At 41.8% G+C, this 72,089-nt stretch overlaps 3 protein-coding genes across 5 annotated transcripts in view; all 3 read left to right on the top strand.

Annotated features, from left to right (window-relative positions):
• The first annotated feature begins 17,977 nt into the window (after positions 1-17,977).
• On the top strand, positions 17,978-22,884 carry LOC143784908 (oncomodulin-like). The gene is made up of 5 exons (XM_077273537.1): positions 17,978-18,035; positions 18,498-18,559; positions 20,387-20,519; positions 20,873-20,982; positions 22,756-22,884. Exons 2-5 carry the CDS (start codon positions 18,505-18,507, stop codon positions 22,791-22,793), a joined length of 336 nt encoding a protein of 111 aa, XP_077129652.1. The 5' UTR covers positions 17,978-18,035; positions 18,498-18,504; the 3' UTR covers positions 22,794-22,884.
• A 4,509-nt stretch (positions 22,885-27,393) lies between these two features.
• LOC143784907 (parvalbumin, thymic CPV3-like) lies at positions 27,394-37,561 on the top strand. Of its 2 annotated transcripts, none has more exons than XM_077273535.1 (5): positions 27,394-27,463; positions 28,969-29,034; positions 32,206-32,338; positions 34,636-34,745; positions 37,318-37,561. In XM_077273535.1, exons 2-5 carry the CDS (start codon positions 28,974-28,976, stop codon positions 37,341-37,343), a joined length of 330 nt encoding a protein of 109 aa, XP_077129650.1. In that variant the 5' UTR covers positions 27,394-27,463; positions 28,969-28,973; the 3' UTR covers positions 37,344-37,561. The 2 variants fall into 2 exon arrangements, with proteins under 2 accessions (XP_077129650.1, XP_077129651.1); XM_077273536.1 differs by having other exon boundaries at positions 27,398-27,466; positions 28,967-29,034.
• Positions 37,562-60,992: 23,431 nt separating this feature from the next.
• Positions 60,993-72,089, top strand: part of CCZ1 (CCZ1 vacuolar protein trafficking and biogenesis associated) — a 35,156-nt gene continuing 24,059 nt past the window's right edge. Inside the window, exons 1-6 of one of the 2 annotated variants that reach the window (XM_077274927.1) lie at positions 60,993-61,298; positions 64,789-64,879; positions 66,591-66,688; positions 66,873-66,966; positions 70,589-70,663; positions 71,207-71,254. In XM_077274927.1, coding sequence (XP_077131042.1) covers positions 64,790-64,879; positions 66,591-66,688; positions 66,873-66,966; positions 70,589-70,663; positions 71,207-71,254 — 405 coding nt within the window. In that variant the 5' untranslated portion in view covers positions 60,993-61,298; position 64,789. The other variant, XM_077274926.1, reaches the window with a different exon arrangement.

The following is a 72,089-nucleotide window of genomic DNA, read 5'->3' as shown; positions in this document are numbered from 1 at the left end:
CATATGCTCTAATGTGCTGAGAGTCACCACATGTCCCCAAAAAGCCGACAAAGATATAACAGTTGGCGCAAATAAGGTTAAGTTAAGTTGAATTACCAATATGTGTCAGAACGTCCTGTAGAGGTCCTGGATTCCGTACCCCAACGCGCGTTTCGCGTGCAGTCTCTCTCGCTTCCTCAGGGGGCGTGGTTAATAGGGATCTCAATTCGGTTTAAATAGTCTTTACATCCGATCATGTGATAACGTGACAAGAATGTTAGTGCGCATGCGTGGATCGCCGGTCCGTCCCCATGCTGCGTTACAAGCCTCAATCCCAGACCGGTCCCAGTCACGTGAGCGGGCTGGCGCCACGCCCACACCACGCGACCAAGAAACGTTGCCAAGGAGAAGGAGAAACGCAGCTGGTTCTGCAGTCCAGCGTGCATTAATAAAGTGACAGTGCCGAAAGTGCGTAATGTGCCAGGTAAAGTGAACGTGTACTCTCAATAGCAGAACAATATAGAAATATATGTGTAGTGCCCGAGAGAAAGAATTCCTCTCAATGTCTAATTGCTGTATCCATATAGATAAATTAGTATTAGGTGAACCCTTGATTGAATAAAATTGTGAAAGTGAAAAAAATTATACAGGCGCCCATAAGCAGTTTGGCACAAAGGTCAGCTGCTATTGAATAGAAGTGAATAATAACTGAGAAAAAAGTGAATGTTATAGTGAATGATTTAATTAATCAAGTGACAAATTTACCGGATAAACACTATCATATCCCATGTACAATATTAATTATAATTATTACGCATAGACATCAATTAAACACTAAAAAACAAGCAAAAAATATATATAATATCCAAAACATTAAAATATACAAACACCAAAAACAATGGATTCTATTGACATTAGGTGTTTATGGGAACCATAGTATATGTATATCATTACTTGCCGATGTAAAGATATTAATCATCCTGAAAACATGCATACTACATAAATGGTCAGATATATAAAGTAATTTTTCATATTGTTAGATGGATATATGTTATATTTTACAAAATTGCCATTTATAGTCTTTATCTTTTCATTTTTTCATCATGATATTCCAGGAATCTTGATCGTGCAGGTCATTTCACCCGGATGTCCCCAATGTCAAAAGCCATATAAGTATAATGGTGAGTATAACGCACTAAAAATGATTAAAAAGAGATACCAAATTAAAACTGATGGGCAATGTAGGAAGAGCAGAAAATAAAACAGAAACCAGACTCCTCAGGCAACTATTTCACAGAAAGGAGGAAAATCCGTGAGTTTCATTAAGACCCATAGGTGTCATACTACCCACTGTGCTGATCCAACGACATTCTCTTTGGGCTAGAATGCGCCTCACATCACCTCCCCTAATACCACACTGTATGTGGTCAATTCCCCGTGCCATAAAGGACTTGGGGTCACAGTTGTGGTGTTGTTTATAATGCTGTGGTATGGTCTTTAGTTTCGTCACATCCGTTTCATCTCTCGCAGCCACTATATCACGCACATGTTCGCGCGTGCGTGTGCCCAGACGACGAGATGTGAGTCCTATATATGTTTTAGGACAACTGCATACAGCGTAATAAATCACCTGTGTTGTATTGCAGGTTATGTGATGGTTTATGGAAAAAGTCCTTTTCCCATCTACTGAGTCAAAAGTGGTCACACGAGAGATGTTCGGACATGAGATACAATTGCCACAGGGAAAACAGCCCCTAGGTGGTCCTCCAGATCCAAAGTTAAATTTAGTCAGCTTAGGTACATAGTGGCTCGACACTAGTAGATCCTTTAGATTTTTACTTTTTCTAGCCGTCATTGAACGATATTCTCCAAGACACTTAGAGAACAGTGGATCACTTTTAAGGATGCCCCAGTATTTTTGGAGACAAAGGAAGCAACACTGATTGACAATGAATTTCACATGCTGTTCTGCAAATGGACTAGACAACAGATGGAAATTATTGGCAATTATCAAGACACCCTCAATAAAGGAGTGAATCTGCAGGTGGGGAACACAGTCCACATCTCAGTACCAATGCTTTCTGGCTGATGTTTTGGTCACTTTTGAATGTTGGTTGTGCTTTCATACTCGTGGTAGCATGAGACGGACTCTACAACCCACACAAGTGGCTCAGGTAGTGCAGCTCATCCAGGATGGTGTTGTGAACTATAGTTCTTGGCTCCCTCTTGTGGTCATTAGCGGTATGGCACTTTGAGTGTCTTTCCCCTGGTTGGCACTCACCTGCTTCGTTTGGTCTGGGTGTGCCTATATAAACTTCCTGGATACTCTGTATTGTGCCTGGATTCGTTGTTATCAGACCTTGTCTGTTTTCTCCTGTCTCCTGGTCTCCTGTTTTTGCAAGATAAGCTAAGTCCTGCTTTCTTATTTTTGTGCATTTGAATTTCCCTTATTTTGTTCCAGCTTTGTTTAAAATGTGATTCCTGATTTTGCTGGAAGCTCAAGGGGGGCTGTTATCCTCCCCCACACCGTTAGTCGGTGCGGGGGTTCTTGGATATTCAGCGTGGATATTTTGTAGGGTTTTTTGCTGACCGTATAAGTCATCTTTCTATTTTCTGTGTCATGATTCTCAATGGCGAGAGAACATAGCCCAGCATATATGAGAACTAGCTCTTGGAAGATGGAAACTATACTGACCATGAACTAAACCTGCCGCACAACTAGAAGTGGCCGGGTAGCATGCCTACGTTTTTTATCCCTAGATGCCCAGCGCCAGCCGGAGAACTACCTAATCCTAGCAGAGGAAAAGACAGTCCTGGCTCACCTCTAGAGAAATTTTCCCAAAAGGCAGACAGAGGCCCCCACATATATTGGCGGTGATTTTAGATGAAATGACAAACGTAGTATGAAAATAGGTTTAGCAAAATCGAGGTCCGCTTACTAGATAGCATGAAGACAGAAAGGGCACTTTCATGGTCAGCAGAAAACCCTATCAAAACACCATCCAGAAATTACTTTAAGACTCTAGCATTAACTCATAACACCAGAGTGGCAATTTCCGCTCACAAGAGCTTTCCAGACACAGTAACGAAACAGCAGCTGTGAACAGGAACAAAATGCAAAAACACACAAGGACAAAAGTCCAACTTAGCTAGGAGTTGTCTAGTAGCAGGAACATGCACAGAAGGCTTCTGATTACATTGTTGACCGGCATGAAACTGACAGAGGAGCAAGGTTATATAGCGACTCCCACATCCTGATAGGAGCAGGTGAACAGAGGGGATGATGCACACAAGTACAATTCCACAAGTGGCCACCGGGGGAGCCCAGAATCCAATTTCACAACAGTACCCCCCCCTCAAGGAGGGGGCACCGAACCCTCACCAGAACCACCAGGGCGATCAGGATGAGCCCTATGAAAGGCACGGACAAGATCGGAGGCATGAACATCAGAGGCAGTGACCCAAGAATTATCCTCCTGACCGTATCCCTTCCATTTGACCAGATACTGGAGTTTCCGTCTGGAAACACGAGAGTCTAAGATCTTTTCCACAACGTACTCCAACTCACCCTCAACCAACACCGGAGCAGGAGGCTCAACGGAAGGCACAGCCGGTACCTCATACCTGCGCAACAATGACCGATGAAAAACATTATGAATCGAAAAGGATGCAGGGAGGTCCAAACGGAAGGACACAGGGTTAAGAATCTCCAATATCTTGTACGGGCCGATGAACCGAGGCTTAAACTTAGGAGAAGAAACCCTCATAGGGACAAAACGAGAAGACAACCACACCAAGTCCCCAACACAAAGCCGAGGACCAACACAACGACGGCGGTTGGCAAAAAGCTGAGTCTTCTCCTGGGACAACTTCAAATTGTCCACCACCTGCCCCCAAATCTGATGCAACCTCTCCACCACAGCATCCACTCCAGGACAATCCGAAGATTCCACTTGACCGGAGGAAAATCGAGGATGAAACCCCGAATTACAGAAAAACGGGGACACCAAGGTGGCAGAGCTGGCCCGATTATTGAGGGCGAACTCCGCCAAAGGCAAAAAAGCAACCCAATCATCCTGATCCGCAGACACAAAACACCTCAAATATGTCTCCAAGGTCTGATTAGTCCGCTCGGTCTGGCCATTAGTCTGAGGATGGAAAGCAGACGAAAAAGACAAATCTATGCCCATCCTAGCACAGAATGCCCGCCAAAATCTAGACACGAATTGGGTCCCTCTGTCAGAAACGATATTCTCCGGAATACCATGCAAACGAACAACATTTTGAAAAAACAGAGGAACCAACTCGGAAGAAGAAGGCAACTTAGGCAAGGGAACCAGATGGACCATCTTAGAGAAACGGTCACACACCACCCAGATGACAGACATCTTCTGAGAAACAGGCAGATCCGAAATAAAATCCATCGAGATGTGCGTCCAAGGCCTCTTCGGGATAGGCAAGGGTAACAACAATCCACTAGCCCGAGAACAACAAGGCTTGGCCCGAGCACAAACGTCACAAGACTGCACAAAGCCTCGCACATCTCGTGACAGGGAAGGCCACCAGAAGGACCTTGCCACCAAATCCCTGGTACCAAAGATTCCAGGATGACCTGCCAACGCAGAAGAATGAACCTCAGAGATGACTCTACTGGTCCAATCATCAGGAACAAACAGTCTACCAGGTGGGCAACGATCAGGTCTATCCGCCTGAAACTCCTGCAAGGCCCGCCGCAGGTCTGGAGAAACGGCAGACAATATCACTCCATCTTTAAGGATACCTGTGGGCTCAGAATTACCAGGGGAGTCAGGCTCAAAACTCCTAGAAAGGGCATCCGCCTTAACATTCTTAGAACCCGGTAGGTAAGACACCACAAAATTAAACCGAGAGAAAAACAACGACCAGCGCGCCTGTCTAGGATTCAGGCGCCTGGCAGACTCAAGGTAAATTAAATTTTTGTGGTCAGTCAATACCACCACCTGATGTCTGGCCCCCTCAAGCCAGTGACGCCACTCCTCAAAAGCCCACTTCATGGCCAAAAGCTCCCGATTCCCAATATCATAATTCCGCTCGGCGGGCGAAAATTTACGGGAAAAAAAGGCACAAGGTCTCATCACGGAGCAGTCGGAACTTCTCTGCGACAACACCGCCCCAGCTCCGATTTCAGAAGCGTCGACCTCAACCTGAAAAGGAAGAGCAACATCAGGCTGATGCAACACTGGGGCGGAAGAAAAGCGGCGCTTGAGCTCCCGAAAGGCCTCCACAGCATCAGGGGACCAATCAGCAACATCAGCACCCTTCTTAGTCAAATCAGTCAATGGTTTTACAACATCAGAAAAAACAGCAATAAATCGACGATAAAAGTTAGCAAAGCCCAAAAATTTCTGAAGACTCTTAAGAGAAGAGGGTTGCGTCCAATCACCAATAGCCTGAACCTTGACAGGATCCATCTCGATGGAAGAGGGGGAAAAAATGTATCCCAAGAAGGAAATCTTTTGAACCCCAAAAACACACTTAGAACCCTTCACACACAAGGAATTAGACCGCAAAACCTGAAAAACCCTCCTGACCTGCTGGACATGAGAGTCCCAGTCATCCGAAAAAATCAGAATATCATCCAGATACACAATCATAAATTTATCCAAATAATCGCGGAAAATGTCATGCATAAAGGACTGGAAGACTGAAGGGGCATTAGAAAGACCAAAAGGCATCACCAAATACTCAAAATGGCCCTCGGGCGTATTAAATGCGGTTTTCCACTCATCCCCCTGCTTGATTCGCACCAAATTATACGCCCCACGGAGATCAATCTTAGAGAACCACTTGGCCCCCTTTATACGAGCAAACAAATCAGTAAGCAGTGGTAACGGATATTGATATTTAACCGTGATTTTATTCAAAAGACGATAATCAATACACGGCCTCAAAGAGCCGTCTTTCTTAGACACAAAGAAAAAACCGGCTCCTAAGGGAGATGACGAAGGATGAATATGTCCCTTTTCCAAGGACTCCTTTATATATTCTCGCATAGCCGCGTGTTCAGGCACAGACAGATTAAATAAACGACCCTTAGGGTATTTACTACCCGGAATCAAGTCTATGGCACAATCGCACTCCCGGTGCGGAGGTAGTGAACCAACCTTGGGTTCTTCAAAAACGTCACGAAAGTCAGACAAGAATTCAGGAATCTCAGAGGGAATAGATGATGAAATGGAAACCAAAGGTACGTCCCCATGAGTTCCTTTACATCCCCAGCTTAACACAGACATAGCTCTCCAGTCGAGGACTGGGTTATGAGATTGCAGCCATGGCAATCCCAGCACCAAAACATCATGTAGATTATACAGCACCAGAAAGCGAATAACCTCCTGGTGATCCGGATTAACACGCATAGTCACTTGTGTCCAGTATTGTGGTTTATTACTAGCCAATGGGGTGGAGTCAATCCCTTTCAGAGGTATCGGAGCCTCCAATGGCTCCAAATCATACCCACAGCGTTTGGCAAAGGACCAATCCATAAGACTCAAAGCAGCGCCAGAGTCGACATAGGCGTCCGCGGTAATAGATGACAAAGAACAAATCAGGGTCACAGATAGAATAAACTTAGACTGTAAAGTGCTAATTGAAACAGACTTGTCAGGCTTCTTAGTACGCTTAAAGCATGCTGATATAACATGAGTTGAATCACCACAATAGAAGCACAACCCATTTTTTCGTCTAAAATTCTGCCGCTCGCTTCTGGACAGAATTCTATCACATTGCATATTTTCTGGCGTTTTCTCAGTAGACACCGCCAAATGGTGCACAGGTTTGCGCTCCCGCAGACGCCTATCGATCTGAATAGCCATCGTCATGGACTCATTCAGACTCGCAGGCACAGGGAACCCCACCATAACATCCTTAATGGCATCAGAGAGACCTTCTCTGAAAATCGCCGCCAGGGCGCACTCATTCCACTGAGTAAGCACAGACCATTTGCGGAATTTTTGGCAGTATATTTCAGCTTCATCTTGCCCCTGAGACAAGGACATCAAGGCCTTTTCCGCCTGAAGCTCTAAATGAGGTTCCTCATAAAGCAACCCCAAGGCCAGAAAAAACGCATCCACATTGAGCAACGCAGGATCCCCTGGTGCCAATGCAAAAGCCCAGTCCTGAGGGTCGCCCCGGAGCAAGGAAATTACAATCCTGACCTGCTGTGCAGGGTCTCCGGCAGAGCGAGACTTCAGGGACAAAAACAATTTGCAATTATTTTTAAAATTTTGAAAGTGAGATCTATTCCCCGAGAAGAATTCAGGCAAAGGAATTCTAGGCTCAGACATAGGTGCATGAACAACAAAATCTTGCAAATTTTGTACCTTTGTGGCGAGATTATTCAAACCTGTAGCTACACTCTGAAGATCCATTTGAAACAGGTGAACACAGAGCCATTCAAAGATTAGAAGGAGAGAAAGAGAGGAAGGCTGCAGCATAGGCAAACTAGCAAGTGATTCAATTAAGAGCACACTCAGAACTACAGGAAAAAAAAAAAAAAATAAATTGTAGCAGACTTCTTTTTTCTCTCCTTTCTCAGCCAGTAATTTAACCCTTTTTTGGGCCGGTCAAACTGTCATGATTCTCAATGGCGAGAGAACATAGCCCAGCATATATGAGAACTAGCTCTTGGAAGATGGAAACTATACTGACCATGAACTAAACCTGCCGCACAACTAGAAGTGGCCGGGTAGCATGCCTACGTTTTTTATCCCTAGATGCCCAGCGCCAGCCGGAGAACTACCTAATCCTAGCAGAGGAAAAGACAGTCCTGGCTCACCTCTAGAGAAATTTTCCCAAAAGGCAGACAGAGGCCCCCACATATATTGGCGGTGATTTTAGATGAAATGACAAACGTAGTATGAAAATAGGTTTAGCAAAATCGAGGTCCGCTTACTAGATAGCATGAAGACAGAAAGGGCACTTTCATGGTCAGCAGAAAACCCTATCAAAACACCATCCAGAAATTACTTTAAAACTCTAGCATTAACTCATAACACCAGAGTGGCAATTTCCGCTCACAAGAGCTTTCCAGACACAGTAACGAAACAGCAGCTGTGAACAGGAACAAAATGCAAAAACACACAAGGACAAAAGTCCAACTTAGCTAGGAGTTGTCTAGTAGCAGGAACATGCACAGAAGGCTTCTGATTACATTGTTGACCGGCATGAAACTGACAGAGGAGCAAGGTTATATAGCGACTCCCACATCCTGATAGGAGCAGGTGAACAGAGGGGATGATGCACACAAGTACAATTCCACAAGTGGCCACCGGGGGAGCCCAGAATCCAATTTCACAACATTTCTGCTATTAGTCAGTGGGCCTCTCTTTGCTAAATCTAGTTCATTCTTACGTTTGTCATTTCTTCTTACCTCACCATTATTATTTGTTGGGGGCTTGTATTATAACTTTGGGGTCCTTTCTCTTGAGGCAAGAGAGGTCTTATTTTCTCTGAAAGGGTTAGTTAGTTCTCCGGCTGGCGCGAGACGTCTAGAACCAACGTAGGTACGTTCCCCGGCTGCTGTTAGTTGTTTGTGTTAGGATCAGGTATACGGTCAGTCAAGTTACCACTTCCCTATGAGCTGGCTTTTTGTGTTTGCAGACTTAGCTGGTACTCCTGAGATCCTCTGCCATTAGGATCATAACAGGATGGCACATCAATGCGAGCTATGGCAATTAGGTTTGCTGTGTCTGTCAGCAAAGTGTCCAGAGGCTGGAGGCGCTATCAGGAGACAGGCCAGTACACCAGGAGATGTGGAGGGGGCCGTAGGAGGGCAACAACCCAGCAGCAGGACCGCTGCCTCAGCCTTTGTGCAAGAGGGAACAGGAGGAGCACTGCCAGAGCCCTGCAAAATGACCTACAGCAGACCACAATTGTGCATGTCTCTGCACAAACGGTTAGAAACTGACTCCATGAGGATGGTATGAGCGCCTGACATCCACAGGTGGGGATTGTACTCACAGCCCATCACCGTGCAGGACGCTTGGCATTTGCCACAGAACACCAGGATTGGCAAATTTGCTACTGGCCCCCTGTGCTCTTCACAGATGAAAGCAGGTTCACACTGAGCACATGTGACAGACGTGACAGAGTCTGGAGATGCCGTGTAGAGCGATCTGCTGCCTGCAACATCCTTCAGCATCAGGAGCAGTGGGTCAGTAATGGTGTGGGGAGGCATTTCTTTGGAGGGCCGCACAGCCCTCCATGTTCTCGCCAGAGGTAGCCTGACTGCCATTAGGTACCAAGATGAGATCCTCAGACCCCTTGTGAGACCATATGCTGGTGCGGTTGGCCCTGGGTTCCTCCTAATGCAGGACAATGCCAAATCTCATGTGGCCGGAGTGTGTCAGCAGTTCCTGCAAGATGAAGACATTGAAGCTATGGACTAGCCCGCCAGAATCTGATTGAACACATCTGGGACATCATGTCTCGCACCATCCACCAATGTCACGTAGCACCACAGACTGTCCAGGAGTTGCCGGATGCTTTAGTCCAGGTCTGGGAGGAGGTCCCTCAAGAGATCATCACGAACATGCCCAGGCACTGTAGGGAGGTCATACAGGCACGTGGAGGCCACACACACTACTGAGCATCATTTCCTTGTCTTGAGGCATTTCCACTGAAGTTGGATCAGCCTGTAATTTTATTTTCCACTTTGATTTTGAGCATCATTCCAAATCCAGACCTCCGTGGGATATTAGTTGTGATTTACATTGATAATTTTTATGTTTTATTGTTCTCAACACATTCCACTATGTAATGATTCTGAATAAAGATTTGCAACTGAAATATTTCATTTAGTGATATCTGGAATGTGGGATTTTAGTGTTCCCTTTATTTTTTTTGAGCAGTGTATATATACTGTATATACACACACACCTTCATAATTAATCAGCACCAATCAGATAACAGACATTTAAAAAATTTTCACCAATCATAGGAGTGACATCCCACTCTTCTCTTTATTTACAGGTGATGCCCGACAGTAACAGAAATTAAATTGTCCCTTTTATTATTCTATAAACGGGTCATAACCTGAAGGATAAACTGGTAAAAACGGACATTGGGGCAGATAAGAGTTGTACACAGACATTTTTAGGAGCAGCTAAACTATGTCATTTCCCTTGTTGGGAAGTGTTTGCTGTAACATCATGGTAAAAGGTAATGTCTGTACACATCCACATACAGGGAGATGTTCTAATATCAAACATAGATATACTGTATATGCATCTCCAGTTTTGCCGTACATTTATTAATGCCTATGTGGACTTATTTCTGTAGAGGAGATGACCATGGAAGTAAAGATGAGAATCAGCAAACAAAAAAAATCAATATCCGTATTGGTATAATGGAATTACCTATTCCTCGAAACTTTAAGAGGGTGTCACACACTATCAATCAGGTGATAAATCATGTTCCCCCATCTTGAGAAGGGGTGGGGATAAGATTTGCCTATTTAAAAAAGAAATAGCTAAAGCGGATCTCTATTATGGATAGTCTATAAGCTAAGGGTTTAAACATTGCTTAATAATTATTAATTACACTCCCGTATATTAAATAGATAATATATGCTTGTCTTCTGTATGTTTTTTATTGTTATTTTATGATGTTTTTAATTGTGTGGGGTTTTTTTTATACTGTAGGAATATTGTCATGTGAGGTGGATGACACACACCCTGGACACGTTGATGTTGATGGGTCCTATCATGGAGAATAATCAGCGGGCTATGGGATTACCTACAGTATCTCATAATATTTTTTATCTTGTTTCTTAATAAACTGTTTTTGAGATATACCTGTTATATATTGTATATGTGAGGATCTGAGGTTGTGGGTTGTAATAATCACCTAGGCAGGTAGACGATGCAACTATTTTTATTTCTTACATCCACAGTCTCACAGGAACTCAGGGTAGATGGCCACAATGCAATGCTCCCGGTCTACAAGATCCCAACCCGTGGCCAATAGTTCCTCTGCCCCCATACCAGGTGGTGCACACTGTCTCCCAACTTTTGGTTGACTGACAGCTTTTGTATCTCCTGCCGCTATAGCCTGCAGTCACAGATTAAGCTCCTCCAGACGATGGATACCACAACCGTAGCAGGTGTATCCAGCTCCAGCCGGTAACAACATATAGTACAGTCCCAACCGGGGTTCTTCAAACGTCTTTGTGAGTTCAGTAGTGGGCAATGGAGCAGATCTGTATTCCATCAGATGGAGCCATGTTTCATTGGACTTATCCTGTACAGTCTCTCTGTAAATAGAGGAAGCCCCCTTTTTATATTCCACAGCTCTCATTCAGGGCATTCTCCCACAGGTTCGGGGAAAGTGGGTGGAGGTAATTCCTCATTGTTTGATTGTTCAATTAACCTACATGTTTGTCCTTCAAGTTGTGTAGACTACTAAACCGGAGGGAGCTCATACAATACTGAATCAGCAGGCATTCCACAAATTAACATACAACAAGAATCAACGTACAGGCTCATATGAATAATGGCTCATGTCCCTTGACCTACTGAACAATATGTCTGGTATAATTAAGAATGAACGCTGTTTGGTCACAAAATAGTTGGGGACCTTACAGCTTTGAACTTATTGGTCCACAGATGTGAGGGCAAGATGTCTGCTAAATGAGAATATACGGATTTAAAAGGTAAAGGGTCAGTTAGATGATATGAGGATAAATATTTGGTCTATAAAAGGGTGAAGTGACTTACCATAATAGGATCTATGCAGGATGGAGGTCCCTTTTTTGTTGTGTATATCTGTTACGTTTACCTTTTTATTTCTTTCTGTGGATGTGTATTAATAATTTGTAACGTTTATACACCGTGTTCCAAATTATTACGCAAATTGGATTTAAGCATCATAAAGATGTGGTTTTTTTTTCAAATAAACTCATGGATCGTATTATGTCTCAGGGTTCTTTGGATCACTGAATTCAATCTCAAACACTTGTGATAATTAGCTTGTCAGGTAAGCCCAATCAAAGGAAAACTACTTAAAAAGGACATTCCACATTATTAAGCAAGTCACAGTTTTCAAGCAATATGGGAAAGTAAAAGGATCTCTCTGCTGCCGAAAAGCATCAAATAGTGCCATGCCTTGGACACGGTATAAAAACATAAGTGTGATCATCATGCCATGAAGAGGTTTGTGGCTGATACAGAGCATATATGGGTTAATGCAGATAAAGGCATAATGAGGAAGGTTTCTGCCAGACAAATTCATTGGATTAAGAAAGTAGTTGCTAAAATTCCATTACAAAGCAGCAAACAGGTATTTGAAGCTACTGGTGCCTCTGGAGTCCCATGAATTTCATGGTGTAGGATCCTCCAAAGGCTTGTAGTTATGTATAAACCTACTAATTGGCCACCCCTTACAAGCAGAAACAGTTGCAGGGGGCCCAGACATACACGAAGACTAATTTTAAAACAGTCTTGGTTACTGATGAGTGCTGTGCAACCTTTGATGGTCCAGAGGCAAGGAGCAGTGGATTGTTGGTGGATAGTCACCATGTCTCTACAAAACTGCGATATTAGCAAGGAGGTAGCGGAGCCATTTTTTGGGGAATCAGGGGAGAGAGATAGTAGGACCCATTAGGGTCCCTAAAAGTATGAAAATGACTTTGGAAAAGTATATAGTTTCTAACTGACCACTTTCTTCCATGGTATAAAAAAGCGAACCGTGCCATCCATAGCGAAACCAGCGGCATGCATGACAATGTACCATCTCATGCTGCAAAGAATACCTGTAAGTCATTGGCTGCTATGGCATAAAAGGAGAGAAACTCAAGAGGTTTTTGTAAAAAACACCATTTATGATATTATGGTTTTACCAGCTATGCTACATGCTCCATTTTCAGTGTAGTAGGGCAGGACTTTATATTGGTCTTTACTGTTAATCTACTGGATACACCATTTACAATATTCCTTTGCACCAATTATATTATATGCGGTATTTACTATGTATGGTATGATTTCATGTAGTGCTTTGTTTTCTCGTAATTTCTAGTTTTGCAATTGCATTTGGTATTTGACAATTGTAATTTTGTAATTGATATTTTTGTAATTGTCTTCTTTGCAATTATTTTTTACTATGATGTCACAGTACAGGGCTTATAAACAAAGAGATGTCACAGTACAGGGATAATACACACAGTGATGTGAAAGTGCAGGGACAATAAACTGGATGGCACAGTACAGGGTAAAAAATACACAGCACAGTGATGTCATAGCACAAGTACAATAAACACAGTGATGTCACAGTACAGGGATAATACAGAGTGATATCACAGTACAGAGATAATACACACAGTGATGTCACAGTACAGGGATAATAAACAGTGATGTCACAGGACAGGGATAATACACACAGTGATGTCACAGTACAGGGGTAATACACACAGTGATGTCACAGTACAGGGATAATAAACAGTGATGTCACAGTACAGGGATAATAATCACAGTGATGTCACAGTACAGGGATAATACACAGTGATGTCACAGTACAGGAATTATAAGCAAGGTGATGTCACAGTACAAGGATAATAAGCGCAGTGATAATACAGAGTGATATCACAGTACAGAGATAATACACAGTGATGTCACAATACAGGGATAATACACACAGTGATGTCACAGTACAGAGATAATACACACAGTGATGTCACAGTACAGGGATAATACACACAGTGATGTCACAGTACAGAGATAATACACAGTGATGTCACAGTACAGGGATAATACACACAGTGATGTCACAGTACAGGGATGATACACACAGTGATGTCACAGTACAGAGATAATACACACAGTGATGTCACAGTACAGGGATAATAAACACAGTGATGTCACAGTTCAGGGATAATACACATAGTGATGTCACAGTACAGGGATAATAAACACAGTGATGTCACAGTACAGGGATAATACACACAGTGATTTCATAGTACATAGATAATAAACACAGTGATGTCACAATACAGGGATAATATATGCAGTGATGTCACAGTACAGGAATTATAAGCAAAGTTATGTCACAGTACAAGGATAATAAGCACAGTGATGTCACAGTACATAGATAATACACACAGTGATGTCACAGTACAGAGATAATACACACAGTGATGTCACAGTACAGAGATAATACACACAGTGATGTCACAGTACAGAGATAATACACACAGTGATGTCACAGTACAGAGATAATACACACAGTGATGTCACAGTACAGAGATAATACACACAGTGATGTCACAGTACAGAGATAATACACACAGTGATGTCACAGTACAGATATAATTCACACAGTGAAGTCACAGTAAAGAGATAATACACACAGTGATGTCACAGTACAGGGATAATACACACAGTGATGTCACAGTACAGGGATAATAAATATAGTGATTTCACAGTATAGAGATAATAATCACAGTGATGTCACAGTACAGGGATAATAAACATAGTGATTTCACAGTACAGAGATAATACACACAGTGATGTCACAGTACAGAGATAATAATCACAGTGATGTCACAGTACAGGGATAATAAACACATTGTGAGGGCAAGCCCACCATAGAATTCCCATGGTTCCCCCAGCAGGACATTCCATGCTTGATGTGTGACAAAACAAAATATCATTGAACATGTTTTTAAAAAAACAATTAGAGGCTTAGGAGTATTTTTTATTCAGTGAATCTGGTGAATTGGAATTATAAAATATTCACTCATCTCTGATAGACTTCAATTATCAAACAGAATCCAAGACATACAATTTGGACTCCCCTTGGGCTTTTTTTCCTCTACAGTATATGTCTTTGAAGCTGGGAACAATAGCGTAGTAGACTATGCGAAATTGATCAGAGAGTCCCCCACTGATCAGCAAGTTACCAATAATCAAACTTCTTTACGTTTGGGTCATGAAGTTCTCCAGTACACGAAGGTCATGAAGTCATAAATCACTTGAAGTACCTTAACATTTGCCAATTAATTATAAGGAACAAGCGAATGTGATTAATTATAAGGGAGTAGTCTAATAAAACCACAATGTTTGGGGGAAGAGCAGGGAGAAAACCTGATGAACCCTCAACAGGTCACAGAGGTGTCTGCAAAAAATCTAACCTTGTAGTTTAGATGCAGGCATGCCAGTATTTGGTCTTCAGACTTATACAAAGAGAATGAACAGAAGAGAAATTTAAATTAATCCATATTTAATTGACTGCCCTTGGCCTTCCAAACAGCATCAAAGCATTGGTTCTTCTAGTTAAACTTGCACATAATGTTGAAGGAACTTGTCAGGGAGGTTGCTCCAGACATCTCGGAGAGCTAACTACATATCTTTGGTGGATGAAGGCATAAACAAAGTCTTCTCTCTTTTCATGTAATACAACCCAGATCTGATGACGTTGAGATCAGGGCTCTCTGGAGGCAATATCTCACTTCCAGGACACCTTGATTTTCATTAATATCTAATGATATTTCTTAATGACATTGGTTGTGTGTTCGGGTCCATTGCCCTGCAGAATAATTTTGGAGCCAATCAGAAGCCTCACCGATGGTATTACTTCATTGTATTCATTGTATTTCTTAGGATTGAGGACACCTGACCAAATACACAACTCCATTTGCTGAAATGCAGCCACAAACTTGCAGGAGTCTACACTGTACTTCACTGTTGTCTGCAGACCCTCATTATTGTGCTACTCTCCAGCACTTTGGTGAACAAGTTGCTTTGATTTGCTTCTTAATATTTACATTTTGACTCATCAGTTCAGAGCACTGGCTGCCATTTTTCTGCACCTCTGTTCCCATGTTTTAGTGCATAATTGAGTTGTTTGGTCTTGTTTCCATGTCAAAGGTATGAAGCTTTAAGGCTTCAATTCTTCCATAAAGACCACTCCTGGCCAGACTTCTCTGAACAGTAGATTCATGTAGTTGGGTCAAACTCGTTTCAGCTGATGGCACTGCTGAAAATCTTCCGATTTCAAAGGGACATAAGCATGATGTATCTTTCATCTGCTGCACTAAGTTTCCTTGGTCTTCCACTGCATTTGCAGTCCTCAATGTTGGCCATTTCTGGAATAGCACATGTTGAAAACCCAGTCTGCTTTAAAATCTTTGTCTGATGCAGTATAACTACCTTGTGTCTTGTTCCTGTGCTCCTTCTTGCCATCATATATGACCTGTGACATGAAACGGTCTATAAGAACCTCACCTTTTTAGCACAGCTGGGCTGTTCATCACCCAATTTTAAACCGCTTGCACTGCTGTTAGTTTCAGCAAAAGGGAACCTGTCATGTCCGATAGCGCTATTAACCTGCAGATATAGGATGAATCGACAGGTTAATAGCATTATGAAGGTGCCCGGTAGCTGTACTGAAAGTGCAGCATCTGGAAAAAATAAACTTTATTTCTTCTTACAGCCACGAGCTTTCTGTAATAATTATAGGGGATAACTCAGGAGACTCTTTGCGTGGAACAAGACAACTACAGGACACAGTTTTATAAGTGGTAAAGTCTATATTATCACACGGTGATTCAAACAGGTGCAGAGAGAAACTCAAGTCCACAACACTTGGTGCAAATATCAAATGCAGCTCAGCAGTCTATAGGAAACTTCAGAGGAAAATGCAATCACGCAGAAAGTCTATGAAGCACAGTTATTCTTGAGGATACTTGACACGAATAAGTCCTTGCTTAGTCCAAAACACAGATAGATAAGCTTATAAGGCAGTTCAAATAATATCTTAGCTCAACCAGGGAGGTCTGGGTAATAGTCTCAGGTTCTTGCAGAGCAGAAACAGCTTACATGTCCAGCAAATGCAGATGGAAGCAAACACGAGCAGCAGATGAAGGAGGATTACTGGAACTGGTGTATGCAGCAGGAACTCAGAGCAGAGTAGCAGGATAACTCCACAGGTTCACAGGAGCAGGTATATAGCCAGGAAGTCACCAGAGGTCAGGAGCTGGATGCAGGGCAGAATACTCTAGCACAGACTGAAGGCTGGGGTGGAGTTTTATAGCAGGAAGACACAGTGCACATGAGACCAAAGACGCCATCTTGGAAAAGGGCAGTAATGCACAAAAAGGTCATAAAAAATGTTCAGAGTCCTTACACTTTCAGTCACGCAACAGTGGTCAGACGTGTCACTTCTTTTTTTTTTTTAGTAAACTTTTCTTTTGCATAGGATAAGTCCACTTGTGGTTACCATTTGGTATATATGTCTGGAAAATCTCTATTCCCAATGTAATGTGCAAATAGACAATTATCAGCAAGGAATGTGCCAAGCAAGTATCTTGTATACATTGGTATACTAATATCTCAAAATTGTAGAGTTATCAACAAATAAAAAAAATACAAATAATGCACATTATAATTTTTTAATGCTAGTAAGGGAAAAACATACACATCTGTAATGACATCCAATTGGGCATGTCTGGGGCATATATTTGGCTGACCGACTCAATCAATCACACCAACCATGATTGTCAAAAAGCTGTAAGCCTAGCCACAAAGGGAAGAAATAAAAAGTGCTATATAAGGAAACATTAGATTTACTGTACACAATTCTATAGAAATACTGATGCAGAATTATCAATGTTTTAATTTATGTTTTATTTTCAGTTTTACCACAGTAAAAAAAATTAGAAAAATTTGGCACATCTATGAAAACCCTGCTCTTTTTGTAAGAAAAGTTTCTGAGGAAAGACTAAAAACTGTAATTCACTGTGTCAAAAATATCGCCCCAAATTAATAAAATTACAGTAACTTTTCTGTAATTACTAAAATATGTTTGTCAGCATTAAATAACTAAGACTTTATTGTCGCAGTAGAATTTGCAATCAGACATGATGCAATCAGGATTGTAAACTTTTATTAATTATAACTGTTACTTTATTATTGTGAAATTAGGGAGTAAGAAGATGTGTCCCACCCTGTATGTGCTATATATTGAGCTAGATGTTATACTAGAATCATGGAATATTTACTACACTGAGAAAACAAGTAAAGTAACATGTAAGTATCTCAAAATATATGGACAACCTGGTAGAATGTGGACAACTGCCATAGGGTAGAAAAGGAAATCTAGAAAATGTTCTGCATTCTGAAGATTGTATTTTTATTGTTTTATGTCTATGTGGAAGTTAATATTAGGCATATATATGACAGTATATGTTGCATACATCAAGCAAGCGGTATAAGATTACTGTGCGGTAACATAAATTAGGGCCATGATGTGAACCCCTTTGCCATCCCTCTCTTTCTTAAATTTAAAGTAGCATTTGGAACCGTTTTTCTTTCCTGATCTATCAAATGATAAATAATATGTATGGTTTTACCTTTAGTAATATCTCACTGCTAGGATTTTTATATTTTTACCCATTTTTCTAATGTATAGATAGCATAGCAAAAGACTTGTATTGTACCCCATGCAATGTATGTGTCCTTGATTCTTCATGTATATTTATCCATTTATAGATAAAAAATGTGCTCCATTTTAAGTGACTCTGATATCAAAGCAGCTCTCAATGAGTGCAAAGGTAAATATCTCTTTCTGAATTATTTTCTGTTATATAAAGCAAACGTGTTATTTTAAATCATTAGCACTTTTTATTATTGCTACATACTGACCTGGTGATTTCTGAAGACTTCCTCTGTTTAGACTATGTTAGCATTTATGTTACTAGCAGATAGATCGATGTTGGCCTGAATTAGGCATATATGCAGATGAGGCCAAAAGAGTACACCTCCATTCACTGCGTATGCAAAGTGGCACAAGGAGTACTGCTCATCTGCACAATGTGCATGCACCAGATGCTGGTATAGGACAGTCACAGAATTAACCCGAGTAACACTAGACCCCAGCTGCCTAAAAACATGAAGGTGATTTAGTGCCACAAAACATTTTAAAGAAAAAATGATAGATAGATAGATAATAGATATATATTAGATAGAAAATAGATAGATATATGATAGATAGAGAGATAGATGAGATAGATAGATAGATAGATAGATAGATAGATAATAGATATATATTAGATAGAAAATAGATAGATACATAATAGATAGATAATAGATAGATAGATAGATAGATAGATAGATAGATAGACTGATAATAGATAGTAGATAGATCATTGATAGATAATAGATACGGTAGATAGATGACAAACAGATAGATAATAGATAGATCCGTTTGAAGATTAGAACGTTTTTCAAGTCTCATCTTGCACTGAAATGTTGCCTTTATGGGCTATTAAATCATACTTTTTTTCTACTTTTCAATTGCTGCCTCCATTTATTGTCTTTATATTGGAGGAACAGTAATTGCCTGTGAGGCTTGGCACCTCTGTTTTCTCTTGCTGGTGCTGCTTCTTTTTTTCTTTTTTTTTCTGGATGGATGGATTGACAGATAGATAGATAAATAGATAATATATAGATAGATAAGAGAAATAAATAAATAAATAATAGAAAGATACACGATAGATAGATAGATAGATAGATAGATAGATAGATAGATAGATAGATAGATAGATAGATAATAGATACACAGAAAGAAAGAAAAAAGCTATAACAAATATTTAGATTACATAAATAGACATAAGATACATGAATGAGACAGATGAATAGATAACTACTAGATAGATAATAGATGGATATATAGATAGATAGATATATAAATAAGAGATAGATAAATCATAGAAAGACAGAAAAAAATATTTATATTATCTAAATAAACAAGAGATAGATGAATAAGACAGATGGATTGATAATAGATAGATAGATAATAAATAGATAATAAATATATAGATAATAGATAGATAATAGATGATAAATAGATAATAAATAGATAGATAGATAATAGATGATAAATAGATAATAGATAGATGATGATGATAGATAATAGATAGATACTAAATTGTAGAGCCCAGACGTAGCTAAGATTAAAATAAGACATTTAAATCTAAATTATGACTGATATATTATTGAAATACAATACAGACAATACATCGGCTTTCTCCTAAAAAACAGATTTATGTAAACAGAAATAATTGAGCTCCCATAACCTATCTGCCCCCACTAATGTGATGACGAGCAGCTAATGTGCAGTATGTGCTGTGGCGATAGAAATCCACCAGGACCCCTGAATATGGATGAACCTAAAGTCCTCTCACATCCCATAGAAAGTTGATTTATTTAAACATTATTATCTGTCAAGATGGAAACTAGAGATAAGGACACTTCTTTATTGCTGATTGAAAGCTTTTATTTGTAAACCTCTTTACATTTATTCCTGCTGTATAATTATAAACTTTAGAAAGATAAGAGCAAAGTAAAATCTTATTTCTACCCTTTATTTCTGGCTTCAGAACCTGGAACCTTTAAAGCAACAAAATTCTTCCAGACCTCTAAGATAAGTGGCCTGACACCTCCGCAAGTCAGAGAAGTCTTCCAGTTATTGGACACCAATGGGGATGGAAGTCTGGACGGAGCAGATGTTGGGTAAGATCTTCACATCTTCACTTTCTGTATCAATGGTTTCCGATATCTCTGCTTGATGTCATTCATTAAGAACCTTTACTGTTCACTTCCAGTTGCTAAACCCATTCGTGGTCACGGGACGGTGGTCACACAATACACAGCTTGTTATACGCAGTGTTCACGCCGTGTCAGATGATCAGGACGGATTTTTTTCGCTTCTGCAAGTAAAATGTGAAGATAATTGCAGATTCGTGGAGATTTTGAGAATATTTTACACTCATAATACATTAGAAAATTATACACAAATTTGCAAATTATATAGAAATATGCTAAATTGGCCAGAAAAGTAAAGTGTTTTTGTTTTTTTTCTTTAGTGATTTTCTTCAAAAATTCCAGCCGTCGGCCAGATCTTTAACAGAAGAAGAAATATGTAATTTCTTTGCAGAAGGTGATCCAGATAATGATGGGAAGATAGGAGTCTGCGGTAAGTGCAATAATAGCATAATAGAAGGATAGCGGTGTCAAAATACAAATTAGAGGGGATCTGTAAGAATGACAGACTGTTTTGTATGTGGGAACATTGTCTTATAAAGAAAGATATATTTACAGTTATTATTACTATTATTACTGATGGTAAAAACGGAGACACAGATGACACTGATGGTAAAAACGGACACATGGATGACACCGATTGTAAAAACGGACACACAGATGATACTGGTGGTAAAAATGGAGACATGGATGACACTGATGGTAAAAATGGAGACACGGATGACACTGATGGTAAAAATGGAGACATGGATAACACACTAATGGTAAAAACGGACACACAGATGACACTGATGGAAGAAATGGAGACACAGATGGCACTGATGGTAAAAACGGAGACACGGATGACACACTAATGGTAAATACGGACACACAGATGACACTGATGGTAAAAATGGACATAGATGACACACTGATGGTAAAAACGGACACACGGATGACACTGATGGTAAAAACGGACACACGGATGACACTGATGGTAAAAACGGACACAAGGATAACACTGATGGTAAAAACGGAGACATGGATGAGACACTGATGGTAAAAATGGAGACATGGATAAAACACTGATGGTAAAAACGAAGACATGGATGACACTGATGGTAAAAATGGAGACACAGATGACACTGATGGAAAAAATGGAGACACAGATGACACTGATGGTAAAACCGGATACACGGATGACACACTGATGGTAAAAACGGACACACAGATGACACTGATGGTAAAACCGGATACACGGATGACACACTGACGGTAAAAACGGACACACAGATGACACTGATGGTAAAACCGGATACACGGATGACACACTGACGGTAAAAACGGACACACAGATGACACTGATGGAAAAAATGGAGACATGGATGACACTGATGGTAAAAATGGAAACACAGATGACACTGATGGTAAAAATGGAGACATGGATGACACTGATGGTAAAAACGGAGACACGGATGACACTGATGGTAAAAATGGAGACATGGATGACACTGATGGTAAAAATGGAGACACAGATGACACTGATGGTAAAAATGGAGACATGGATGACACTGATGGTAAAAATGGAGACACAGATGACACTGATGGTAAAACCGGATACACGGATGACACACTGATGGTAAAAATGGACACACAGATGGCACTGATGGAAAAAACGGAAACACAGATGACACTGATGGTAAAAATGGAGACATGGATGACACTGATGGTAAAAACGGAGACATGGATGACACTGATGGTAAAAATGGAGACACGGATGACACACTGATGGTAAAAATGGAGACACAGATGGCACTGATGGTAAAAATGGAGACATGGATGACACACTGATAGTAAAAACGGAGACATGGATGACACTGATGGTAAAAATGGAGACATGGATGACACACTGATGGTAAAAATGAACACAAGAATGACACACTGATGATACCATTACAATTTTATCACATACAGTACATGTTTCCACACGAACCTCTGAAGGAGGCCTTAATACCATTTTCTCTGACTATATGGAATTAGAACAATTACACACAGATTCTGGTTGATTGATGTGGGCAGCAGAGACACTTCACAATTTCATAAGAATATTTTATTGCCCTTTCACCACTACAAATAAGTATGAATATAGAGACATGAGAAGCTGTCATTATCTACATTGAGGACTTTCTATAGATGATTAATTCACTATTTAAATTTGTTTTTGCAGAATTCCAAGACCTGGTTGTAAAGTCAGCGACAAAATAAGAGGATCAATGTCATCTCCATTTGCTTTTTAATATGAATATTTCTGGATGTGTTATCAATTGGAAGCAAATAAAAAGTCATAACATTGTCAGCATTATCAGTGGGATTGTGTGTCGTGGTCAGGCCTCTGCGCATTGGCGGCGGTCCACTCTGTTACTATTGGGTTTGGGTTGGACTGGTCCAAGATCCGAGTTTAAGATTCACCTTAGCGGATTGTTTTCCAGACAGTATAAAAAATAAAAGCTGAGGTTATATTGATTGATATAAGTTACACAACCAATTTTTGAGCAAAATTATGGGAGACTTAAAGGGAACCAGTCAGCAAACTCATGCTGCCCAAAGCACGGCCGACATGAGTCAGACATATACTTTTTACTCGGGAATGCAGTGGAGTGAACATACTGTAAGGCCCCGTTAACATGATCAGTGTTTGGTCAGTATTTAACATCAGTAAGCCAAAATCAGAAGAAAAGTAGAATAGAAACCCGTCACCACTTCTGTATTTATCACCCACTCCTGGTTTTGCCTAATGATGACCAAATACTGACCGTGCGAACGTGGCTTAAAGCCCACCTGCTGAGTTGAGCATAAATATTGCAACTTATTAAGGTGTTTACACCAGATTTCTGGAGTAATCACCTTGATGTATCGGCCCCTATATGCCAAGAGGATTGGGAAACACAGCTGGGCATGGCAGGAGCTTCTCCATCACAAGTTCAGACATTAATGTAATGTGTAAGACCCCTTTAATACATTTTTTTTACATTTAGTAATTTAATTAATTGTTTTGGTATTTTTTGGGGGTGGGGTGTTAAAAGGGGTTGTCAACTACTAGGACAACCCATTCTCAGATGCTATATTCCCTTGTAGAAAAAAGATAAAAATGGCCTATGCTCAGCTACGGCGCTGTTCCAGTGACCTCCGCACCTAGTCCCCCACGTTGTTATGTCACATCAGCCCTGAAGCCAATCAATGGCCGCCTCACCCGGAAGAAGTGAAAGCTGCTGCAGCTCACTAACTTCCTCCGAACATCTGTTCCATCCGTCAGAGGTGAGAGTGACGTGGCCGCTGATTGCTTGCAAGGCCCATGTGTCATTACATTATGTGAGCCCCGGGAGACCAGGCGCCGACGTTGCTGGAATATCGCCAGCGCGAGAAGCGAGTATAGGCTGCCCACTATGAGGGTTCTCTGGTGCCAGTGTTGAGAGTATGTGACCGCAAATATGCGTTTTGCATACTTCTGGTCACATTCCAACTAGACATGTCAAACCTTGCTCAAAACACTTGCATAGAGGGAGGCCGTACACGTCTAGTCGGCATGTACTTGCAGACAAGGGCTCGTCGCTCCTAGCTCTGGCACCAGAGAATCCTGACAGCTCACAGTATGCACACTGAGAGGATTAACACGCATGCAGCATCCTAAGGCTGGAGAACCCCTTTAATGCTAAATCCACTCTCCATGAGCCAATTCACAAAACAAGCACAGTGTGTTAACTCTTTAGGCTTTTACAATGAGCCAGTTCACAAAACAAGCACAGTGTGTGAACTCTTTAGGTTTTTACATTCAGCACGTCAGCCATCACTCATGCTAGTCTGTGCCACGTTGTCTGCATGTTAGACTTGGGGCATTACTCCCACAAAATGTATTGATTCACACATAATAAATCCCTTGCATCACATATGCTGCACCGAATCCTGATAGTGTGAGATGAGCGCGCTATCACGATGCCCTTGTTTTCCTCACGTGGGTCATGTTATTGTATGTATGCTGCTTCTTAGATCTTAGCTGGATGTTTCTATGGTTAATAACTTACAATGATCAGCATTTCATAAATTATTACATTTTTATTGACAAATTCATCAAGTTTTTGCAAAAACTGAATATCTACAGCATTGATCCTTATTTCTCCGGACCTCGGCCCTTCGCCCTGGCAGCTGGATATCAACTTCTGGACCAAATCCTCAATGATGACCACACATTCTTGTCTAATCAGAGTTCGGAATTTATCACAATTTCTGTGGTTTTTATGTCCACCCGTTTCTTGAGAATTGACCACAGATTCTTAATGGGATTCAGATCTGGGGAGTTCCCTGTCCATGGACCCAAAATTTCATTATTATTTTTACTGAGCCACTTTTGACTTGTGACATGGTCTCCATCATGCTTGAAAAAGTCTTGTTCATCACCAAATTGCTCTTGAATGGTTGGGAGAAGTTGCTCTTGGAGGATGTTAGATCCAATCCTTAATACAGGACAGCGCTCTTAGTCAAAACTGTGAGTAAGCCCCTTCCGTGGATGAAAAGCAACAGCTCACATGAATGGTCTCAGGCTGCTTTCCTGTTGTCATGACACAGGACTCAAGGCAGCGATCAACTTTTCTTCCCCGAACAATCATTCTTCCAGATGTCCCAAATAATCTGAAGGTGTATTTATTAGAAAATAACTTTACCCCATGCTTCTGCAGTCCAATCTCTGTACTTCCTCCAGAACTTTGTTTTGTCCTTGATGTTTTTCTTGGAGTGAAGTGGATTTTTTGTGGGCCTTCTTGACATCAGACCAGCCTCCAAAAGTATTTGCCTCACTGTGTATGCAGCTCCACTGACACCTGCCCGCTCCATTCCTGAGCAAGCTCTGCATTGGTGTTGAACCAATTCCATAAGTGAATCCTTCTTGGGAGCCTTAAAGCCTCCTTCACAGCAATTGAACTTCTCACTTTGATGTTCTTCATGATCTGATAAATGGTTGATCTAGGGAAAATCTTACAATTAGCAATGTCTGTGCCAGAAAAGCTCTTCTTATGTATAGCAGTGATAATTGCCTGCACTTGTTTACTTGAAGGTAACCATATTTAATAGAAGGACAATGATTTCAAGCATCAGCCACCTTTAAAGCAACCAGTCTGCTCACTATAATTCAATCAGAATGAAAGTGACATCAGCTGCCTTGTCCTTAATAACACTTCCCCGTGAGTTAACAAGAAGATCAGATTACTGAAATGATGTAAGCCGCTCATTTTGTGGCAAGGCTGAAAATCGGTGGAAATGGGCTTTTTTTGTTATATTATTTTTCATGGCAAGGAATGACATTCCATTTTAAGTGACAAAGAGATCCTATCCCTCCTTTTTCTAAAACAAACTTAAACGCCCTTGATAATAATATATACATTGCTAACGTGTAAAGACTCTTTATCAGTTACAAAAGTTCTGCGCAGGTCTTGAACTAGACCAGGGATCAGAACTGAGAGCCACATTCAGCCCCATATGACATAGATCTCTTCTTCTTTGCTCATTGAATATTTTTATGGACAGTGCAAAAATTGCTATATAGCTTGAAGTGCTATGAGTTACAGTCACAGAATACTACATTTACACCCATTAAGAAAAATTTAAAAAATACACATATTTGGTATTTTTGGGTTCAGAAATATCTGATCTATCAAAATATAAAATAAATTAATCCAACTGGTAAATGGCGTAATGAGAGAAAAAACTAAAAAGCCAGAATTATGGGTTTTTGGACGCCACAACATCGCAATGAAATGCAATAAGAGGCGTCCAAAACATCATAACTACCTCAAAATGGTATCAATAAAAACATCAGATCAGGGCGCAAAAAATAAGCCCTCACTCAGCACCAGATACTGAAAAATGAAAACGCTACAGGTCTCGGAAGATGGAGACAAAAATTAAATTATTATTTTTTTCAAATGTCCGATTTTTTTTCATCACCTAAATTAAAAAAACTATACGTGTTTGGTATCTGTGTACTCATACTGACCTGGAGAATCATATTGCCTGGTCAGTTTTATCACATAGTGAACAAGGTAAATAAAATCCCCCCAAAACAATTGTTGAATTGAATTTTTTTTTTGCAATTTCAACGCACTTGGATTTTTTTTTCCACTTTTCCAATGCGTTATTTGATAAAATTAATGGTGTCATTCAAAAGTACAACTCGTCCTGCAAAATAACAAGCCCTAGCATTACGCTATATGACCAGAAAAATAAAAACGTTATGGCTTTAGGAAGAAGGGGGTGAAAAAACGAAAAAAAAAAAAAAAAAATACACATTGCGCTCAGCTGTAACTAACTTTGCGAAACTTTACTCCAATTAGTAAACTTGTAATTAAGGGGTAATTAAGTAAACCTTTATATTGTACATGCATAGAAAATGGATTCCTTCCTTTCCGCTATATGTGAATCTCTTACTTTCCATTGTGAGACCCTTTAGCTGAAATTTTGACCCAAAATTAAAGTAAAATCTGAATATACAAAACACTATAATAAATACACAATACATATATATATCTATTGGGTTCAGGAACAGATACAATGTATTTGACCCAAGATCAGTCGAAGGAATAAACCTAACTTTGGTATTGGGATAACGTTATCGATAACAATGGACATAAAACAATTCTTAAGAACGAACCATATAACAGGTCCATGTGTATTCCATGCAGGTATAAATAGCAGAGGTTGATTAGTTGGGTAAGAAACATGAGCTTGTCACCAAATCTTGCACTTGATCCCTGAATTGGTAACCCAAGTAACACTTATTGTCACCTGTGGAATCCTATATAAACCAGTCTTTTTCCTTCCATTTCCAGTTCTATCACCTTACCTGTTCTCCGCTCCTACAGCCATCCTCGTCCTCGACAATTCAAGATACGGTAAGACGCTCTCTACCCTTCCTGGTGGGTTAGAATATAGATGTAGTTGTATCTTCTTTTTTTCATTTTTCATTTCTTTCTTTTTTTTTTCCTTTTCTTTTGTTTTTTTTCATATTTTAAGTACATACGCCTAATCAATAATTACCTTAAAAAAATTATATTTGTATCTATAAAAATAGTATAAAAGCTGAGATACATTTGACTATGCTGTTAACAAAACTTTGACAGTAATTTAAATATAAATACATGCTTTTTTTGTTTGTATAGAAAAAAGTTTGTCAACTTTTGCCAAAAAACGTACATATGTAAAAACTGTTTATAACTAAAGGACGACCATAAACCAATAGCCTGTTACATAAGCCTTCAAAATATAGATTGTATTTTTTTTCTTTTTCAAATAACATTTTTAATAAAAAAAAAAAGTATATTTTATTTACTTACAGAGATAAGAATCTTTATTATTTCTACTATATTACTATTAATTATAACCATGAATTTTAGGGGCAGGCAGTAAAACGTAGAACTTGCTCGTGCTATCCGCTCCTTTCCTAGGTAACTGGACAGACTGGGATTACAGGGGGTTCGTTAACCCAGGCAATGAGTTGGACTCTACAAAATTAAAAATCCTTCCTTTCTTGGGAAAGGATAGAATTTTTTATTAGGGGGTAAACTGAAAAGTTGTTTGTTTTTAGAATCGCTTTGTCATTTTAAGCATTTATGGACCCCTTTAAAGGGTTCTTAAGGATATGTATCTTTATTTATTAAAAGAATTTGGAAGTTGTGGGTGACCCGCGCTGCTGATATTGTCTCCAATTCATGAAAGGTATCAGTGCAGTTTATTCTCCACGCGTTTCGCATTGTTCTTACTTCTTCAGGAGATCCACAGAGATTGCTCCCCCAGGGAAATTAGTTCTCTTATTTTTCACAAAAAGAGCTTTTGATTATCGTTTGTAAAATAGAGAAAAATATATATTTCCTCCACCACACACTAAACTGAGTCTATACATGCACTTCTTTCCTCCCTCCTATACTATGAAGTGTATGAAACATCCATACACTGTACCTACAGACCTTATTACTGCGCGATTTGCACAAACAGTAATAAGAAGGTAGCTGGGCAATGTTGCATTTTTTTTTTCACAAATATAGTAGCCTTCTTAGGAAGGTCGCATAAAAACAGTAAAAACATATATCCTACAGAACCTTTTCATATTATAATAAATAAACAAAATCTCATCATTTCGTTCATTTATCCCCTATAGTAATGTAGAATTTTTTATTAATTCTGTTTCTTTTGAAAAGTTCCAATTTTGAAAGAATAGTTTGCAAAAAAAGATATTAATTAGTTCGATCTAATTTAATGAGCAAGTTATTGATCTAATTAAAAAGGGACTTTTCGTGATAAAACCCGAGTCTTATAAGGGGAGCGGTATAGAAGGACTTTTTTGTGAGAGCTCGTATATTACTTATGTTTCCTACTTTCATGGTGTCTCTTAACAGATTCAACATGACCCTCACCGATATCCTCAGCGCTTCCGATATTGCCGCTGCCCTGAGAGAATGCCAAGGTAAAGTCAAGATTTTGTTATTTTCCTAATGTTCCATGAAACAAAGAAAAGCAACATTCCAAGTCTTCCCTAGGAGGGATAATGTACGTTTCTAAACATGTTCATCCAATGGAAGGCAGTGACCTATTTCATACTGGGACACAGGACACCAAAGTAAAAAAACCAAAATGTGCGTATGCTGCTACGCTACTCCCTACAATGAATAGGTCCTGATGGAAAGGTTGGGTCTATGCGCCTGGAGCTTTCCTGGTCATACACCGCAGTTCACCAGAAGCTCAAGGACTTGTTCACGCACATTTCTTTCAGTACGTGGGCTTCCCATGTGGCCCCGTGGGGTGCACTTACAGTGGGGCAAAAAAGTATTTAGTCAGTCAGCAATAGTGCAAGTTCCACCACTTAAAAAGATGAGAGGCGTCTGTAATTTACATCATAGGTAGACCTCAACTATGGGAGACAAACTGAGAAGAAAAAATCCAGAAAATCACATTGTCTGTTTTTTTTATCATTTTATTTGCATTTTATGGTGGAAAATAAGTATTTGGTCAGAAACAAACAATCAAGATTTCTGGCTCTCACAGACCTGTAACTTCTTCTTTAAGAGTCTCCTCTTTCCTCCACTCATTACCTGTAGTAATGGCACCTGTTTAAACTTGTTATCAGTATAAAAAGACACCTGTGCACACCCTCAAACAGTCTGACTCCAAACTCCACTATGGTGAAGACCAAAGAGCTGTCAAAGGACACCAGAAACAAAATTGTAGCCCTGCACCAGGCTGGGAAGACTGAATCTGCAATAGCCAACCAGCTTGGAGTGAAGAAATCAACAGTGGGAGCAATAATTAGAAAATGGCAGACATACAAGACCACTGATAATCTCCCTCGATCTGGGGCTCCACGCAAAATCCCACCCCGTGGGGTCAGAATGATCACAAGAACGGTGAGCAAAAATCCCAGAACCACGCGGGGGGACCTAGTGAATGAACTGCAGAGAGCTGGGACCAATGTAACAAGGCCTACCATAAGTAACACACTACGCCACCATGGACTCAGATCCTGCAGTGCCAGACGTGTCCCACTGCTTAAGCCAGTACATGTCCGGGCCCGTCTGAAGTTTGCTAGAGAGCATTTGGATGATCCAGAGGAGTTTGGGGAGAATGTCCTATGGTCTGATGAAACCAAACTGGAACTGTTTGGTAGAAACACAACTTGTCGTGTTTGGAGGAAAAAGAATACTGAGTTGCATCCATCCAACACCATACCTACTGTAAAGCATGGTGGTGGAAACATCATGCTTTGGGGCTGTTTCTCTGCAAAGGGGCCAGGATTACTGATCAGGGTACATGAAAGAATGAATGGGGCCATGTATCGTGAGATTTTGAGTGCAAACCTCCTTCCATCAGCAAGGGCATTGAAGTTGAAATGTGGCTGGGTCTTTCAACATGACAATGATCCAAAGCACACCGCCAGGGCAACGAAGGAGTGGCTTCGTAAGAAGCATTTCAAGGTCCTGGAGTGGCCTAGCCAGTCTCCAGATCTCAACCCTATAGAAAACCTTTGGAGGGAGTTGAAAGTCCGTGTTGCCAAGCGAAAAGCCAAAAACATCACTGCTCTAGAGGAGATCTGCATGGAGGAATGGGCCAACATACCAACAACAGTGTGTGGCAACCTTGTGAAGACTTACAGAAAACGTTTGACCTCTGTCATTGCCAACAAAGGATATATTACAAAGTATTGAGATGAAATTTTGTTTCTGACCAAATACTTATTTTCCACCATAAAATGCAAATAAAATGATAAACAGACAATGTGATTTTCTGGATTTTTTTTTCTCAGTTTGTCTCCCATAGTTGAGGTCTACCTATGATGTAAATTACAGACGCCTCTCATCTTTTTAAGTGGTGGAACTTGCACTATTGCTGACTGACTAAATACTTTTTTGCCCCACTGTATATAGTGCTGAGCAGCTCACCAACAGGCTGTAGGCCAGACACCGTACATCACACGTACCTGTGTGACTGGCGCCCAATACAAGCCTTATCCCAGTGCATTTATTATACTAGGTCACCACCCCACCATGAATGGTCGTTGTGTGAGTGGTCGTTTCATCAGTATTGTGCACCTATGATGCCCCCGCCTTTACCATGGAGGGTGCTGCATCCTGTAGTGCATCGGTCTTTATTCTGTGATGTTTTTTGAATTTTAAGTCCCTTTCAGTGAATATTTGTTAAATCTGATGTATCTTTATACTGGCTAGTCTTAGTTTGCGCCACCTATTAGTTGACTTACTTTGTGCCAGAAATTTGTACCTAAATTTTGCCACTCGGTATTATTTTTTTAGATTATTATTACTCTCCAGCGCTTTATAGACATTATCATTTCTGTCCCCGATTGGGCTCACAATCTAGATTTCCTATTAGTATGTCTTTGGAATGTGGGAGGAAACCGGAGAACCCAGAGGAAAGCCACGCAAACATGGGGAGAACATACAAACTCCTTGCAGATGTTGTCCTTGGTGGGATTTGAACCCAGGACCCCAGCGCTGTAAAGAAACGGTGCTAACCACTGAGCCACTGTGCTTCCCCCACATATACATCCCACTCTATATACTCCCAGCCACAACCACAAAAAATATCTGAGAACATAATAAATATGGTGCAAGTCACGAGAGACAGTTTTTGGATAAAGGGTTTCCGTTTTGAATCAGATCTTCACATCAGATATTCTACATTTTTCCCGTTGGTGATTTTTGAAATTACATGAAATCTTCTTATAAAAATGTATCATGTCTGAAAATATGTTCATAATAAGAGTTTATTAACAATCAGACGGCCATATAAATCGGACGGGGATCGCAACCCAATCCTCAGACTGGCCATCGGCTGCATAGAAATCCGTGCTGTAACGCTCGGGTAGGGAGAGCCGACGGCCAGTCCGAGCATTGCGCTGGGTTCTATAATACTGTGTCGGAACGGATCAGTGGCTAAGCAATGTGCCGCACCGCTCCATTCATTCTCTGCGGGACTGATGGAAAAAGCGGAGTGCAGTTACTGCTCCGCTGCGGCAGGATAGTGTAGAGCCATGATTTGGGGATCCTTGGTGATAATGTCGGGAATAATTGATAAAAAAATACTTACGGTAAGTGTTTTGTTTTTTTTTTCCTGTGATTTTCAGCCCCTGAATCCTTTAATTTCAAAAAATTCTTCCAAACTTGTGGACTGACTAAAAAGACTGGAGCTCAAGTGAAAGAGGTCTTCAGGATTCTAGATGATGATCAGAGCGGGTTCATTGAAGAGGAAGAGCTCAAGTAAGCCGTAGTGCGTCTTATACAGATATATAATGCTAATATCACCAGGACAGTCATTATTATTAGCGATCCTAATATCACCAGGACAGTCATTATTATTAGCGATCCTAATACCACCAGGACAGTCATTATTATTAGCGATCCTAATATCACCAGGACAGTCATTATTATTAGCGATCCTAATATCACCAGGACAGTCATTATTATTAGCGATCCTAATATCACCAGGACAGTCATTATTATTAGTGATCCTAATATCACCAGGACAGTCATTAATATTAGCGATCCTAATACCACCAGGACAGTCATTATTATTAGCGATCCTAATATCACCAGGACAGTGATTATTATTAGCGATCCTAATATCACCAGGACAGTCATTAATATTAGCGATCCTAATATCACCAGGACAGTGATTATTATTAGCGATCCTAATACCACCAGGACAGTCATTATTATTAGCGATCCTAATATCACCAGGACAGTCATTATTATTAGCGATCCTAATATCACCAGGACAGTCATTATTATTAACGATCCTAATATCACCAGGACAGTCATTATTATTAGTGATCCTAATATCACCAGGACAGTCATTATTATTAACGATCCTAATATCACCAGGACAGTCATTATTATTAACGATCCTAATATCACCAGGACAGTCATTATTATTAGCAATCCTAATATCAACAGGACAGTCATTATTATTAGCAATCCTAATATCAACAGGACAGTGATTATTATTAGCGATCCTAATATCACCAGGACAGTCATTATTATTAGCAATCCTAATATCAACAGGACAGTCATTATTATTAGCGATCCTAATATCACCAGGACAGTCATTATTAGCGATCCTAATATCACCAGGACAGTCATTAATATTAGCGACCCTAATATCACCAGGACAGTCATTATTATTAGCGATCCTAATATCATCAGGACAGTGATTATTATTAGCGATCCTAATATCATCAGGACAGTCATTAATATTAGCAATCCTAATATCATCAGGACAGTCATTATTATTAGCGATCCTAATATCATCAGGACAGTCATTATTATTAGCGATCCTAATATCATCAGGACAGTCATTATTATTAGCGATCCTAATATCACCAGGACAGTCATTATTATTAGCGATCCTAATATCACCAGGACAGTCATTATTATTAGCAATCCTAATATCATCAGGACAGTCATTATTATTAGCGATCCTAATATCATCAGGACAGTCATTATTATTAGCGATCCTAATATCACCAGGACAGTCATTATTATTAGTGATCCTAATATCACCAGGACAGTCATTATTATTAGCGATCCTAATATCACCAGGACAGTCATTATTATTAGCAATCCTAATATCACCAGGACAGTCATTATTATTAGCGATCCTAATATCACCAGGACAGTGATTATTATTAGTGATCCTAATATCACCAGGACAGTCATTATTATTAGCGATCCTAATATCACCAGGACAGTCATTATTATTAGTGATCCTAATATCACCAGGACAGTCATTATTATTAGCGATCCTAATATCACCAGGACAGTCATTATTATTAGCAATCCTAATATCATCAGGACAGTCATTATTATTAGCGATCCTAATATCACCAGGACAGTCATTATTATTATGACAAGCTTAAATAGGTTGACCATTCATTTTTAATTGATGGCTGGATAGGTCATCAGTATCTGATCAATGGAGGTGCAACAACCGGCACTCCCGCCAATTAGTTTTTACCGTCGCCGGATTGAAATTCTCAGATGCTCCTGGAGCACAGAACCTCCGTCATTTCTATAGTAGCCGCAGCCGGGTACACAGTTGTTAATTTGGCTGCAGTGTAAAGTATGGGGGACACATAGTCTGAACTTACTGTTTAAGGGGGTAAATGCAAAAAGCTTGTTTTGAATAATTAAAATGTCATCAATTCCCAGTATTTAATTACAGGGCTCTAGCTAGGTTTATTAGGTGAATCTGAAAGGTCTGCCCCCATACAAAATTACAAACTCCATAGACAATATTCTTTATAAGCACTTGGTATTTGGACGTGCCCCCATAAATCAATGGCCCCAATAACATACTTTGCCCATTTTGGCTCTCCGTGGAACATCATGGCCTTTTTTCTGTAGTACAGAGGTGATGGCCCCCTGTAGGGGAACATTCCCATCAGACGTGTATCCTTCGGCGTAGAATGTGATGGTGGAAACAGTGAGGTGTGGGAACACATAGGAAATCTTCATTATTCACAAAGAAGCTCACATTATTGTATTTCCCCCCCCAGGTTTTTTCTCCAGCGTTTTGAGCCAAGTGCCAGAGTACTAACTAACACAGAAACTAGAGAATTTGTGTCTGCTGCCGACCACGATGGGGATGGGAAGATCGGAGCTGAAGGTGAGCAGTACACATCACCATCAATTTAGATAGTAGCGATGAGCCGATGACCGCACAAAGCTCACATTGTCTAATCTGAAGACATATCTGGACCCATTCTTCGCATAAACATCCAAAGAACATCAGCTCCTCCAGGAAACTTTTTGTACATATGTAATAATGTCCCCATCCTGGTATAATGTCTCCCATCCAGGGCCCTTTCCTGATATAATGTCCGCCATCCTGCCCCCCATCAGTCCTAATGTCCCACATTCTGGGCTCTTTTTTGGCATAATGTTCCCCATCCTGGTATAATGTTCCATCATCCTGCCCCTCACCAGTAATAATGTCTCACATTCTGGACTCCTTCTTGGTGTGATGTCCCCCATCCTGGGCCATTTTCTGGTGTAATTTTCCCCACCCTGGGCCCTTTCTGGTATAATGTCCCCCATCCTGGGCCCCTTCCTGGTATAATATTCCCCATGTTGGGCCCATTCTCAATATGATGTCCCCCGTTGTGCAGCTGCAGAAAAAGAACAAAGGATTGTCCGTCTGCGTGTACTGCAGTGCAGGGAGCCAGCGGGTCTCTGCGCAGCAATACATTGCAGCTGAATGTGCTTTTACACATGTACATCCAGCTGAACTAGACGCTGGCATCGATGGGCACCCCTCCGGCATGGGCCCGATCTCACCCTCTGTGACAGCGATTGACACGCACCTGGTTGTAGAACCCTTTGAGTTTATGGCAGCATTCAGTCTTTTAGGGTAGGAGTCTTTCAGCATGGAACATCGAGAACTGGCAATTGTTGCCCACACTTCCTTGCAGTAACCCTCCAAATCTGTCAAGACTGCGTGCACAGCGCCCTTTTCAGGGCATCTACAAATTTTCAATTGGATTCAGATCTGTACTCTGGCTGAGCCTTTCCAAAACTTTGACCTTCTTCTGGCGAAGCCATTCTTTTGCTGATTTGTGGGTATTCTTAGGGTCATTGTTGTGCTGAAAGGTGAAATTCCTCATCTTTTTAGCAGAATTAATGTTTTGATGCAAAATTGACTGGTTTGGAACTGTTCATAATTCCCTTCATCTTGATTAAAGCCCAAGTTTCAGCTGCAAAAAGGCAGCATCAATATATAATATGGCCCCCACCATGCTTCACTGTGGGTATGGTGATCTTTTGGTAATGTGCAGTGTTGGTTTTGCACCAATCTTACCTAATGGAATGATGGCCAAAAAATGAAATCTCTTGCCTGATTAGACCATAACACACTTTCCCATGAGCTTTTGGTAAACGTTTAGGTTTTGTCAAAACTTTGCTGGGCTTGAAGGTTTTCTTTGCAAGAAAAGGCTTCCGTTTTGCCATTCTGCCCTACAGGCCCGGCAAATGAAGAATACAGAAGACTGTTGTCACATGTAGTACACAATCAGTACTCCTTCAGCTCCTTTAACGTTGCTGTAGGTATCTTGGCAGCCTGCCTGACCAATGTTCCTCTTGTGTTTTCGTCATTTTGTTGAGCGATGTCCAGTTCTAGGTAATGTCACTGTTGTGCCACTTCTTGAAGATCGTCTTCACTGTATTCCATGCTATACCTAAGGCTTTGGAATATTTTTTGGACTTTTCTCCTGATTTATAAGTTTAAAAAATTAGATCCCTTTGCTGTGTTGTAAGCTGTTTATGGACCATGGCTTTTTCTGTAAAATGCAAATAAGAAAATTTCAAGAAAATCCCACTAGAACTGCTAAACTTTATATGATCTTAATGAGAATTACCGTGAATGATGGCAGCTGTGTACTGACTACTTAACATATGTGTGAATGGCTAATTCTGGACACAATCACAGTAAACTATGAGATTTTTTACACTTACGCAACCACATTATTTTAGCTTAGTTATTTTTAATTTTACACTTCGAAATTTTTTAAGTTCTTTTTCTCAAGTGATTCGTACAGATTATAGGTGACATTAAAGGTGGAAAAATTATTTTTCTTGATATGATTTTTTACATGACAAAAACCTGGCATTTTTAATAGGGGTGTGTAGACTTTCTTTATCCACTGTGGAATATTTTACATTCAAATGGGGGGTAACTTTCACATTACTTTTCTGTTACAAATAAAATCAGAGTAATCTGTTGCCGGAACCCATACAAATCAGTGAGCAGCAGTGGAATCTGCCTTCAAACGTTGATATTTCCTGCAGTGCCACTGCTGGTGAAATTAGGTATTACACCGTTCCGATTTAAATCAATGAGCTGAGGATGTGATGGGCAAGAGATGGTCTTTCTTGCTAGTCTAACTCATGATGGGTCAAAGCGACCATGAGATTGGGGCCCCATGTTCTGGAGATCCCAGGTGTGTCATCAATCCCAATATTATAATTATGATACCCTGGTTAGTTTTTTTAAGAGGTATCTGAAATATCTGCCTCATCAAAGCAAAAACCTAGAAAGGTGCAGAAACCCGGGAGACAGCATGAGATGAGAAAAGCCCTTTAAACATCTTGGTTTATGATGTTTCTTACTGTACATTATTCTACTTATTATGGGATAAAATGTTGATGATGACGACCCAACCCTTTGTCTTCGATGCTTATAGAATTCCAAGAACTGGTTCATTCCTAAACAAGATGTGGATTCCAGGCGTGCACACAGCTCAGTGAACTTACCAAGGAAAAACCCGAATGTAGAAGACGTAATAAGGAGCGCGTCACACCACCTCCATGTCATCCCTCAGTGAGGGAACATAGGAACCAGCTTGGTGGATGTAATGATGTCGGGTGATGTCTCATGTGGAATGTACTGATGGTCACTGAACGTATCGATGGAACAATAAAACATATACAACTTATCTGTGATTGCGCCACTCTGCTTATTGATAGGTATGGGTAGAGCCTAATCAAGGGTGACTAATATATAGGCGCTACAGACGCCTACTATGCTCATACAGCTGTAGCCAAAATTGACGGTCTTTGTAAACTTATATAAGGCCCCGAAATCCAGGTACTATTTATAATACTAAAAATAAGAAAAAAAAAACTGAGCCGTACCATAAGCTGGTAGACATGTAAAGTGTAAGGCTATGTTCACATGTTGCATTTTTGCAGATTTTTAAGGTATTTTTTATGAAAATTTTCAGCTGCGTTTCACAGTACCAGCAAAGTCTAAGACCTGTCCCACATGTCCAGATAATTCCAGTACCTAGAGATAAGCGCTGTCCCCTGCATCTGGTGCTGAAGCCGCCATTCATTTCTTCTCTCCAGCAGCGTTCGCTGGAGAGAAGAAATGAAAAATCATTTTTTTTGGGGTGTTTAAAATAAAGATCCCTGTCCCCATCCCCCTCCCACCCCCTGTTCGCCCGCCCGCTGAAAAAAATACCCGGCTCCCTCGAAGTGTCCTCTCCGCGCCGCAGCTTCTCCTGTATGAGCGGTCACGTGGTGCCGCCCATTACAGTCATGAATATGCGGCTCCACCCCTATGGCAGCAAAGAAATGAATGGCGGCTTCAGCACCACGCTGGGGGGACAGCGCTTACTGTAGCGCTGTCTCCTGCACGGCACACGGACCGCACACGGACAGCATCCGTGTGCGGTACGTGTTTTACATGGACCCATTGACTTTAATGGGTCTGTGTGATCCGTGCGCTCCCACGAACACTGACATGTCTCCGTGTTTTGCACCCGGACACACGGTCCGTGAAAACATGCTGACATGTGCAGAGACACATTGATTTTAATGTGTCTACGTGTGTCAGTGTCTCCGGTACGTGAGAAAACTGACACCTCACCTACCGGAATCACTGACATGTGAAACCGGCCTAAGAGAGCAGGTTTTGCCTTCAGAAAAAAAAAAGCAGCAAAAACGCAAAGTGTGAATATAGCCTAAGAGCACGTTCACTTTGTGGCCATTTAACAGACAAAAACCAAGAAAAAAACAAACAAAAATTAGCATATACCCTACAGCAAGTTATTAAGTAAATAGTAATAGTCCATGTAAATAACATTGGGCAGTTAGTAATTAATAGTTTGAACAAAAAAGCATAAAAGCCATCCCACTGCGACAAGGTGTACCCATCGGTATTACTATTTTCTTGCTGTAGGGTATATGCTCATTTTCATTTTTTCTTGGATTTTACTTATAATACTAGTGTATTTTATGTGGAAGATGGGGCTTTTGGCCTCGCAATTCATTGGGGCTCCAGTTGCAACCTCCAGACCCAATAGCTGCCCCCGATAATCTCTGCACAATTCATAAAACAATTAATTGACATGTCACCTATCAAGGCATTTTCCCGATTCTGCCTAGAAATGGCAGCAGGTTGTAACAAGCGAATTAGGGTATGTGCACATGTTCTGGATTTTTCGCATTTTTTGCGCGTTTTTTCATCGGTTTTCCACAGCAGAAACGCTTAAAAAATGCATACATTAAGCATCCCATCATTTTGAATGTATTCTGCAATTTTTGTGCACATGGTGCGTTTTGTTCCGTGATAAAAACGCATCGCGGAAAAATACGCAGCATGTTCATTCATTTTGCGGATTTATCACGAATTTCCCGCTATTTAATGCATTGGGAAGCTCCAGAAAAAAACGTGAAAAATCCGGGCATAAACCGCGAGTAAAACACGAGAAAAACGCATGCAGATTTTCTGCAGAAAATCTCCGGTTTTGTTCAGGAAATTTCTGCATAAAATCCTGACGTGTGCACATAGCCTAAGTCCTATGAAAGAGGACTCATTTCCTTGTGGACCAAGGGCATTTTAATGCAAATCTGCAGCGGAAATCCAAGGATCAGCCTCAGATTTCTAGTATGGATTCTCTGTCAAGTTAGCGATTGCAAAAAAACTTTCACTTGAATGCATACCATAGGCTATATCTGTATATTAAAGGGTATTTGGGTTTTGCTATGTAATATGAGAGCAGCACATGAGACCCTGAATCCAGTGATGTGTCACTTACTGGGTTGTTTTAATTCAATATAATCAGTGTTTTATCAACAGGAGATTATCACTAGAGGACTATCTGTCTCGTGCCTGCTAGTCCAATCACGCCCCTAGCACTGGTTAGCAGCTTTCTGTCAATGTACACAGAAAGCTGCCAATCAGTAGTGTGGACGGGGTTATACACAGCTCAGCATTCAGAGATCTGCTAGATCTGTAACAAAAGCTGCACCCTGAAAACTAAGGGATACATCACTGGAATCAGGGGTCTCGGCCCCTATAGTTTGATGCTGTCGGATTACATAGTAAAAAACGTGCTCACAGATTCCCTTTAAGCACTTGTCCATAATAAAAGTTAAAAGAATTTGCAGCAATTATTCAGTGGCCTCATCTATTCGTTAAATGTTCTGCACTTATCAGTGATAAAGTGATTAAGTTAAGGATAAAGGAGATTTCAGAATATACACAGAATATTCCTTACGGTATATCATCTATCTGTGTAATCTCTACCCAAATGATACATTGTGCGCGCACAGTATAATATAGTATGGACTGATTCATTTTCCTAAAAAGAAAATCATCATTGATATTTCCAACCTGAGCTCAGACAAAATGAAAAAAGGTAAAAGTCAAACAAGAAGGAGGTAATGACCCACAATTGCTAGTTCAGATGTCTGGGGTAATTGATTAAAAATGTTGATCAATGGCTTTATCCGATTTTTCTTTCATGCAAAAAATAATTTTATAAAATCAAAGTTTTTCTTATCAATTAAACAGTAAAAAATGGAGAGCACTCAGATGTGTTCAGTTCATGGATCCATAGACTAAAATGTGCGAATTTGATCGGTAAATTGGATTCTTTTTTTTTTGTGGACACGTGAACATCATCTTAGACTTAAGTGACTTCTTCTATCTGTGAAAACCACGGATAGACAACATCCATGACACATGGTCAAGGAAAAAATTACGGTACGGTTTCAATTTCTTCACTTGTCGTGATCTCGGCTTGTTGTCAGTGAATGGAAATAAATGAAACAGCCATGCTAAGAAATGGAAATTGAACAGTTGTTTTTTTTTTTTTAATATTATCATTTATTAAATATGAGACCCAAATATTATTATTTTGGGTATCCCTATAATGGTAACAAGTCTGTGTAACAGATTTATAACATAATATATGATGATAGGTGATAAAATCCATGGGCAGCAGAGAGCTCTCCTGTGGTTTTCTATAATGTATCTGTCTGAATGTAAACTGGATACAATTGTATCCACTTCTCAGATGAGATCAGGGCCAGAACCTCTGCATAGAAGCAAGATTGTTTCCATTTACTAACTAAAAATGAAGAACTGAGGAAACGAAACACAGAGAATATTAGCAACATGTATCACTTCTCATTTAGACAGGGATATGGTTTTATTTGCATAATACTCCTTTAAGACACAAAGATGTCTCCAGAGAGTCATAGTTCAACAGTAAAATTAAAGAAAAAGAAGAATGAAAGATCTGTAAAATGTTAGTATAAAGACAAGTCCGGACCAAGAAGTTCCAAACACAGTGGTGAAAAATAAAGAATATCTCTAGGGCTGGACAGATAAGATTGTTTGTAAGTTGCTCTGTCAGTTTAGGCACTGTGCTCCACCAACAGCACCTCTAGGACTCAGCTGTAACAGGGACTCGCGTACGCACCGTTTTAATCAGACGAGTGCTATCTCTGTTTTTGACGGGTCACATTCGGCCCAATGTTATTCTGTGTGGCCGTACACATGTCTGATTTGTTCCTCAGATGAACGATCTGAAGAAGAAACCCGTGAATCGGATGGCACTTGCCCATTCATGTCTATGGATCTGAGAACAAAAATCGGATCCCACTCAGATGGCATCTGAGTGTGGTCCGATTTTCAAGGACTGACATAATGGAGAGGTGGAGAAACTTGTTTTTTCTCTCCACCTCCTAAAAAAACACGATCCCACTCTGATCAGATGGATTTTCTCTGATGGAGGAAAAACGGTTCTCTGTACCTGTCCGAATAAATTCTTGGATGCCTATTTAAAGGGGCTGCCCACTATGTGAACAACCCCTTTTTAAATAAAGTATTTCCCCTTCTAAATTAAAAATAACATAAGAAAAACTGGAGAAAAATTGAGTATATAGGTTAAAACAAAGAGTACTTTATTAATATCAATATCAAGAGACATACAATACAGACAGTAAAAGGTAAAGAGAAAGGATGATGTGCGAGATCACAGGTACCACCAACCCCCCAATAATAGACACAATGTCTCAGAAGTACAAAGCATGCTCACAGTAAGGTGCAGACATATCATGACCAAAAGGTCTGTGCATATATATATATATCATATTGCAGGGCAATGCTTACCAAAAAGGTCACTGGGGTAAGTGGCACCAAAGTTGCATCCCAGAGTGCCCTAACGCACGTTTCGCCTGTTAGTGTAAAGCTTTTTCAAGGGGATAAGTCTTAGGGCAGGCAAGGACCTTTAAATCTAAGTCAGGGCCGGTCACATGTTGTGATCCGACCAATCATATCGGCGTCCGCGGCGCGTGCGAACTGCGAGCCGCAGGTCCTGCACCGGCCGCCGGCGTCAAGCACAACTACGCATGCGCCGGACACACCGTTCTCAGCGCACGCGCAGAGGGCTGGATGGACGCCGCGGCAGGGGGAGGAGTCGCTGCAAACACAGCGCGCACGTGCACAGCCGAACAGGTAACAAAGATACTATAGATACAAAGTGTAACCCCTGCATTAACATACACAGCGTTAAATGTCAATCCCATGCAAGGGATGTCAGACAGACACAATGATAATTCACAAGCCACTAATGATCTTTAAGAAGATATTCGTAGTAAGAGTTTTCTCATGCTTGGGATAGTCCAATCAAATTGAATGTTGCATATGAAAAACCACTTTTCTGTACTGGATTATAAGCATATGAAATGCAGCCAACGATATATAAGGATGAAACTGGGAAGATTCCGGTCCATGACATACAAGTGAACATAATAACTGTGAAAAATAGAAAGAATAAAAGTTTAAAACTAGAACAAGAACAATAGGATCCAAGAACCGTGATCACAAGGAGGGGCACGATCACAAAAAGGGACGATCAATTGAACCTCAAGGAGACATATGTAAATCATAAGAATGAGGCAAAACTCAATGCCTCATTAAGCCCGTATGGTACCATCGTATTAAGGCGCACTATCCAGCCCGCCTCTCGTTGGGCCAGAAGTCTTTTGTAATTCCCACCCCTCACCCCAAGGTGCAGACTCTCGATCCCCCTGATCCGAAGAGACCCCGCGTCACAATTGTGAAAAGTCCTAAAGTGACGCGGGATTGTCTTCAGCTCAGAGGGATCGACCGCCGTCCCGGCTGCGCGAATGTCCCGAATGTGCTCACGAACCCTAATTCTGAGTTCCCTAGACATGGCTGTGCCGTGCTTTTGTAAATAAAAAACATCTTTGAAAACAAAAAAATTATGGGTGAGGACAAAACACAGGAGCTCGAGGATTAGTTCACATACAGAGCTGTCCAGGCCGGAGGTCCCCAAGAAGAAACGGACCGCATCCAGGCCATGTGTATGATCAATACACGTGTATAGAGTCTGAATATCGGCGGTAACGAGTAACACATGTTGATCCACCGAGACGCCGTCGACCCTCGTAAGGACGTCCGTAGTGTCACGCACATAAGATGGCAAATTTTCTACTAGTGGTTTTAAGAAATAGTCTATGAATTTACATATAGGGTCAGATTGAGGGACACTGCGGCAGTCCCGCTGTCCCCTGACTGCCGGGCCTCTGCATGGCTACCCCCGGTCTCCCACAGCGTGACGTCGATCGGGATTTGTTTGGCCGTGCGCTTGTGGGCGTGGCCTATTTCGGAGGAGGGACAGTCGCGCTGGACGCGGCTTCCGGTCCCTCATTCTGAGCCCGGACCTGGTTGGGGCAGCCGGTGAAATGGACCCGCTCAAGGAAGCGGTGAGGCAGAAGATTAGCAGGGAGGGCAGCGGTTGGCTAGCGGCTTTGCTGTCCGGGAGCGGCTCCCTCCCTGCGACGGGCCAGGCGATGCCGTCGGGCGGGCGGCGTTCTGGCAGAGCCACCCGGCCGCCAGCTCGCCTGAGCCCGCCATTACATTTGAAGAGGAGCGCGCGTGTTTCAAGTGCGCGCGCTTCCTCACACGTAGGCGCCAGACAGCGGGTGGCAGCAGCAAAGGTTCTGCAAGTGCAGAGAGGGGTATTTTCCGGGCATAGCGGCGCCGCTTACTCGGCGGGCACTGCCTCTAAGGGGGGAGGCTTACAGCACCAGCTTTTAGCTGCAGGATCTGGGACAGGGCTGATACCAGCCGCAAATATGGGGGAGCGCAGGGGTCATCTTCGTCCTCTCAGGAGGCTGGGGGGACGGAGAACCGGGCAGGAGAGTCACAAGACACTATTTTACCGACTTCACAGCCAAGGGGAGATTTTAGCAATAATGCAGGGAGAGGATGGGAGGCATTATTAGCAGCTCAGCAGCAGATAAGTTCCTCCTCATTGTCTGGGCCACAAACTGTGTCTGGCCAAGCAGGTGTTAGAGGGGAATCTCCTTTCCCCTCATGCCCTTTGATTTTTACAGCACCTCCTTCACAAATACCTGGGGGGCAAATAGTTCCATGGCAAATGGCAGCAGGAGAACATCAGAGCGCCTCAGCAGTTCTATCGCTGGTGGCTACCGGTGTTGGACCTCCCGCACAGGGTGCTGGCACCCCGGCTCTGGTTAGCGGACAGAGTGCGGGTAACCGCTCCGTGCGCAGCCTCTCCTCTTCATCGTCGTCCGGAAACTATCGCCGTTGCCGGAAGAGGCATAGGGAATGTTACAGTAGTCGGGGGCACTATCATAGGTCCAGATCCAGCCGTCGCAGCAGACGGTCTAGGGCATCAAGATGGCGTTCCCCATCTACGTCGGATAGTTCATCTGGCAGGTCCCGTCGGCGCTTATCATCTCATCACAGGTCCACGTCCCGAGCGGAAAGGCGGAGTGCCACCAATCAGGAAACCCAAGAGCAGAGCCTTCCGGAGTCCAATATGCAATCCGGTGAGTACCCCTTTACTGGGGCCTGGGGCGGTTATAAGGGTAATAGTGTAAATTTATCAGACACGGTGATTCCGCTTAGCACGGGTGGCGGCAGGATTTTTGTGAATCCCAGGTTGCTGCAACCGGTCGTACCCCAAAACCCTCCCCTCCTCCCAGACATTTACAAAGATGGACTTTTTTGCGGTGTCCCACCTTTAGGTTCACATTTGGACGTTAGCGTAAAGGAACAGATTTGGGCTAACGAGTTCATCGACATTTGGTCTCTCGTGTCCACTGAGCAGCACTCGGTGGACAAGGAGAGACGTGTGGGTGAAAAGGTCTACGACAGGAAGCCTAAAGCAGCCAAAACTATTAACAATTGGCTTCAGGCTTTCGCAGTTTTAGGCTGTGTGATGGGCGAGAAACACCCGGAGCGATGTTCCGAGTTATTCATTTATTTGGACAGTATATACAGCTCTTACAAGTCCCACGGCGGGTCTGCGTGGTGGAAATACGATGAGGATTTCCGCCGCTGGCTGGCTGTTAACCCACATTTAGGGTGGGGGGTGAAGGCCACTGATTCCTGGTTGCGTTTGATGATGGCACAAAAAACCTTGCAGCCCTTTCCCGGTCCATCCGCCGGCGCGACCAACAGCGCAGGGTCGGCGGTTATACGAAGACCCGGCACATGTTGGCTGTTCAACGAGGGCCACTGCAAATTCTACGGTTTATGCAAATATAAACACGAATGTTCCGTCTGCGGCGGAATCCATTCGGCAGCTAAATGCACTCGAACCTCCCAAAAATCAAACAGTAGTAAGACACCCTCCGGGGGTGAACCACATGACACCGGTGAGCATAAAAAACATGGAACCGTGGTTGGGCAGGTACCCCAATAAGCCGGCTGCGGCCCAGCTCCGTTTTGGTTTTTCTTTTGGTTTTTTCATTCCTTTCGTTTTTTCGGACAAACCTCAGTCGGCCCCTAATTTGAAATCTGCAAGGGACTACCCCGTTATCCTGTATGAGAAAATGAACAAGGAAATCCGAGCAGGACGTTTCCGAGGTCCTTTCAATGTTCCCCCCTTCTATAATTTACGGGTTTCCCCATTGGGCATAGTTCCCAAAAAGGAACAGGGTAAATACCAGCTAATTCACCATTTGTCTTACCCAAAAGGCAGGTTGGTGAACGATGGCATCCCGAGTGACGACACCGCAGTGACGTACATACCTTTCGATAGAGCCGTCGAGATGGTCAGAATAGCTGGACCTGGGGCCCTTATGGCCAAATCGGATATTGAATCCGCCTTTCGCCTGCTTCCGGTGCACCCGGACTGCTATCATTTGTTAGGTGCCATGGTCGAGGGCTGGTATTACTACGACACATGCCTCCCAATGGGTTGCTCAATTTCCTGCCATTATTTCGAAATGTTCAGCACATTCCTGGAATGGGTCGCCCGAGAGGTCACACGTTTGTCATCAATTACGCACTACCTTGATGATTTTTTGCTGGTGGGCCCGGCAAATTCAGAATCGTGTTCCCAGGCCCTGGCAAAATTTAAGGAGGTTATGTCTCATTTCGGTGTACCCTTGTCCCCGGAGAAAACGATCGGTCCTGTTCAGGTAATTACTTTCCTCGGGATCAAAATCGATTCGGTTTCCATGGAATTTAGGTTGCCTCAGGACAAGATTGCGAAGCTGTTATAATTAATCGCGGGTTGCTTATCGGTTGGGAAGGTTTCCCTGGTCCAAATGCAATCCCTTCTCGGCTGCTTGAACTTTGCTTGCAAGATAATGCCGATAGGCAGAATCTTTTCCCGAAGGTTGATACTTGCCACGAGAGGCGTGAAGCAACCTCACCGTAGAATCAGGATCACTGCCCAACTACGAAGTGATCTGATCGTATGGCAGTGTTTCCTTCTTACTTACAATGGGAAAACATGCTTTCAAGAAGAGGTCTGTGATAGTGACAGCCTGGATCTAATGTTTGAATCAGCGGGTCCTGTCGGTTTCAGCGTTCGTTTCAGAGACCAAAAGTGCGTTGACGCATGGCCTGAATCTTGGCTTAGCAGAGCATGGGTTTGGGATCCGACCTTAACCGAGTTGTTTTCCCTGGCGGCTGCCATGGAACTCTGGGGCCAGTGTTTTCGTAAGAAGCGCATCCGTTTGCAGCTCAAATCGGACAGCTCCACGCATGCCATAAATTACCTTTCATCCTCCTCACCACCGGTTATAAAGATCATCAGTTTTATTGTGTTGAGATGTCTGGAGTTCAATGTGTGGATAAAAGCGGTTGTGGGAAACTGTGATAATGTCAACTTAACGGATGTTAAAAATTGTTCTGCTTTGCAGGAACGGCATGGTCAGCTTCCGAGGGAACAAACGCGAATCCTGGGATGCCCTCCTTCGGTTTGGGATGTCCTGGAGAATTGATTCCATTCATACGGTCATCCATTGCTCCGTCTACTTGGAGAGCATACGGTAAGGCGTGGGATGAGTGGTGTATTGTAGCAGCGGATAAACCGGTAGGTTCTTCAGATTCCCTGAGGGTTCAGGTCACGTTGGCGTTTCTGGCGCGATTACAGGCTGCCGGGGTGTCGGGAACGGTTGCACGTAACCGCATATCGGGCGTGGCTTTTCACTTCAAATTGCGAGGCTGGGCTGATTCAACCAAGCATTTTTTGATTGGCCAAGTATTGAAGGGCTGGCGCCGGATGAGCACACGGAGCAACCTTAGGAGGCCCATTTCCTTCCCTCTCTTGGTTAACCTTATCAGGGTTTCAGGAAATTTTTGTGATTCTGTGTACGAGGCCACGTTGATCTCAGCAGCCTTCGGCTTGGCTTTTTTCGGGGCCATGCGGGTTAGCGAGATTCTCCCCTCGTCCCGCCGCAAGGCAGGTGGCTTGCAGTTGGATGACATAGTGATTTGTGACGATGGTTTAAGGGTTAGAGTTCGCAGATCCAAAACCGATCAGGAAGGTAGGGGCACATGGTTCCCTCTGTTTGCCATAAAAGGTACGATCTGCCCATTGGCTTAAATCAACAGTTACATGCAGGTCAGGAGCACCGGGGCTCAATTTTTCATACATGAGAACGGCTCTCCCTTATTTTCTGGTCAGTTTTTGGCGGTCCTAAGGCGTTCGCTGTCATTTCTAGGCCTTCCCGCGTCAGAATTCGGAACTCATTCTTTTAGGATCGGCGCGGCTACGGAAGCCTCCAAGGCTGGTCTTTTTGAATCAGATATTCAAAGAGTGGGTAGATGGAAGTCCCGTTGTTTCACTCGGTATATCAGGCCCGAATTAGTTTTGTGAGAACATACCATTAACCCCTTCACCCCCGGAGCTTTTTCCGTTTTTTCGTTTTCGTTTTTCGCTCCCCTCCTTCCCAGAGCCATAACTTTTTTATTTTTCCGTCAATATGGCCATGTGAGGGCTTATTTTTTGCGGGACGAGATGTACTTTTGAACTATACCATTGGTTTTACCATGCCGTGTAACAGAAAACGGGAAAAAAATTCCAAGTGTGATGAAATTGCAAAAAAAGTGCAATCTCACACTTGTTTTTTGATTGGCTATTTTGCTAGGTTCACCAAATGCTAAAACTGACCTGCCATTATGATTCTCCAGGTCAGTTCGAGTTCATAGACACCTAACATGTCTAGGTTATTTTTTATCTAAGTGGTGAAAAAAAAATCCAAAGTTTGCTAAAAAAAAAAAAAAAAAATGCGCGATTTTCCGATACCCGTAGCGTCTCCAATTTTCATGATCTGGGGTCAGGTGAGGGCTTATTTTTTGCGTGCCGAGATGGCGTTTTTAATGATACCATTTTGGTGTAGATACGTTCTTTTGATCGCCCGTTATTACATTTTAATGCAATGTCGCGGCGACCAAAAAACGTAATTTTGGCGTTTTGAATTTTTTTCTCGCTACGCCATTTAGCGGTCAGGTTAATCCTTTGTTTTTATTGATAGATCGGGCGATTCTGAACGCGGCGATACCAAATATGTGTAGGTTTGATTTTTTTTTAATTATTTTATTTTGATTGGGGCAAAAGGGGGGTGATTTGAACTTTTTTTTAATATTTTTAAACACTTTTTTTTCTTAATTTTGGCATGCTTCAATAGCCTCCATAGGAGGCTAGAAGCATGCACAACTCGATTGGCTCTGCTACATCGAGGTGAAATACAGATCACCTCTATGTAGCAGAAATGGTCGTGTACTTTGAGCGCCGACCACAGGGTGGCGCTCAAAGCATTCGGCCATCAACAACCATAGAGGTCTCAAGGAGACCTCTGGTTGTTATGGCGATGTACTGCTGACCCCCGATCATGTGACGGGGGTCAGCAGTGCGAGCACTTCCGGCCGCGCGGCCGGGAGCGCTAGTTAAATGCCGCTGTCAGCGCTTGACGGCGGCATTTAACTAGTTAATGGGCGCGGGCGGATCGCGATTCCGCTCGCGCTCATTGCGCGCACATGTCAGCTGTACAAAACAGCTGACATGTCGCGGCTTTAAGGTGGGCTCAGCGCCGGAGCCCACCTTAAAGCAGGGGATCTGCCAGCTGACGTACTATTCCGTCAGCTGGCAGAAAGGGGTTAAGGGCATACCGTTTACAAGTTAATGATTTTCCTTTTCTTGGTTCATATTCCTTTTGTTTCTTTAACAATTTTGTTTGTTTCAGATGGTATGCGGCCCAGCATATGGCTGGTGGGTCATTCGTACATATATTGGGCAGCTCGGCGTGCGGAATTGTGCCCAGGAGGACGATCGCTCGGCTTCACTGGTATGGATGTCATCTGGCGTGGCACGAAGGGTCTTACCTGGTCTCAAGTCCTTCCAGAAGTCGTTCGGATCGCGAGAGTTGCGTCTTCCCCGACAGTGGTGGTTATTCATGCCGGAGGGAACGACCTGGCTTCCTTTCCTCTCGCCGAACTGCTCTTATGAGAGCGGATCTGGATAAATTTCCGGGTTTCTTTCCAGCTATGCGTTTGGTTTGGTCGGAGCTGATTCCTAGGCTGGTCTGGCGAGGCGCCAGGGAGCTGAGCGCTATGGAAAGATCTAGATGCACTTTAAACCAGCGAATATCTCGTTTCATTAGATTTAAGAATGGTGTCGTGGTGAGACACCACCGATTAGAGGGGGATAATTCAGGTTTTCTCCTCCCAGACGGGGTTCATCTTAACGATGCTGGGTTGGATATATTTTTGGATGGTCTCCGCGAAGGGGTGGTTCAGGCACTCCATTCTTTGGGTGGGTCATAGCTTGGTTCCCGGGCTACTCCGTGGCGGAATGGGTGGAGATTTTGGTGGTGAAGATACCTGCACCGGGAGACCGGAAGGCAGACAATCTCCCTGCAACCGATTGGTTGGCAAATTTTGCCTGTGTTAAGCTGCGACCATAATTTTAAATCTTGCTAAAATAAAATAGTTATGTTTGAGTAAACATGTGTGGCGTCACTTTGTGGGAGGGGAGTTTTTCTGGGTCGCGGCAGTTAGACCTTCAATGCCAGACATTATAGGACGCCCAGGAGGGTCGACGGCGTCCTTGTGGATCTTAGGCAGGAGGTAAAACGTTGGAGTCCTGGGGGATCTGACCGTCAGCCCCTCCAACATCCTTTTATCAATAATACCCTCCTCATGGGCCCTTATGAGAATCCGTTGTAACTGAGATGAAAAGGAGGTCACTGGATTATACGATAATTTTGTGTATGTGTTATCACGGTTCTTGAATCCTATTGTTCTTATTCTAGTTTTAAACTTTTATTCTTTCTATTTTTCACAGTTATTATGTTCACTTGTATGTCATGGACCGGAATCTTCCCAGTTTCATTCTTATATATCGTTGGCTGCATTTCATATGCTTATAATCCAGTACAGCAAAGTGGTTTTTCATATGCAACATTCAATTTGATTGGACTATCCCAAGCATGAGAAAACTCTTACTACGAATACCTTCTTAAAGATCATTAGTGGCTTGTGAATTATCATTGTGTCTGTCTGACATCCCTTGCATGGGATTGACATTTAACGCTGTGTATGTTAATGCAGGGGTTACACTTTGTATCTATAGTATCTTTGTTACCTGTTCGGCTGTGCACGTGCGCGCTGTGTTTGCAGCGGCTCCTCCCCCTGCCGCGGCGTCTATCCAGCCCTCTGCGCGTGCACTGAGAACGGTGTGTCGGCCGGTGCAGGACCTGCGGCTCGCAGTTCGCACGCGCCGCGGACGCCGATATGATTGGACGGATCACAACATGTGACCGGCCCTGACTTAGATTTAAAGGTCCTTGCCTGCCCTAAGACTTATCCCCTTGAAAAAGCTTTACACTAACAGGCGAAACGTGCGTTGGGGCACTCTGGGATGCAACTTTGGTGCCACTTACCCCAGTGACCTTTTTGGTAAGCATTGCCCTGCAATATGATATATATATATGCACAGACCTTTTGGTCATGATATGTCTGCACCTTACTGTGAGCATGCTTTGTACTTCTGAGACATTGTGTCTATTATTGGGGGGTTGGTGGTACCTGTGATCTCGCACATCATCCTTTCTCTTTACCTTTTACTGTCTGTATTGTATGTCTCTTGATATTGATATTAATAAAGTACTCTTTGTTTTAACCTATATACTCAATTTTTCTCCAGTTTTTCTTAGTATATTTATGGAGTGGGTTAATATTTTTCCTCTATTTGAGGTCTTCTCTAGCGTTATTTAACGCATAGTATAGTTACAATGTGGTTTTCTGGTACTTTGATAATATTAAAAATAACATGTATTACATGCAATATTGCCTTGCACAGGAGTGTACTCCGGAGGACAGAGAATAAACTTCAATCCAATATTGCAGCCAGCAAGCAGCCAGCGGGTAAGGAAAGGGTGAATCAAACACCCGAAAACCCCACCCATATGACCCAAAACCAGTCCCGCCAAATTCAGGTGACAGGTTCCCTTTAAGTCTCCTCACTCCTCATACAGCACAGGAGAACTGCAAAAGGTTTTTTGGGGGGGTATACAGGGGTTATATAACCACTGATGGACTGCAGCACAGGCACTCATTAAGGTCACAGTTTTATTTGGCACAGGACAAAACTGGTGACCGTTTTCCTTTAAAATGAATATGATAAGCAAAACACCAACCAAATTTTAAAAATCCAACTTGTTGACTAGATTCTTAATTTTTTTTACTATCTGCCTGACTGTTGTGCCCGGCGCAAATCTCTGCTGGCACTTGAAGGGTCACAGACCGCTCCTGCTGGCGATTCAGCTGCTTCTGCTGATGTCACGTCGACAGAGCATCTGCTGCTCACAATCTAGATTCCCTACCAGTATGGTCTTTGGAATGTGGGAGGAAACCGGAGAACCCGGAGAGAACATACAAACTCCTTGCAGATGTCGTCCTTGGTGGGATTTGAACCCAGGACCCCAATGCCGCAAGTCCTAACTACTGAGCAACCATGCTGCCCATAATTTCTATTATGGTCATATAGTTTTACCTAACAATTAAAATGAAGATTACTTATTAAAATGGAGAAAAAATAAATAATATTTATTCAATAATATTAATTATTAATTGACAACGAGCCAGGACAGCTATGGCAGCGCCGACAAAGCAGGTGAAAAATATCCATCTAGTTCCAATTTCAGCCCATTTTCTTGATTGTATGTTCGGTAACAACACACTTTGAATTGAGAAAACAAGATCATTCTCATGTGAAACCCGAATCCTCACCTCTCCGCTATGTGAACTGACACCACCGCACAAAACCCTCATCCATTATACATGATGCCGGGGAATCCCTTGCACCACTCGATGGCGCACGGTATAATCCTGAAAGACTACACTCCGCTTTTTCTGAGCAGAGAACCTTTCTCACAAATGGACCAGAGAAGATGAATTTCTTGCTGATACCGACTTTACCATATTGAAATGTGTTGTCAGTAGCCAAAATACATTATGCATTAGTCACATGCACTTAGGTCCCCAATTCAGAAACTTTTTTGCACCTTTTTTTTTTAGGCACTTTTATGTGTCAAATTCATTTTTTTATATTTTTACTCTATCTTCAGTAATTTTCAACAATGTGAAACCAGGACACCTAATTTCTGAAGATATAATTTTCATACATTATATCAACAAACTAGCAACATCTCACGATAAAGTATCAGAAAACATTTTTTTTGTAAAGCTGGTCGTCTTAACCCCTTCACGGGGCCAGTTTCCGTTTTTTTTTTCCTCCCCTTTTTACCAGAACTATAACTTATTGTTCCGTCCATATAGCCATCTGAAGGCTTGTTTTTTTTTTTTGTACTTTTGAATGACACCATTCGTTTTACTACATAATGCACTGGAAAATGGGAAAAAGTGTTGGAAGAAATTGTGGAAAAAACCCCGCAATTCTGACATTGTTTTTTTGAAAATTGTTTTTATGTTGAACATTTTTTGGCAAAAATGAACTGGTAATATGATTCTGCTCGTCAGTGCGATTACTGCGATACCAAACTTGTCCATTTTTTTTTTTATTATTTTAGCGGTGAAAAAAAATTTGAAAAATTGTTGGGGTTGAGTCGCCATTTTTCGAGACCGATAACGTTTCTATTTTTCAGTCGATGGCTTCTGGTTTGAAGGAGGAGATGACGTTTTTTATTCAGGCCATTTTGGGAGAGATGTGACTTTTTGATCGCACGTTGCAGCATTTTTTGTGGAATTGCAGCTTCCAAAAAAAAATGTTATTTTGTCATTTTTTATTATTTTCCCGATGTTTACCGATCGGGTTAATTATTTTGATAGATTGGAATTTTCTGAATGGTAGCACATATGTGTATTTTTTGTAACCCCTTCACGACCTATGATGTATAGGGGGTTATAGCACAATCACGGTCTCCTTTGAAGCCCGGCCACTTGGAAAGATATATACAGTACGTAAGTGCAGTTGTCGGTTCTTCCAACAATTAATTGAAGGTTTTATTAATGTAAACACCAAATGTGGTAATTTATAAAAACAAAATCGAAATACTTGATGTTATAATATATATATATATATATATAAATCTATATATACAGTATATATATAATATATAAAAATATATATACAGTATATATATAATAATATAATATATATAGTATATATATAATAATATAATAAATATATATACAGTATATATATATACCGTAATAAATATATATAGTATATATTTAATAATAAATATATATATATAGTATATATAATAAATATATATACAGTGTATATATATAATATAATAAATATATATATAGTATATATAATAAATATATAGTATATATATAATATAATAAATATATATACAGTATATATATAATATAACTAGCTGAAGAGCCCGGCGTTGCCTGGGCATAGTAAATATCTGTGGTTAGTTATAGCACCTCACTTCTCTTATTTTCCCATCACGCCTCTCATTTTCCCCATCACATCTTTCATTTTCCCCCTCACACCTCTCATTTTCCCCCTCACTCCTCTTATTTTCCCCCTCACTCCTCTCATTCCCCCCTAACACTTGTCATTTCGACCTCACATCTCTCATTTTCTCCCTCACACCTCTCATTTTCCCCCTCACTCCTCTTATTTTCCCCCTCACTCCTCTCATTCCCCCCTAACACTTGTCATTTCGACCTCACATCTGTCATTTTCCGATCACTCCACTATTTTCCCTCACTCCTCTCATTTTGCACTCACGCCTTTTCATTTTCACCTCACACCTCTCATTTTCACCTCAGTATATACATGTTTGTCATCTCCCTCATATATAGTATACACCTGTATGTCATCTCCTGTATATAGTATATACCTGTATGTCATCTCCCCTGTATATAGTATATACCTGTATGTCATCTCCTATATATAGTATATACCTGTATGTAATCTCCTCCTGTATATACCTGTGTGTCATCTCACCTATATATAGTATATATCTGTGTGTCATCTCCTCCTGTATATAGTATATACCTGTATGTCATCTCCTCCTATACATAGCATATACCTGTATGTCATCTCCTCCTGTATATACTATATACCTGTAGGTAATCTGCTCCTGTATATAGTATATACCTGTGTGTCATCTCCTCCTGTATATAGTATATACCTGTATGTCATCTCCTCCTATATATAGTATATACCTGTATGTAATCTCCTCCTGTATATAGTATATACCTGTGTGTCATCTCACCTATATATAGTATATATTTGTGTGTCATCTCCTCCTGTATATAGTATATACCTGTATGTCATCTCCTCCTGTATATAGTATATACCTGTATGTCATCTCCTCCTGTATATACTATATACCTGTAGGTAATCTGCTCCTGTATATAGTATATACCTGTGTGTCATCTCCTCCTGTATATAGTATATACCTGTGTGTCATCTCCTCCTGTATGTAGTATGTACCTGTAAGTCATCTCCTCCTCTATATAGTATATACCTGTGTGTCATCTCTCCTGTATATAGTATATATCTGTGTGTCATCTCCTCCTGTATATAGTATATACCTGTGTGTCATCTCCCCTGTAAATAGTATATACCTGTGTGTCATCTCCTCCTGTATATAGTATATATCTGTATGTCATCTCCTCCTGTATTAGACCTCGTTCACACGTTATTTGGTCAGTATTTTTACCTCAGTATTTGTAAGCTAAATTGGCAGCCTGATAAATCCCCAGCCAACAGTAAGCCCACCCCCTGGCAGTATATATTAGCTCACACATACACATAATAGACTGGTCATGTGACTGACAGCTGCCGGATTCCTATATGGTACATTTGTTGCTCTTGTAGTTTGTCTGCTTATTAATCAGATTTTTATTTTTGAAGGACAATACCAGACTTATGTGTGTTTTAGGGCGAGTTTCGTGTGTCAAGTTGTGTGTGTTGAGTTGCGTGTGGCGACATGCATGTAGCGACTTTTGTGAGATGAGTTTTGTGTGGCGACATGCGTGTAGCAACTTTTTGTGTCGAGTTGCATGTGACAGGTTAGTGTAGCAAGTTGTGTGCAGCAAGTTTTGCGCATGGCGAGTTTTGCGCGTGGCGAGTTTTATGTGTGGTGCCTTTTGAGTATGTGCAAGTTTTGTTTGAGGCAACTTTTGCATGTGTTGCAACTTTTGTGCATGTGGCAATTTTTCCGCGTGTGCAAGTTTTGCGTGTGGCGAGTTTTCCATGAGGTGAGTTTTGCACGTGTGGCGAGTTTTGCATGTGGAGAGTTTTGCGCGTGGCGAGTTTTGAGCGGCGACTTTTGTGTTTCGACTTTTATGTGGCGAGGTTGGTGTATGTGTGGTGAAATGTGCGCTGAGGGTGGTATATGTGTTCGAGCACGTGGTAGTGTGTGGCGCATTTTGTGTGTGTGTTCATATCCCCGTGGTGGTGTGGTGATTATCCCATGTCGGGGCCCCACCTTAGCAACTGTACAGTATATACTCTTTGGCGCCATCGCTCTCATTCTTTAAGTCCCCCTTGTTCACATCTGGCAGCTGTTAATTTGCCTCCAACACTTTTCCTTTCATTTTTTCCCCATTATGTAGATAGGGGCAAAATTGTTTGGTGAATTGGAAAGCGCGGGGTTAAAATTTCACCTCACAACATAGCCTATGACGCTCTCGGGGTCCAGACGTGTGACTGCAAAATTTTGTGGCTGTAGCTGCGACGGTTCAGATGCCAATCCCGGACATACATACACACATACACACATACACACATTCAGCTTTATATATTAGATAAATATATATATAGTATATATATAATAAATATATATATAGTATAAATATAATAAAGCAAATATATATATAGTATATATATATATAATATAATAAATATAGTATATATATATATATATATAATAATATAATAAATATATATACAGTATATGTATAATTTTTAACAAAGTAATAATGGATTTAAGTAAATTAAATATGGATTTAAACAACCCTATACTTTATAGAAAATATGATGGTTTTGTCTTAGTTATTTTATTACTTGTACAGCTTGGCCATTTAATTTTCGACAAGGGGGATCTGTATATTCATAATTTCCAGAATCAATGTTTTACTATAACATAGCGAAATATAGAGAACATATTGTGAAAATTAAAATGAGCCCCATAAAGCATATACCGTGTATAAATACACCTGATGAAGGCTAGAAAGGCGAAACGTGTTGTGTTCACATCCTGTGTTTTTTATCTATTTTCTAGCAATTCTTGTTAGATTCTTTTTTAGTTTTTTTTTTATAAATTAATGGTTTTCACCATTTCCACACCACTGCAGCTTCCTTTCTTAGAGTGGAAGCGATTGATTTCTTTGGTATTTTTTTTCCTTTGTTCCTAGGTGAAAAGAATAGAGAATGTATTTTTTCTTTTTTACATAGGAGAGAAAACTGATGTCACAACTGGATGAACCGAAACCTTTCTGAAGAGCCCCGTAACAACGGCAAGGTTTGCACTATGAACGCTCCTGAAGAAGAAGCCCGGGCCCACCGGAGGATTCCCCGGTTCTGTGGTGGGCCAGTCCAACCCTGCAGTTCTATCAATGGAAAAGGGACAGTTATAGGTCTCAGAAAAGGGGGACACAGCTGAGGTGGCTCAGTGAGCAAAATAGAAGTCCGACTATGGAAAAATAACATAGCTATGGCTCCTGGAAGGGAAGAAAAAAACCTGAACGCACAAAAACGATGTCTAAGGCCACGTTCACACGTTCAGTATTTCATACCTCCCAACCGTCCCGATTTCAGCGGGACAGTCCCGCTTTGGCACCGGGGTCCCGCTGTCCCGCTTCGGGCATTTAAAATCCCGAATTTGCGGCCGCCGGTGAAGCCCCGCCCACTTCCGGGACGTAGAGAGAGCCCGATTAGGTTTGTGGCTGTTTTTTTTTTCTTATACATGCTGGGTCTCCTCCCGACCGATTCCCTCCCCCGCCCCCGCCCCCGCCCCCTGTGTGTGCGGCGCTGCCACGCTGAGGAAGAGAGCCAGCAGCGATCAAGATGAGAGGTCAGCGACTCACTACCTGAGGTGTGTGCACAGAGCTCTGGCGTCTCCTGCTCTTAGCTGCTATCCCGGCAGAGAAGGAGAGACGGGGGAGGTGCCGGGACAGTGCAGAGCTGTGAGCAGCCGGAGAAACTGAAGAGCTGCACATGGACAGATCAGCCGCCCCTGCACCACAGAGGAGATTGTGTGTGTGTGTGTGTGATGTGTGTGTGTGTGTGAGAGATGTGTGATGCTGCATTTGTGTGTGTGTCATGTGTGTATGAGGTATCTGGTGTGTGTGATGGCTGGGTGTGTGTGATGGCTGGGTGTGTGTGTGATGGCTGGGTGTGTGTGTGTGATGGCTGGGTGTGTGTGTGTGATGGCTGAGTGGGTGTGTGATGGCTGGGTGTGTGTGTGTGTGTGTGTGATGGCTGGGTGTGTGTGATGGCTGCATGTGTGTGATGGCTGCGTGTGTGTGTGTGTGATGGCTGCGTGTGTGTGTGTGTGTGATGGCTGCGTGTGTGATGGCTGCGTGTGTGTGTGTGATGGCTGCGTGTGTGTGTGTGATGGCTGCGTGTGTGTGATGACTGCGTGTGTGTGTGATGACTGCGTGTTTGTGTGATGGCTGCGTGTGTGTGTGTGATGGCTGCGTGTGTGTGTGTGATGACTGCGTGTGTGTGTGATGGCTGTGTGTGTGTGTGATGGCTGCATGTGTGATGCATTTGTGTCAAAGCTGCATGTGTTTGTGAGCTGCGTTTGTGATGCTGCGTGTGTATGTGTGATACTGTGTGTGTGTGATGCTGCATGTGTGTGAGCTGCGTGCCTATATGTCATTATACAGTATGGAGAACTGTGGCCATAATACAGTATGGAGCATCATGTGGGGTCATTATACAGTATGGAGCATCATGTGCAGTCATTATACAGTATGGAGCATCATGTGCAGTCATTATACAGTATGGAGCATCATGTGCGGTCATTATACAGTATGGAGCATCATGTGCAGCCAGTATACAGTATGGAGCATCATGTGCGGTCATTATACAATATGGAGCATCATGTGTGGCCATTATACAGTATGGAGCATCATGTGTGTTCATTATACAGTATGGAGCATCATGTGCAGCCAGTATACAGTATGGAGCATCATGTGCGGTCATTATACAATATGGAGCATCATGTGCAGTCATTATACAGTATGGAGCATCATGTGCAGCCAGTATACAGTATGGAGCATCATGTGCGGTCATTATACAGTATGGAGCATCATGTGCGGTCATTATACAGTATGGAGCATCATGTGCGGCCAGTATACAGTATGGAGCATCATGTGCGGTCATTATACAGTATGGAGCATCATGTGCGGTCATTATACAATATGGAGCATCATGTGTGGCCATTATACAGTATGGAGCATCATGTGTGTTCATTATACAGTATGGAGCATCATATGCAGCCAGTATACAGTATGGAGCATCATGTGCGGTCATTATACAATATGGAGCATCATGTGCAGCCAGTATACAGTATGGAGCATCATGTGCGGTCATTATACAGTATGGAGCATCATGTGCGGTCATTATACAATATGGGGCATCATGTGCGGTCATTATACAGTATGGAGCATCATGTGCGGTCATTATACAGTATGGAGCATCATGTGCGGTCATTATACAGTATGGAGCATCATGTGCGTTCATTATACAGTATGGAGCATCATGTGCGGCCATTATACAGTATGCATGCGGTCATTATACAGTATGGAGCATCATGTGCGGCCATTATACAGTATGGAGCATCATGTGCGGTCATTATACAGTATGGAGCATCATGTGCGGTCATTATACAGTATGGAGCATCATGTGCGGTCATTATACAATATGGAGCATCATGTGTGGTCATTATACAGTATGGAGCATCATGTGCGGTCATTATACAGTATGGAGCATCATGTGCAGTCATTATACAGTATGGAGCATCATGTGCGGTCATTATACAGTATGGAGCATCATGTGCAGCCAGTATACAGTATGGAGCATCATGTGCGGTCATTATACAATATGGAGCATCATGTGTGGCCATTATACAGTATGGAGCATCATGTGTGTTCATTATACAGTATGGAGCATCATGTGCAGCCAGTATACAGTATGGAGCATCATGTGCGGTCATTATACAATATGGAGCATCATGTGCAGTCATTATACAGTATGGAGCATCATGTGCAGCCAATATACAGTATGGAGCATCATGTGCGGTCATTATACAGTATGGAGCATCATGTGCAGCCAGTATACAGTATGGAGCATCATGTGCGGTCATTATACAGTATGGAGCATCATGTGCGGTCATTATACAGTATGGAGCATCATGTGCGGCCAGTATACAGTATGGAGCATCATGTGCGGTCATTATACAGTATGGAGCATCATGTGCGTTCATTATACAGTATGGAGCATCATGTGCGGCCATTATACAGTATGCATGCGGTCATTATACAGTATGGAGCATCATGTGTGGCCATTATACAGTATGGAGCATCATGTGTGGTCATTATACAGTATGGAGCATCATGTGCGGTCATTATACAGTATGGAGCATCATGTGCGGCCATTATACAGTATGCATGCGGTCATTATACAGTATGGAGCGTCATGTGTGTTCATTATACAGTATGGAGCGTCATGTGTGGCCATTATACAGTATGGGGCATCATGTGTGGTCATTATACAGTATGGAGCACTGTGTGGCCATATTTTTTTGTTTATAACTATTGTATATGAAACAGTGTGATCAGCAGTGCTAAATGGGTGTGCTTGGGACGTGGATATGGGTGTGACTAATTATGAATGGGTGTGGTCAGAGGCGTGGCCTAAAATTTGACGCGGCGCGCTTAGCGCGCCGCAAACTTTGTCCCTCTTTCCCATCTTCAAAGGTTGGGAGGTATGGTATTTGGTCAGTATTTTACCTCAGTATTTGTAAGCCAAAACCAGGAGTGGAGCAATTAGAGGAAAAGTATAGTAGAAACACGTCACCACTTCTGTATTTATCACCCACTCCTGGTTTTGGCTACAAATACTAAGGTAAAATACTGACCCAATACTGACCGTGTGCACTGGACGTAAAGGTAAGTCACGTGTCGCCAAACTCCCTCGCCTCCCTATGTGACTGACTGCTGTTGGTTACGCCCGCACCGTGATGACGTCACTCCCCTCTGCATCAGGCCCTGGATTATGCTAATTCTAGCCGGCAGCATTCAGCCAATCAGCAGCGAGCCCGGATTTACTTCAGAATATTCTATTCGTTGCCAGTAGAAAGGGGGGGATTAGGAATAAATCCTTCTAAGAATCCGGATTGTAAATAACACAGTGTTAAAACTAACCCCCTACAATTACAACATGGTTTATTCCAGTGACGACTTCTCCGCTACGGTTCTAACCATTTAGCTGAGGAGGGGTGTTTGTAGCGGTATGATACGCGAGGCCTGTACTTTTGTCAGTGTGGACTCCCCTCTGTAGATAGGCCACTTGTAGAGTTCTTCCTGGTTGTGCCTCTGTTATGAAAATATGTGAGGGGGTGATGTGCGGCGGATCAGGTGAGTGAGTGTGAGGCGGCACGGAGCGCACTCTGCCCGCAGCAGCAGCAGCACGGCGCCATGTCCCTGCGCCCGGTCAGCGAGCTGCTGTACGTACCGGCGGATAACCTGTGCTGAATGAACCTCCTGGGGGTTGTGGTTCTCCCCTAATGTCTGCTCTGTACTTGTAGTTCTCTGGGTGTATTACCTGAAAAGCACATATTATACAGTGCAAACATGCTGGGATTTGTAGTTCTCTTGGTGTTTTACCAGAATAGCACATATTATACAGTGCAGACGTGCTGGGATTTGTAGTTCTCTTGGTGTCTTACTAGACTTGCACATACTCTGCAGTCTAGACATGCTGGGACTTGTAGTTCTCTGGGTGTGTTACCAGCACAGCGCATAATCCATAGTGCAGACATGCTGGGACTTGTAGTTCTCCGGGTGTTTTACCAGAATAGCACATAATCTTCAGTGTAGGTAAGCTGGGGCTTGTAGTTCTCCCATAACATTTGCAGTGTACTTCTACAGGTGTATTAGCAGAACAGAGCATAATCTGAAGTGTAGACATGCTGGCATTTGTAGTTCTCTGGGTGTATTACCGTAACAGCACATACTTAGCAGTCAAGACATGCTGAGACCTGTAGTGTTTGGTGAATACCAGAATTAGATGCAGACATACTGAGACCTGTAGTGTTTGGTGAATACCAGAATTAGATGCAGACATGCTGAGACCTGTAGTGTTTCGGTGTATACCAGAATTAGGCCGGGGTCACCGCGCCAGTGTTCTCCGTGTGTGATGCGTTTGCAATGTGATTTTCTCGCCCCTGTGTATCCGTATGACTTTACATTTCTCACTGCTTTTCCCCAATGAATTGAATGGCTCGATGGGCTGAAATAAGGAAAATGTGTGCGTACAAGTCACACTGATGGCCCGTGCGGTGTCCATAGTTTTCTCGCACCCATAGACTTGCATTGGCGAGACTCGGCCGATATACGGACGCTGATGGGAGCCGCCCCATAGGCTAACACTGGGCCGAGTGCTGTGCCATGTTTTATCACATAGCCTCCTCCGTATTCATCGCTAGTGTGACCCCGGCCTTAGATGTAGACATGCTGGGACTTGTAGTTCTCTTGGTGTATTAGCAGAACAGCACAGAATCTGCAGTGTAGACCTGCTGGGACTTGTAGGTTCACTTGGTGTATACCGGAATTAGATGTAGACATGCTGGGACTTGTGGTTCTCTCCTTTTTAACCCTTTGCCTACATGTCAGTTTTCCGCTTTAGCCTCTCCCATGCTTTCTGCGTTTTACTTCTGCAGTGCATTTTGTTTTTGGGGCAAAGAAAACTGCACAGCTTCGAAAACTCAACAAAACAAAAACTCCCTTCTTGTGTGAACGCGCCCTAAAATATGTCATCTGTTTTGGATTTTACCTGTTTGAAGCTACAGGTAAAATCTGCCATTTTGGGACCCCTGTGGGCCCCGTAATCTCTGCAGGAGTCATTGGGATGTAAATGATTGGCGTTTAATCAGACCCTGTGGTTTGGGAGTGATGGGAAGACCCCCGGGGATAGGCAGGGGGCTAGGAGCTGTGAGAGATGCACAATGTTCTGCTTAATTACGTTCCACTTCCATCGGTTTCCCAGACATTAGTGGCAACGCACGTGCTCGGCTGCAGCTTAAAGGGGTTGTCCATCCTTAGCGTGATTGCAGACTTGTAGCCTATGTGCCTCCAGACTTGCGAATCCTCACATCGCTCGCACTGCGTGCATATATGCAGTCACATGCAGACTAGACGTGTTCAGCCTCACTCAATGCCAGTGTATAGCCAAAGGCTGGACAATCCTTTTAAATGGAATCCATCAGCAGGCTTTGGTATATAATCCGAGATCAGCAAAAACAAAGCCTGATTCCAGTGATTTACTGGGCTGCTTGCTATAGTTTTCATAGAATTCCTGTTTTGTCTCATGTAGATGTAGCAGATAAAAGTTTTCTTAGCTTTTTTCACTCTTCATTGTGAGCAAGCTGCCAATCAATGATGGGGGGAGGAGTTACAGAGATTGGCTGGACTGATGTGCACATGAGCTGTAGTCCTGCAGTGATAATCTCCTGCAGATAAACGCTGATTGTACTGAAACTACAAAACACAGCCTAGTAAGTGATACATCACCAGAATCAGGCTCTCGTGCCCTATATTATGCTACTCTCAGATCAAATAGTACAATCCTGCTGACAGATTCCCTTTAATAATATTAGAAAAGAGATAATCGGACTCCAATTGTATATAAAAATGACAGAATAATGCAGTGCAGAAACATGCCATCAATGGTGCATCGAGGAAGTAGAAAACAGCATCTATTATACAGAAGTTGGATTATAATGTAATCATTACATGTTTATTGGTGATGGTATAACAGGATGACATGATGGATGCAAGGTGTAAATCAAGTTATAGCACAGAGAATGGTATTTGTAACACCACAGGGACGCTGAATAAATATAATGCCAGAAGGGTGAGAGAAGCCAATAATCAGTATATAAAATGGTATATAGCTATATCAAAGCTCCAAGCGATATCTCGCCCACGCTCCCCAATTCATGTTTCACCCTGCTTCATCAGGGGGTCGTGGAGGATCAGGATAGGAGCTACTTTGCTTTGTTATTAATATAGTGTTGATAACCTGACCTCAGGATAATTCATTAGTTTTGGATCAGTGAGGGGGGTGGTGGTCACCTGGTACCAGCACCGATCCCAAAGGATATAGTACATCAATATTACGTGCCTGGACAGCAAGAACGGGGTCCCTGATCCCTGGTCATAGTGGGGGTCTCATCCTGTGGATAAGCCAGATGATAATTAGCTGTTACCAATAATACCCCATTAAAGGGAGTCTGTTGGTAGATTTTTGCTATTTAATTTGAGAACAGCAAAATGTAGGGCACGAGAGCCTGATTCCAAGGATCAAGGATGTCTCTTATTAGGCTGCGTGTTGTAATTTCAATACAATCAGTGTTTTATCAGCAGTATGTTATCACTGCCTGAGAAGGTCTCATTAGCCAGTCGTGCTAATCTGTGTTACCCCCACCCTCACTATCGATTGGCAGTTTTCTGCCTATGCACAGTGTACACAGAAAGCTGCCAATCAGTGGAAGGGGCGTGGTTGGACTAGCAGGCACCAAACACCTAGTCCTCTAGCAATAATCTGCCGATAAAACTTTGATTTTATTTAAACGTCAAAACACAGCCCAGTAAGTGACACATCCCTGGAATCAGGGTCTCTATCCCTACATCATGCTGTTCTCAATTACATAGCAAAAACCTGGTGACAGATTCCCTTTAAGTCCAGAAATCTCATATCTCGCAGCTTGTTTTCCATCAGTCTTGTTTTGTTGAAGTGTCCGTGGTTCATGTTTATTCCCTTGTCTGTCGTTTGAGGAACCCGATTTGTTTTCTGAGTTGTAAAGAACCGATTCTTCTGCTGATCTTTTCCTTGCTGTCTGTGCAGGATGGCCTTTGCCGTGCAGGAGAAGCACTACCCGCCATCTCTACTGAGTTTCTTCATCTATAACCCCAAATTTGGTCCCAGGGAAGGAGAGGTAAGTGCAGGGTTTTCTTCAGAATCTATTTTAATCTAGTTAATAGGGAATTTGTTCTGTACCCCCTCGGTGGTCTTTGGATCTGCTTTGCTTCCCCTGCTGCTGTTGGAAGAGCAAGTGACTTCGGGAGATGGTGTATCATGGGCACCCCCAAAAAAACAAGCCCACATAAATATAACAACTAGTGATGACCGAACGTGCTGTGATGAGGTGTTTTCTGAGCATGCTCATGTGCTATCTGAGTGACTTCAGTATGCTCGAATAATATGTTCGAATCCCTGAGGCTGATCGACAGGCCCAACACATACAAGGATAGCCTAACAAACATGTGTTGCTGCCGTCGAACAGCAGCGAGACATGCAGCCACGGGGACTGAAACTTATATCTTTCGAGCACATCATAGTCACTCGGTGAGCACCCGAGCATGCTCAGATAACACCTTATCCCAGCACGTTCCCTCATCTCTAATAGTGATTAATGCAAGAGAACGCGGTATCTGTTTGAGTCTGATCTATCAAGACATTATCTTGCTTAACCTGTACAGTAAACGCCAAAATCAAAACTTTGCCATTTTTGTGGTCTCTGCAAAAGAAAATAGAAAATGATCAAAACGTCGTTATATATCAGAAAATGGTATCAATAAAAATGTCAGCTTGCAAATCAAAAACAAGCCCTCATACAACTTGATTAAGAAGAATGACAAAACCTACTGGTCACACACAAGGGCATTTTGTTTTTATTTCTTTCTTTAAAATTTTCACTTTTTTTTTTTTTTTTTTCATAATATTATTTATTATTATTTTGGAGAATCATGTCGCCAGGTTTGTTTTATCACCTGATTAACGCCGTAAAAAATGGGAAAATAACCTTGGTAAAATCCGAGTTATTGTACGTGCGCATGGAAGTCTATGGAGCGGTGTTACAGGCAGATATCGGGATGTTTCCCATGTTCAAAACTGCATAAAAGATCATCATATTCTCCAGTATAAAAATGAGAAACGTATGTAGATAAAAGCATAGATGTCTATGAATGTCAAAACGCTGGCTGGAACCGTTGTCGGATTTTCCAACAGAACTTGGTAAAAAAGATCTGGATACAAAGAAATACTTGTATTTAGAAAGGAGGAAAATCTTGTGAGCTGCCTTACATATCCAGCCCTCGGGAAGTCATGTAACGAGATTTTGCTAATTACAGCCATGCACTTTATACAGACTTAATTGCTTTGAATCGAAAAAGAAAATGTAGAAACTCTGGAAAATAATCTTGATTTAAAAAAACAAACAAAAAAACATTCTACTGTTTCATGTTTGCAGCTCATATGCAGACCTATGTGCCTCTACGGTAAGACTGCGAACAAATACTTTGTGGTCTTATCTTGACATTCTGTTCCCTACGTCTTACAAAAGTACAGTCTATAGATTAACAGGACGCAGAAACTGAGTAGAACTGCTGGGTCTGACTAAGCAAGGTTTGTTTGTTGTCTGTTACCGTGGAAACTCATTGGTTTGCATTGTAGCTGTAAATGCAAAACAGAATATTTTTAATGAAGAATATTTTGCAAAGTTGCTTCGATGTCTGTTTCAGAATGGTTGAAAAAAGGTGTTTTAGTATTTAAGAAGTGGTTTTCCGAGTAGGTGACAACCCCATTAACATGATCTTTCAGTTATCCTTTAACTTTTTTTTTTTTTTTTTTTAATTCTCTTTAATCAGGAAGAAAAGAAGATCCTTTTTTACCATCCGAGCGAAATTGAGAAAAATGAAAAAATAAAAAATGTTGGCTTATGTGAAGCAATCGTGCAGTTTACAAGGTAATGGGGCAAATACTTTATGCACAGTCTACAGGGCAGCCACAATGGCCAAGGAGGACCGCCAGGGCAATCTGTATCGTGCTTTTTGGTAGCTTTGCATGGAGCTTGTCACTAAAATTGTTAGCAAATGTTTTAGGAAAACATATAATTTTTTTCACTGAATATATTTTTAAATTTATTTTAGGACTTTTAACCCCACGAAGCCAGCACAGTCATTACACACACAGAAGAACAGACAGTTCTTCCTTGAGCCTGAAGATGGTTTTTGGATGGTGATGGTAAGACCTACTTTTTTTTTTGGCTTTCTTGGTTATATTGGAGTCCAGACAAGACTCCAGATTGATTGGTATCGATAGAGCATAAGACCTAAAGTTGTCGGCACACAAAAACAACTTCTAATATTGTGATGAACATGGAGGCAGAACAATGTCCTCTCAGCACAAAATCTGTATGGACTGGTTCAGACGGCCGCATTAAAAAAATTGTGCCAGTCATGTCCACAAATTGCAAATCGCCTTGTGCTCCTCTGTGCCACGGACGTGGTGCAGGAGTGGTTTATTGTGTGCACTATTCTAGTCTGCTAAAAAGGACCATAATGGTGAATTATTTATTGGTTTTCCATGTGGATCTCACAACTATGTAGGAAATGCTCATGTGCACTAGGCTACAATTGGTCGGCGTGGAGTCCATGTCACACACGGACTGAAACGAAGAGTCCTAAGTCCCGATCTACAGGCCATAATGACTGACCCCTGCAGAACAATGGGTTGTGATCGCTGCAGCACACTGATGACCTTCAGTTTCCTTCATACATCTAAAATGACCAGATGAGCTGTGCGACCAAGACCTGTTTATGGAGGTCCTGATAGGCTGACTACAAGGTTCAGCAAACCGGCTCAGTGAGGTGACCCTCGTAATCAGACGGGGAATGAATGGTGAGGAGGCCATCGTAATTGGACAGAATGAATGGTGAGGAGCCCATCGTAATCGCACAGAGAATGAAGGGTGAGGAGGCCATCGTAATCGGACAGAGAATGAAGGGTGAGGAGGCCATCGTAATCGGACAGAGAATGAAGGGTGAGGAGGCCATCGTAATCGGACAGAGAATGAAGGGTGAGGAGCCCATCGTAATCGGACAGAGAATGAAGGGTGAGGAGGCCATCGTAATCGGACAGAGAATGAAGGGTGAGGAGGCCTTCTAGATCTTGAATGGATGGTGATGAAAGCTCCTGTAAGTGTAATGTCTAGGAGGAACATACTTTTGTCTGGAGTCCCACCTTTGGAGCCCACATCTATTGGACATTTTATGACCTATCCAGCAGATATTGCTATAATTGTCCAAGTTGGGGATAACTTTTATAGGGTTTACCTTATAATCGTATGATACTTTCATAGAGGACCTTTCTAAGTGTTGTTGCCTTATACCAGACCAACATCTCAGAATTAGTTATCTTCAGATAGATTGGGCACTGAGTTAATAAATTCCCTTCTGTGCCACGATCAGGCACCTGGTGGCCAGTGAATTAGAGGTGTTTTCCTAATAATACATGGACATTCTGATATCTCCTGAGAGAGACTAGATTTGTAGTCCCTCTCTACCACATCTAATTGATGACCGTCCTATAGGGGCCTTTTCCACTTCCATTTCAATTTACTTGTAGACCAGGAAAGGCATAAAACGTTTTTCGTTTGGAATTATTTCAGTAAAATGTTCCTGTATCTGGATAATGTTCTCGTATTGATACCTTCTCAGGATGTCCATCCAGTGTGTTCGGTGCTGGTCCTGATCTCCAGGAATCCCTTACACATCCCGTGTACAAGAGGATCCAGGGGAAGGACTGGGCTACTGACCATGTGTGACCACCAACACTAGACACACTAGGTGGACGTTCTTAGATCTGTAGCTTTGGGTATGTAAAATTGCTTATATATATATATATATATATATATATATATATATATATATATATATATATATATATATATATATATATATATATATATATATATATATATATATATATATATATATATATATATATATATATATATATATATATATATATAGTCTTGTAGTTGTTGATATTGGACTCCTGCAGTCTGCCAGCCCCCGTAGACAACAGAGAAGGGTCTAATGTCTACAAGTAGCTTCATAGGGTTTCCTAAATGTGATGGAAAGGGAGGTATACAAATGACACATGCCAAGTAGATGGGTCTTGTATTAACTCGTATTCTGTTTCACCGTTGGCATAAATATTCCAAGACGTGTTCCTGTGTTTACCGCCCTGAACAATGGGTAAATGGAAACTATATCCATCTGAAACTGTATCTCCAGGGAGGAATCTGAAATCCGCACTTTGCTCCAGTTGCACATTTAATAAGTGCTGACTTTGCAGCCTGTAACAATGCTGTGCCGTCAGCCCAGCAAATACTGGACAAAGCTCAGAATCTAATGCTTCCTATTCTCCCAACTTCCTGTGCATCGCTATTTCTGTTCTAGATATATAAGAAATGTTTAGGACTGTCTCCCAAGACATACATCTTGTAAAAATATATACAGTGGCATGTAAAAGTCTTGGCACCCCTGGTCAACATTACTCTTATTGTGAACAGTTAAGCAAGCTCAAGATGAAATGATCTCTAAAAGGCCTACAGTTAAAGATGATACTTTTCCTTTGTATTTTAGGCAAAAAAAATAAAAAAAAATATATATATACACACACACACACACACACACACACACACACACACACACACACACACACACACACACACACACACACACACACACACACACACACACACACACACACACACACACACACACTACATTACAAGTCAAGTTTGGGCACCCTTAGACATTTTTGTGCTCGGATAACATTAACCAAAGTTTCACACCTTAATTATCCTGTTGGGGTTATGTCTTGTTCGCTATCGTTGGTATGAAAGGTCAGGTGATGCAAATTTCCCAGATTTGTAAAGACCCAGCCTCCTCTAAACATGTGCCAAAAAACAGCAGCCATGGGTTCTTCTAAGCAGCTGCCTAGCACTCTGAAAATGGTGGTGTCCCACAACGCAGGAGAAGGTTATAAGAAGATAGCAAAGCGTTGTCAAGTTGCCCTTTCCTCATTTTTGAAATGGCTCTGAAAACAAGTCCTGTGGACCGATGAGATTAAAATAGAACTCTTTGGCCACAATGATCAAAGGTATTTGGGGAGGAAAAAAAACCACAGAATTTCAGGAAAAGAACTTCTCCCCAAACATTAAGCATGGGGGTGGTCAATCATGCTTCAGAGTTGTGTTGCAGTCAATGATATGGGGAACATTTCGCAGATAGAGGGAAGAATGGATTCAATTAAATTTCAACAAATTCTTGATGCAAACATAATTCCTTCTGTAAAAAAGGTGAAGTTGAATAGAGCATGGCTTCTACAAATGGATAATGATCCTAAACACAGGTCAGAATCCACAATAGACGACCTCAAAAAGTGTAAGCTGAAGCTTTTACAATGGCCCTCACAGTCCCCTGATCTAAACATCATTGAAAATCTGTGGCTAGACCTCAAAATAGCAGTGCATGCAAGATGGCCCAGGAATCTACAGAACTGGAAGAATTTTCCAAGAAAGAATGGATGAAAATCCCTCAAACAAGAATTGAAAGACCCTTGTCTGGCTATAAAAAGCACTTGCAAGCTGTGATACTTGCAAAAGGGGGTGCTACTAGATACTAACAATACAGGGTGCCCAAATGTAGAAATCATTTAATCTTCAACTTGCTTAACTGTTCACAATAACAGTAATTTAGACCTGGGGTGCCCAAACCTTTTACATGCTACTGTATATAGTGTTTTGTTTTTTGCATGCATTTGATTAATTTCTACTATTTCCTAACATACTTAGGTGGTTAAAAATCCTGTTGTAGAAAAGCAAAAAGATGGGAAAGCTGTATTAGAATATCAGGAAGATGAAATCCTGGTAGGTACAAAATAATAACGTCATCATATGCACACCCTTTTTATAAAAAGAAAGTAACAATAAATGTATTTTTTTTTTATTTTATGATAGCATTTTTTGTTTGCAGTGTTTAATCCACTTTACCCGAGCTGCTGTTAGATAGCAGTTCAGATTATGCTTTATTCTGCAGCAAGACTATATGAAAACCTGAGAGCACAGATTGACTTCTATGAGAGCGTGTCTGTGCCGGTAGAGGCCACTGTGCAGAGAGCTTCCAGCTTTCTAGCAGTGTCCTCTTCCATGGTGATCCGGCCTGTGATGATAATGAGATGAGACGTGTTCTCTATAGAACAGGAGGTATCAGTCAATTATGAGGCTCCTTGTAGAAACTGCAACTTTTCAAGATCACTTTTACCTATAGATCAGGATGGAACGTAGAAAGTTAGAAATAAACGTGATTTAAAATATTTCACTTGTTTTAGACAGTAAGATTAAAGGAATTTATTTTAAGACAGGGATTTACTGTAGAATATTTTAATGTCTTATTTTCTCTTATATATGAAGGACAAGGTGTATTCCTCAGTCTTGGAGCAATGCTACAAAATGTATAAGGTAAGCCATCTATATGCGGTGCATTCCGATAGTGATCTGCTGAAAGAAGGCGTCTTGTAATTAAGAGATTGCCTGTGACTAATTGATGGTGATTTCTGGTTGAAGTTAAAGGGGGGCTATAAACTAAAAATGCATGACCTGTTCTCCAATCAAAAGTGTAGATTAGAAGCGATTAATTCACGAGGGTGACTCCCTAATGAAGAATCCCGATCAGACGGTTCATTATGTCTGGCCAGAAGCCTAAAGTCTTAGAACTTTGAAACTAACTTAATGGCATTAACTCTTTACTCTTTACGTGCAACAAGCCGTACAACTGACTTTTACCCCCGTAGGGTTACATTGTGGATTCTTACCGATTTTTCTTTAAAGCTTGTTTGCTGCGGATCTTTGTCTGCCATGTTACAGATAAAGTGGAGCTACAGGTTACTTGTTAGTTATGAAAGTCCTGTGATTACAGCAGGCTTAGCACAAAGTCAAGCAGTAGAAAAATATACTACAACAAAAGGAAAGAAAGGTGTAAGGTGAACTGTTGTAGTATATTTTTGTGCTACTTAACGTTGTGCCAAGTCTGCTGTAATCACAGGACTTTCGTAACTAACAAGTGCCCTCTACAGATTCCCAAATGGGTCATTACAAGCCGTTTGTGTAAGATATACCTGTGTCCCGGTATTCTTACGTTGCAGCTCTCCATCCCAACCCTTAGTTCTAAGGGAAGGAAAAACTGCTTCATATTGAAATGGGTGGAGCGTGCAGCCTGCAGGAGAATTTAAAGGAGTTGTCCGCTGCTAGGACAACCCCTTCTGAATCCCGAAGGTTTCCTCCTCCCAGTGGTGTC

The sequence above is a fragment of the Ranitomeya variabilis genome, chromosome 7 (assembly GCF_051348905.1).
Source record: "Ranitomeya variabilis isolate aRanVar5 chromosome 7, aRanVar5.hap1, whole genome shotgun sequence".
Taxonomy (NCBI): Eukaryota; Metazoa; Chordata; class Amphibia; order Anura; family Dendrobatidae; genus Ranitomeya; species Ranitomeya variabilis.
The sequence above is the reverse complement of the archived record's forward strand: the minus strand, read 5'-3'. Positions and strand labels throughout refer to the sequence as shown.

Coding starts and splice junctions, on each gene's coding strand:
- LOC143784908 (XM_077273537.1), top strand. CDS start 18,505: ATGTGCTCCATTTTAAGTGACTCTGATATCAAAGCAGCTCTCAATGAG. Junction 18,560..20,386: donor AGCTCTCAATGAGTGCAAAG/GTAAATATCTCT, acceptor TTCTGGCTTCAG/AACCTGGAACCTTTAAAGCA. Junction 20,520..20,872: donor CTGGACGGAGCAGATGTTGG/GTAAGATCTTCA, acceptor TTTTTTCTTTAG/TGATTTTCTTCAAAAATTCC.
- LOC143784907 (XM_077273535.1), top strand. CDS start 28,974: ATGACCCTCACCGATATCCTCAGCGCTTCCGATATTGCCGCTGCCCTG. Junction 29,035..32,205: donor TGCCCTGAGAGAATGCCAAG/GTAAAGTCAAGA, acceptor TGTGATTTTCAG/CCCCTGAATCCTTTAATTTC. Junction 32,339..34,635: donor ATTGAAGAGGAAGAGCTCAA/GTAAGCCGTAGT, acceptor TTCCCCCCCCAG/GTTTTTTCTCCAGCGTTTTG.